Source organism: Elgaria multicarinata, chromosome 8 (assembly GCF_023053635.1).
Source record: "Elgaria multicarinata webbii isolate HBS135686 ecotype San Diego chromosome 8, rElgMul1.1.pri, whole genome shotgun sequence".
Taxonomy (NCBI): Eukaryota; Metazoa; Chordata; class Lepidosauria; order Squamata; family Anguidae; genus Elgaria; species Elgaria multicarinata.
The window spans coordinates 63,123,167-63,184,114 of NC_086178.1; the positions used below are offsets into that span (position 1 = coordinate 63,123,167).

A 60,948-nucleotide genomic window follows, 5' to 3' on the forward strand; every position below is an offset into this window, starting at 1 on the left:
ATATCAAGAGCCCACACACCATAAAATAAAGGGGAAAGGTATATTACATTATAATAGGAATGGTCATGAAAGAGTACCACCCAACGTTAGGGGCCGCTTGTTGTTAAATAGTATTAGCCTTCTCTAAAGATGTGTATAAAATAACTAATAGTCATTCGGTTTGAACATCTTGTTAAACTGTCTCAAGTTTGTGCTTATCTCCAATACTAAATGCTGTGTTGCCACAATTCCTCTATTTAAGGCAACTCTGCTGTAAGTCACACCAGACTTTTCAACATATTTAAGCCAAAGTGATTTCATCTTAGTTACCTTACACCTTAGTTATATCCAGCATATTTAGGGGCTCTTCATAATATGAGGCTCTAAGGCATGGCTTACTTGGCTTGTTCCTAAATGCAGCACTGGTAGCCTTAAGTAAGGTGCTGCCTCTCTGTCTCAGCCCTGCAAAGACAATATGAGGATAATAATACTGACCTAATTTTCAGGGTTTTAAGTGCAACTTAACATGCAGCTTAAGTATTATTATTTTAATGCCTGTTCATGCAGTAATATATTCTAACCCACTTGCAGCTTCTTTCCATTTTTAAAAACTTGGAATTCTGTTCATGTTTAAAGAAACCTTAGCGGTTTCTTTAATAATATAAATAACACATATTTATTAATGTTATTTAATCACATAAATAACAATTAAATTATGTGGCACTGATCAAATCAAAGCAAGGTGCAACTTGGGAATGTCACTTCTCAAGCCAGCCAAAGCAGGACAAGTTCTATTTTTAATCCACAAATTTTGCACAAGGAGCTTATTTTCAGCATTTTCTTTTTAATCTTATAACAATAATTGAATTGTGTGAGTAACCTTGGGGCCTCCCATTGCGTAAAATGGTAGTTCTGCCTAAACCATTTATAGCCGGACTTGAGTCCAAGTACCACTTATCAAGAGTTATAATTAGAGATTTTAGACTAGTTTATTGTGCACTTTGTGGTGGAAACCCCAGGAACCCAGGACTTGACATCCCTGCTCAAAATGCATGCTGAGTGCCTACCATAAAGGCCCGCAGGGTGGGGACAAAAGCAGTACCTTTCATGCTTTTAGCCAACAGGAAAATCAGTCCATCTTGATCAATTGGAGGGCATGGGCGGCAAACCTGCACCTTTGACTGCAACTCTGTGCCATTTTGTGAAAGGAGCCTAACTGTGTTTCAGTTCTTTTGTGGTATTGTAGTATTTGTTTTATTACACATCTGCTGCGATAACTTGATAGATGAGGGGGAGGAAAACCCCTTATCCTTTACCTGCTACAAAGCCATTTCGACGTGTTATTTGAATAAATGTGGTAAATGCGGGCAAAGCGAAATTCATTTTCTGGAGTTTTGAAATTAACTTGCTTTGTGAAATCGCTTCTGTCAGCTCCCTGCACCTTTATGGAAAGGAGTTGTGAAATAAGATTTGGGAAATCATTTGTGTAATGGCGTCATTAGCAGGACCAATGTTTAATGACAACTGACATCTTCATTGCAACATTACTACTACTAGTAGTAATTATTTGTAGTAGTAGTTATTATTGTTGTTCATTACTATTGATGATTATTTTCTCCCTAGACTGCACCAGACGGGCAGGGGGCAAAATCTTGGTGCACTGCGAAGCCGGGATTTCTCGGTCTCCCACGATCTGCATGGCGTACCTGATGAAAATGAGAAAGTTCCGCTTGGAGGAAGCCTTTGATTACATCAAACAACGTAGGAGTCTGATCTCGCCAAACTTTGGTTTCATGGGCCAGCTGCTGCAGTATGAGTCAGAAATACTGTCTTCTACTCCCAGCCCTCCTGTTACTTCATGCAAAAGGGATGCAGTGTCTTTCTTCACTGAAGAGCTGACTCTGAGCAAAAGCTTCGAAGGATCCTGTTTTGCTTTTCCTACCTCAGTTTTGAGTTCTGTGCCCATTCACTCACCTGTCCATCAGCTAAAATTGAACCCTATTGCTGCAACATCTTCCTGCTGGACACTCCTGGGAGCAAGAGACAATACTATCCCATGACCCCCAGCAGAGACTATAACAAGACATTTCATCTACATGCAACCCAGAGGACCTCATGAGTTTCATCCAAAACCGGACACTTGATGGGCTGTCTACACCAGGAAGGGGAAATGTGGTTTAACAGCAAGATGGGAATCATTGTTCAGGCCATTTAAACTTGTGCTAACTACGCAGTTACAGGTAATCTTCTGCTGAGTCTAGCTAACTTCTGCTTCTAGTTCAAATTGCCCTAAGTTTCTAGGTTCAACTAGAATATACCCTTTCCCTTCCTAGAAGTAGATACCCTTCATTATGGTGAGGACATAGGTTTATGGACATCAGCTAGGTCACATTTTTCAAAAGAGTGAATGTCTTTAAAAGAAGAAAATGTGTGCATCTTTAAGAATGTTTTAACATTTCTGGAATATTTGTGCATCCACTACTGTACTTCCAGACCATGCTGGAGTAAAGAACCACATTTAGAAGGAAACAAAAGGTCACTCAGACCTGTCTCAATGCTCCTTGGTTCCTGTCTCCCTCCCTCTCTTAATTATAGCCTTGTTTTAAAGTGTAAGCAATAAACAGCTGTGTCAGGAAAGCAAAGCTGTAATGAAAAGCACAATTTACAAAAGAAGCAAACCCTGGCATTTTCAGGGGTTGCAAAAACTTGAATGCTTGCTCTTTCCTGTTTGTGTGGGGTGTTTTTTTTAATGTTCTATGCTGCAGGGCTCAAACAGATCAGACAGGAGAACTTCATTCTTCCCCACATCCACGAGTCCTCTATTGCTTATTGCTGTACAACTGATCAGGGGTAAAGGTTCAACCTTCTCAAGAACCTTGAGGTGCAGGTCATTTTCTGGGTTAGGTAATAATGAGGTAGACTTGGAGAAATTTCCTAGATAGCCCAAGCCTGCTGGGGTGAGTAACTGGTGATGTTTTGGCCTACAGGTCCCATCAACCATAGCCAGCATAATTAATGGTGAGGGATGATGGGAATTGTAGGCCAAAACATCTTGCACACTTCTACCACAAGAGCTCCATTCTTTACCCTTCAGCTGAATCTTGCTAGGCTTCTTAGAAGCCCCTTTTTTAATGCTTCAGTCCAAAACATCTTGCTGCTACAATAATACAATATGGTCCCCATTTTTTTCATAGTTCCATAGAGGACATCCTCTGTGTTCTATTTCAAGTTTTCAACCTCCAACACCATACTAGAAACTCTGGCAAGTTTTAAGCCTAGCTCAGTAAGTAGATGTGGCAACACAATGCGCTTTTTATTTTACCCCTTCAGCCGTACCCCACAAGTAATACCAGTAGAATTGTGTGGATGATGAGGGTGGTAACTCTACACTGTTTGGCTACTTGGACGAAGTATCACCAAATTCCAACTGGTAGCATGCATAGCATGGTGGGGCAACTTAGGCTTTCCAAACGTTTTGGCCTACAACTCCCATCAGTCCTCACCGTTGATTATGACGGCTAGGGCTGCTGGAGTTGTAGGCAAAACGTCTGGAGAGTTGCATGTTTTTTCACTGTCTAGCAGACACATCTGCTATTGCGTGTTCCTGACATCTGGTGGTTGAAAGGTGGTGGAATGGCCCAATGGGGTTCACATACATATGAGCATACTGTCCAGCAACTGTTTTATTTGATAAAGAAGACTAAAACATGGATCATAACTCAGCTGCAGTTCCATTGCACTTCAGTAACTAGGGCTGTAACTAGACCTAAGGTTTATCCCAGGATTGTCCTGGGGTCAAACCTATTCATCTAAGTGCCACACAGGGCATCCAGCGCTCAGGCAGGGACTAACCCAGGATGATCCTGGGATAAACCTTAGATCTAGCTACAGCCTAGGCCATGTATAGGACACACAGTTAAGCTAACAGGCTGCAAAAATATACAGAGTGTTGTGTATGATGTCCACTGGGTATATTTGCAGCCTATGCCAGACTTGGTGCTCTGCTGGAGAGATAACTACTTCTTATATACAGCATATTTTCACTCAGAGCAGCAAAGCAGGAGCTGTAAATGAACAGACAACCCCACACAGGGCCGGTGCTACCATTAGGCCAACTAGGCAGCCGCCTAGGGCACAGTCCTCAGAGGGGCACAGTCCTGCTCTTTAAGGGCCACAGTTTTATACAAACTAGCTGTTTTAAGAAAAACATAATAAAAAGAAAATATAATACTTCAGAAACTCCTCTTGAACAGCAGAATTGAAGTTGGCAATTTTGGGGTATGTGTGTGTGCAAATAGCTTGCCTTGCCTAGGGTGCAAAATAGTCTGGCACCGGCCCTGACCCCACAGCAATTGGTTATGTGAAGGACGGCTTTGGCATTCTCAAATGTTTAACCAATGAAAATTCTTTTTCTCTGCAATTGCAATTAGAATTGCTGGATCATTACATTTTTTAAAAAATGGAGGGAGGGAAGCTTTGGAAACAATACAATGATGAAGAATTATTTGTATATTGTGTGGTCTTGTTGAATAACATGTGGCTTGCTGTTCATGTGTTGATCTCTTCCATATCACAATTCTGGCTGTGGACTAACTTATTTCTCAGTCAATGGGGACTTTCTTTCCTTCCCCCCCCCCTGGGGGTTTGTATATCTAGCTTGTGTGTCTGCAGGTGGCTCAATGTGCTGCTCTTACTTTGTTCTGTCACTTTTTTTTTCTAAATATGGAAGATGGCAATAATTGCCTAGAAAACTTGTGAATGTGAATGAACACTTTTGTAAAAAATAAAATAAAAAATAAAAGTGTAAAACAACATAATTCAATGGGAAACCTTTTGTTCTATGGATGATAATGAAATATTATTATTATTCAGATACCTCATGAAAATATACTCCCCAGAGTTCAGGATGCAGTTAAGAGGCTGAACCAGAGGAGTTCAGCATCTGGGGTCTCGTTGTATTGCATGGGGGGGGGTAAGAGAGAGGGAGGAAGAATGTCTCTACCCCAGCCTCCCTCAATATGGTGCCCTCCAGATTACAACTCCCTGAAAATGGCCATTAGCCATATTGGCTAGCGATCATGGGATTTGCAGTCCAACAGCTGGAGGGCAGGAGGCCAAGGAAGGTGGGATACTTGCCCAGCACGACGGGAGGAGTGAAGAAAATAAACTATGATGTGTAGCTTGTTTGTCAATTCATCTGATGCCAAACAACCTACTCTGCGTAGCTTGTCACTCACCATGGGTTAGCATGATGCATGAACAGCCCATATCGGCTTGCCTACTAAGGCCACTGGCTGCATTTATGGCTGGAGCAAGTTTTGAACTGCAGACTTTCTGGTCCATGCTCTGTGGTTGTTATGCTGTACCTGACAGTTAAATGAAGGATGAGTTGGGCCTATCAATGCTCTTTTTTTTCTGCCCCTACTTTTATGGAGTGATGCTAGCTGGGTAGGGAAGCACTGCCAACTCATTCTTTCTACTGCAGGGGAAATCATTTACATAAATGGGGGAAGAGTTTGGGTGGGGAAGGTATTACCACCCACCTCACACATTTCACTTCTCTGACAATTGAGCTCTATCACACTGCCAGTTTGCCCTTCTAAGCCATGAGTAAATCCTCTAAATAAGGAATATGAATATAATTTGGGAGGTGGGTTGAGTCATCCAAGTAAATCAAAAGGAGACAACACCAGCAACTGAAGATCTTGGCTGGTGCTTCCCATTTTGTATTGTATCTGTATTTAAAAATAATGGAGCCATTTAGCACTGAAACTTTCAACTCGCATACAGGATAACTATTTATTTATTTAAAATATTTATATCCCGCCCTATATCACTAAGATCTCAGGGCGGTGTACAGATAAAAACATACAGTATAAAACAATAAATATACACAGTTAAAAACAAACCATAATCCAAGTTAAAACTATATAATTTAAAAGCACTAGATGCAGTTAAAACACTGTGCCAGTGAGTTTAACCATCAAAGGCTTTGTTAAAAAGCCATGTTTTTACTTGGCGTTGAAATGCAATCAATGTTGGCGCCAATCGGGCCTCCAAGGGGAGGGCATTCCACAGCCGGGGTGCCACCACAGAGAAAGCCCTCTCCCTTGTCCCATCATAACGTATATGTTGCATTGGTGGGATGCAGAGAAGGGCTCCTCCAACAGACCTAAGGTCTCAGGCAGGCATATATAAGGAGAGGCGCGCTCTCAAGTATCGAGGTCCCAAGCCGTTTAGGGCTTTAAACGTCATTACCAGCACCTTGAATTCTGACCAGAAGTGTATAGGCAGCCAGTGCAATTCCTTTAAAACCGGTGTTATGTGGGCTCTGTAAGATGTACCTGCCAGCAGTCCTGCTGCTGCATTTTGCACTAGCTGCAATTTCTGCGTCATCTTCAAGGGCAGCCCCACGTAGAGTGCATTGCAGTAGTCTAATCGGGAAGTTACCAGTGCATACACTACTGTGGCTAGGTTGTCCCTGTCCAGGAAAGGCCGAAGCTGACCCCAAGTACTCCGTGCCACAGAGTCCACCTGGGCCTCCAGTGACAATGATGGATCAAGGAGTACTCCCAAGCTACGTACCTGCTACTTCAGAGGGAGCGCCACCTCATCCAGAACAGGCCGCTTACCCACTTCCCGGACTCGGGAACCACCAATCCACAGAGCTTCCATCTTATCAAGATTCAGCTTCAGTTTATTGGCCCTCATCCAGCCCATTACAGCCTCCAGGCACTGGTCCAGCACCTTCACAGCCCCAGCTGACTCCAACGACAAGGAGAAATAGAGCTGAGTATCATCAGCATACTGATGGCACCCAACCCCAAAACCCCTAATGACCTCACCCAACGGCTTCATATAGATGTTTCTTCCAAGAATGTTTGAAGTTGCCCAGCCACCACATGCTCAAGCACCTTGCCCAAAAAGGGGATATTAGCAATAGGGCGGTAGTTCTCACATACCTCTGGGTCCAGGGAGGGACTCTTCAGGAGAGGGTGCACTACAACCTCTTCCAAGGCAGCAGGCACCACTCCCTGACAGAGGGAGGCATTTACCACTCCCTGGACCCACCCAGCCAATCCATCTCTGCTAGATCAAATTAGCCAGGATGGGCAAGGGTCAAGCTTACATGTAGTGGGATGGACCGATTCAAGCGTCTTGTCCACATCATCAGGCTGCAACAACTGAAACTGATCCCCAAAAACATGATTAGATGGGGCACTGTACACCTCCCCAGACTCTGCGATAACTGTGGCATCAAGTTCCGAGCGAGTACGAGCAACTTTCTCCTCGAAGTGCCTAGCAAATTTATCACAGCAGGTTACCGAGGGTACTCAGCTATTCTTGGGGTGTATTAGGATTACGAGATACGTTCCATTTTCTATTACCAGCAATGATGTATTCTCCTTTCTCATCTGAAGCTGATATATGTGCAAAGTCTACCAACAACTTTGTAAAAGCTACTGTAAATTTTCTACCTGGGCACAAGCCCAACCATATTCCCTCCCCAGCTTTATCATTGGGAGAGTTTGCAAGATTTAAACAAACAAGTATCTTAAATCCATCTCTTTCTTGGTATTTGCCAAATAACCATTTAGGATACATATTTACTCTGTTTTCTAGTTTTCCAGTCAATGGGCTATTTCCCACCCACCCCAAAATTAGCAATTTGAACAGGAAACACTGGGTATAATTTACAGGCCTGTTATTTAATTCTGGCACATTGAGGCTGCAATCCTACGTTCAAATGGGAATAAGCCCCACAGAACTCCATGGGACTTACTTTTAAGCAGATATTGTATAATATTTGCCCTGTAGCTGATCTTTGCATCAGTGTTCGGTGTAGTAAGCTATTCAACAAGCCATCTTCTGTCATTCAAGCAGCTGCAGAGTTATCTGGCACAGGGGACCCTTCAACGGTTTTACAATGTATAAACACAGTATACACATGATAAGATGGTAGATGGGTGGTGGAAAGGTGGTTGAATTAATTCACCTTGTGCACAGCTTGCACCAGATGTCTTTTCCATACCGCACAAAATCCATTAAGGAAAAAAGACTGAATTGCTGCACGTTGCCTTCTGATCGTTAAGCTCGGACCCCTCTGTCTGAAGCAACGTGGCTGATGCCTCAAGGACCTCCTTCCTTAAGTTTAGTGCTACTTGGTGGCGGTGTCTACATATTGCAGCATATCCTGCTACTTGGCAGCAGCGTGAGTTACACAGGCTACAGAAAGATTTTTATGGGCTGTTGGCAACTATGTTGCCTACCCTGGTTCTTATGGGAAGTCTTCCTTTCACTCCATGGCGTCTTTTGCAGGCACCTTCAGGTTGAAGATGAACAAGCCTAAGCTTGTTAAAAGATTCAGTCTGGTACAGTTGATTGTTTGTTCTTTTCGCCATGTGCAAAGACAAAGCTTACTTATCAGTAGGGATGTGCACGGACCCCTCCCCCCCAATCCTCTTCGCTCCTGATCCACAAATTGCGGATTGAGCCCGCTCCGCCCCGCCTCGATCCGCCTAGGGTCCGCGCCGCTCTGCTGCAGAGCTCCGGCTCCGAATCGGTGCTCCGCAGCGGCGGGGAGTGGCGCCAGGTAAGGCCCCCCTCCCTCCTCCCCCTTACCAGTGTCCGTCCCGTCCCATCCCAGCTTCACTAGAGCCCACGGCTTAACCAGGAACTGTAGGGCCCGATTGCGGCCTACACTTCCTGGTTGAGCCGCGGGCTCTAGTGAAGGTGGCGAAGGCCAAGACAGACGCAGGTAAGACCCCCCTCCTCCTTACCTGGCTCTGCCACCATCACCGCACAGGCGGCGGCGGGGCCAGGTAAACCCCCCCTCCCTCCTCCCCTGTGTCCATCCGCGGACCCATGGCTGCTTCAACTGAGCCCGAGGACTCAAACAGGAAGACCAGGCTGCAGTTGCGGCCTAGTCTTCCTGTTTGAGTAGGGTGACCATATTTTGGAAACCAAAAAGGAGGACAACATAGTCGCCCCCAAGGGGGCATGTCCAGCACCAAGGGGGCATGCCCACCCGAACATAGCCTTGGTCACATGTCTGATTTTACAGCACACATTTAAGACAAATCTGTTCTACATAACATCTTAACGTTAAAAACACTGAAATAAAGAACAAGTGAGAGATTCAATGTATCTGAAATTAACTTCACTCACTCCTACTTTTGTAGGTGTTGCTGTACTTTGAAGCTTTTGCTGTACTCTGTGTGTTACATTCTCCCCTTCCCTCAAATATCTTTTCTGACTGTATCTTCACTCATTGCAAGCTGTTGTTGTTGTTGTTAACAGGGTTTGCTACTGGCCGGCTGGATGGCTGGCTTTTTTATATTTCATTTTTTTAAAAAAGCTTGTGTATAATTGTCACAAGTTTCTCTACTCTAACATTAGGGTGGGTGTTGTGGCAGTGAACACTACTTTGCCCATTCACACTTCTCACTTATATACATTAGCTTCTCAAGGCTTGTGTGTTGGCACCACTTCGCACATCCAGACTTTGAACTCCTGTCTACTTCCTGCACAAACATGCGACTGAGACCCTCTTCCTAATGCCCTGCGTTTCATGCCAGCACCATGGGGCTAAGTTACAATAAATGTCTCTGGGTTGTCTGTGCAGCCTCTGTTGTCTCTCACTCTAAGTCATTGCAGACAAACCAAAGCCTCCAGCCTCAAACAATCTCTCTCTCTCTCCCCCCCCCCCCCGCAAAGTCTCCCAATGGTCCAGCTAGGCTGCACACTTGTGGCTTGGGATATTGCTTATTGCAGGTTATTGCTTGGTCATGTCTGGTGACTCTTACATTATTATTATTATTATTATTATTATTATTATTATTATTATTATTTCCCACCTTTTGCCCAATACTTTAAAAACCTCTGCCACCAGCCGCCTCCACCTCCTCTCCTTTTGCACAACTTTGATGCACTCTTAAAACACTCTGCGTGGCAAGCCAGCCTCAGGGCCAAGCTCCAGGTGCATCTGGGTTGCCTTCAGCCTCTCTCTGCCTTATGCCAGCCTGCCAACATTTCCAGACTCAAATAATCCCCCACCCCCCTCTCTCTCTGCCAAAGTCTCCCAACGGTCCAGCCAGGCTGTGCACTTGTACCCTGTGGCTGGGGATAGGGCAACAGCTTATGGCTTGGTTGCATCAGGTGACTCTTTTTTTAAAAAAAAAACTCTACCGTCAGCCGCCTCTGCCTGCACCAAAACTGGACTCTGAGACACTCTTAAAAAGGCTCTGTGTGGTACAGCAGCTTCTCAGAGCTCAGCTACAGTCATCTCTGAGTTGTGGCTTCAGTCTAACTCTGTCTCTAAGAGATATGCCAGCCAGCCAAAGCCACAAATCTATCTATTTTTCTCTGGTATGCATTTCAAATGTTCTGCATTGCATCCCAGCAGTGCAGTCAGAACCCAGCTCACAAGTGTGCAAAGTGAAGTGAAAGGGAAGTGGTAGCGAAGCAAAGCAATGATATGCCAGGTTCCAACATTTGCAGCAACAGGGCATCCGCAAAGAAGAGAGCCTCTCTCTCAACTGGCACCCTACTGTTGGTCGTGAGAGTTTTTCTCTAAAGATGACCCTTCATCGCCCATAATGTGGAAATTTGAGAAAAAGGCCTCTGGCCCATTCTGTTTTGCCCTGTGGGCAGCTTTGACTGACCTCTCCCTTCCCACATTTTGATTTGTGGATGCCTTGCCTCTGCTGAGCTCCAGGTACCCGACTGCACACCAAATCTGCAACAGGAAAGATGCCCTGCTTGCCCAGGACTTCTTACCTAAAGACTGGAGATCCCCTTAATGCCAAGGGTTGAAACTGCTCAATATGCAACACCCCAAAGAGAAGGCTTGACAACCTGAGTTTGAAGGATATGGCTCCAGCAGTTTTAAAACACAATAATTTTAAAACTTTGAACTTTTAAAAAAATCCTTTAAAAAAAAATGGATGAACAGATCTGATTCAAACTTGGCATGGCTAAATCTCTCCTTAAGAGCTATCATGGTGCCAACTTTCTGCCATTTATCTTTAAAAATGTCATTTAAAAATAATAATTTTAAAACCTCAAACTTTTAAAAAAAATCCTAAAACTCAATGGATGAACAGATCTGTTTCAAACTTGGCACAGCTAAAGTCCTTGTTAAGAGCAATCATGGTGCCAAGCTTCATCTCTTTATCTTTAAAAATGACAGTTTTAAAAATAATAATTTTAAAACCTTAATTTTAAAAAAATTCCTAAAAAATCAATGGATGAACGGATCTGTTTCAAATTTGGTGTGGCTAAAGCTCTACCTAAATCCTATCATGGTGCGAAGTTTCATCTCTTTAGCTTTAAAAATTATGATTTCAAAAATAATAATTTTAAAACCTTAATTTTTAAAAAATTTCTAAAAAATCAATGGATGAACGGATCTGTTTCAAATTTGGTATGACTAAAGCCCTTCATAAGAGCTACCATTGTGCCAAGTTTTATGTCTTTATCTTTAAAAATGATGGAGTTATAAGCATTTTTGTTAATTCCCATTAGAGCTGCCCTTTGGGAAAATCCAGATTTCCCCTCCCCTCCCGGATTTGTCATCAAAAACCCGGACAAATCTGGGCAAATCCGGTCATATGGTCACCCTATGTTTGAGTCCTTGGGCTCAGTTGAAGCATCCGCAGGACCACGGACGGATGCAGATGACCCCCCTCCCCCTTACCTGGCTCTGCTGCCGTCACCGCATGGGTGGCAGCGACAGCGGCAGGGCCAAGTAAACCCCCTTACCTTTTTTGCGGAGCTCCGGATCAAGGCGAAGGATCTGCCTTCACCTCGATCCGCTCCGCTGCTCCCCTGATCCTCTTCGCCTCCGCCTTAAGGGGAGGCAAAGCTCCCCAATCCCCTTCTGCTTCTCCGGTCCGAGGAGAAGCGGAGCACATCCCTACTTATCAGGGTGCTAAGGTGGCTAGACTGCCAAATATGTGTTGAAGGACCAGGTTGCATATACAGATGGGATGGTGGTGGTAGAGAATTAAGAGAATAAGAAAAGAAAATGGCAGTCTGGACCCATTTTTGGTCATTGACACAGCTGTACTTATTGCATGCCATAGGGGGTCTCAACATTTTTGTGTCAGTGGGCACATTTAGAATTTTGAGACTTTTGTGGCTGCCCTCATAAAATCGCTGCAATGGGGAGGGGGGTGCCCATTTATAAAATAGCTGTCGTGGGATGGAAGGGGGGTCATGGCCACTCACAAAACACTCTTTTCCCAGAAGGAAAACTCATGAGATTAAAAGTCAAGTAACTTGCCCAAGAATCTGAGTACAAGATAGCATAAAATGAAAAAAACACTCTTTTAAACCACATAAAAATGGTGCAGAAGGGCAGCCCTTCGCTTTTAGCCTGCCAATCTCCCAGTTAAAAATAATAATGATAACATCTTAAGAAATAAAATAAAAATCGGGGGGTGGGGGTGGTAGGGAAGGACCTTTGATATAGAATTTCTATAAGTCTCACACCTCATTAAAAAAGCACAACCCTGATTCCTAAGCTTCATGTCTGTAGCAACAGAGGTTATAAAGCTACAAAAGAAACTGGGAAAGAAATCTTACTTTGCCTCCTGATACGGCTGGTCCTGGCAGTCAGTTTCCTGTAAAGGGTTAGAAACCAGTGGAGGGTGTCATAGTTTGCTCTTTCCTTAGGCCCCCTGTTTCCTGTCTCCTGGTTTCATGTTCCCAACTCCTTTTTTGCTCTTTGTTACCCAATATGTGTAACAACAAAAATCTTCAAATTCTTTCAAATCCCAAATGAGTTTAAATTACAAAACCTAATTTAAATATGCTTAATTGGGTATGTTAAAATGGGGGAGAAGAGGAGAGCTGGTAGATGTATCTCAGGAGGCGAGGTGGCTTTGGTCATTCTAGTTTCATGATGCTGTGATCAGATTATTCTATGTTTTACATATGCAAATATGCTCATTTCATATATAATCTTTGGGCAACAGAATCAGGTTTATTTTGGCACACAGCCTTAAATCTGCCTTGTATGCCAACTATTGGAGTGGAGCAAAAATGGCAAGCCCAGTCATATTTGAATGTTTCCATGCAAAGTTTCAGAATTTTCAAAAGTACCATTTAATCTTTGACATCATACTCTGGTTTTGTCCGCAGTATCCTGTTATTGCTAAAACAAATTTAGAACATACAAACCTAATCAGTTGGTCGAAATAGGCACATTCAAATGTACACAATATGTGTTTTATTTCCAAATGAGTGGAAATGATGGCTATTTTGAGCATGAGTGGCTATTCATCCAACCTCCTGCAAGGTATTTCACACATTGTCTGTTGAGTATCCACTGGAGACTATGCAAATTCAGTGGGCAATGTGTATAACACTGACATCACCCAGTACAACTTCTGTCTGGTTCAGACAACACCATTTTGTGGTGAAGCAGCATGGTTTAGCATGTTGTCTGAACCAGGTCATTGAGTTTATGCATATTGACTGGATACTGTAAACAACAAGAGGACAGACTTCAAGCTTGTGGGATCTACTTTTATTTTAATTAGAATCCCAAGATCCAACCAGAGCCTGATACAAAAGTCATACACTTAGAATTAAGAATTCGGAGCCCATGAACTTATTTTGAGTACCAGAACTGAATGGCAGACCCATGTTTTATTCATTTCACCAGTATAGTTCAGGGCAGGCAAGCGGGGGCAGGTTCATTTTGTTGCTGCTATTGTCAAACAATTGAGAATCAGAAATCCTTGCCGATCTTTTGCTAATCACCCAGAGATCTACCCATCACCCATCAGGTCCAGATCTACCTACTGCCCATCCCTGATTGTAACTATACACTTTTCATCCTGCCCCAAAATGTACATAGAGTCATAGAATCATAGAATAGCAGAGTTGGAAGGGGCCTACAAGGCCATCGAGTCCAACCCCCTGCTCAATGCAGGAATCTACCCTAAAGCATCCCCGACAGATGCTTGTCCAGCTGCCTCTTGAAGGCTTCTAGTGTGGGAGAGCCCACATCCTCCACAATGTTTGAATGTGCACAGCGGTTTGTGTACATTCTCCATTCAACTCACACTGCCTACAACATATATATGGTATAAACCTGCACTCTGTTTAAAGCAATATACTTGCAATTTGTTGGAGGACTTTTCCTATCCCGTATAAAATGTCATGTACTTCAAATCAAAAAGCACCAGGCAACGCTTCCTATAATGGCTTAATAGACTATGCCAAGCACGTTGTCAGCCACTCTGCAGTTAAGTAAACAATGCCAGACCCCAGGTGGGCGGTAAAAAGTGTCTGTGCTACTGAGCACTAAAGAGTTGACATGGTTCAGCTTACTAAATCCAGCTGTGAAGAGCAGCTGGTTTTCTGGCCTTCAGCAGGGTGCATGCAGAGGGCTATGCTTTGGCGAATTGATCAGGGGGCCACTCCTAGGGAAGCGGAAAGACAGAAGATGTGTTGTTCTGCCCACTATGGCACTCCTAAAGTGGGCCTCTGACCATTCTGATTACTCCAGACAGCTGGGAATAACACTTGTTATGTTTTTCCTTCCTTGGGCATTCGCCTGAGATGACTTGGAGAAGTGGCTCAAAAAAGTGGGGAGGAGGCACAGGAGAGGGGGGAGAAGGGAGAGAGAGAGAGAGAGAGTCAGGAAGTGTCAAACAAACACTAAACTGAAGTTTTTGAAGACAACATCTAGCTCATTGGATTCTATGAAAAGATCACCAGGACAATGGGTGTGTGTCTGTGGTCCTGAGTTGCAGGGTGCCAGCGCCAATTCTTCCACTTCAAACAACTTTATCCCATTCTTCTTTGTCTTCCTTCCTACTCCTTTCGCCTCTTCCTGTGACTTCCCCCACCCCCGCCTCCTATCTTCCTGGTTTCCCCAAGAGAAAAGAAGAATCCACACTTATAGAAATTCCTGCCTCAGGCTAGGAAAATCAAGGGAGGCAGAGAGGAAGTGGTGGTGGAGGAGGAGAGGGTCAAGAGAGAAAGCAACGACAAATCCATGAAACAAGCAGATGAAGCACTCAGCCTTTTCCCTAAGAGTCTCTTCTTATGTGAAGTCACCATCACTATGTATGTCGCTATTCATGTCTTCTGCTCTCTCCTTCCCTTTCCCATCATGTGTTTGCACTGGCCACATTCTATTTTAAAATGCTTTAGAAAAGGTTCCTAATGCGGATGCTATGGTCTCAAGCAACCGGGAAGTGAAGTATGGTAGCGTATGGATTGACTAGAAAAGAAGTGCATGGGTTATATACAAAGTTTGCATGGATTTTCTGCAGGGCTAGGGCAAATGGATGCTTGCAGTTTGCAAAAGAAACCAGATTTGTAGAGATGTCTCTGGATGTGAATTTGGAAACATACGATATAGCTCCAAGTCCCATGCAGTTATAGAATTCCATGAAGATACGGATGCTATGAAGGTCATTAAAACTTTTAAAAGGGTCACAGACATTCATGGACAACAAGCCAATCCATGGCTACTAGTCATGACAGCTGGGAATGTAATTTCCATTTTCATTGGCAAAATACTTCTAATTACCAGTGCTGGGGACAAAGAACAGGCATGGGTACCATGACACCCTCTTTGTGAATTTGTGAAAAGACATCTGGATTGATTTATATAAGTAAGGGTGTTGTGGAACAGTTTAGAGAAAGCTTTGAATATCAAAGGATTATATTATGTCAATTAGCGAGCTGCCTCCTTAGTTCCATGGTAGTTGAGAGGAGCTTAAATGGCTTCCTCCCAGGAAAGCCCCATGTTCAGGCAGGGATCTTCTCCACAATTAGCAAAACTGCTGCAGTGTTACTGGCCTTTGTCTTCTGGAGTCTTTGTGTACAGTCAGTACAATACGTCCTCCCCTCCCCCCTCCCCTCCCCTGCGTTTGCTGGTTCCTTCCCATATGGTTCATTTGTACTGCCAGCAGATGGCACTGTTTTATTGCACAATTTTCATTTGTTACAGGCCACACGCCCCAAGTCCCCCCAATTTTAGCCAAACTATGCTCTCCTTATTGCTGTCTGAGATAGTAGCTAAAGGAGCCAGTGGCACCACTAAAGTGGGCCTTGGCTCTAGGGTGGCCACTTACATGTTGCCAAAAAAGGAAATACATCGCCCCCAAAAGAGGACAAGAGATAACACCAATTTGCATAACAACTGCATATGTTAGCCAGATCTACACCTTGTGTCAAATCATTTAGATCACATCATGGTAGCGCTATATCCCTCTTGCGCATTTATACCTTGTAAGACACCCAATAACATTTGTTGCATATTTTGGATAATGTGGAATAAAACTTGCAAATAACGCTATGAAAGCAGTATATGGAATGTGTGATGTTCCCCAACAGTTATCAGTGCACTTCAGTACTGCTATAAAGTAGTAGTGTAGATCAAGCTGCTAATTAATATCTATATATGCAAATCTAGGGGGGATACAACCCTATAATTTCAATTGACCCTGCTCTTTCTCCTTAAGGTTATTTGACTTTAACCCCAACTTGGACTGGACAGCTCTTCCAGTAGAGGACACCTTCAAAGAAAGAAGGGTTCTCTGAGAGTTATTCAAATTCAGCACTGTAAAATAGAACACCCGGCCACCCTACTTGTCTCCTCTTTGACTCTCCTGTCATTCAAGTAAAAGTCAGGACAAGTAACAAGGCAAAAGGGCTTAAGTAAGAAGTGTAGTAATTGTCTAAGCCAGAAAGTAAAAGACATGTGAACATGAATGAGAATGACAATGTGAGACAGTAGACTAGAGATTTTGTACAGGAGCTGAGACAACAGAAAACAACACCATAGCAGTAATTGGAGCCAGAGAGCTGGTGTGGAAACCCATGGCAAGACAGGGGTGGGGCAAAAAGTAGGTAGCTGAGGATTAAACAGTAACATGCAGAAGCCAAGAGCTGAGTCAAGGATAAATCCATCAAGCAGGTGAACAATCAGGAGGCCAACGTAATCTGTTGGGAGTTTACTCAAACCTATTTAATAAGGTTATCCAATCAAGTCTCAAATAATCAGTTGTCTGCAGCCTACTAAATTTCATCAATACAGGCAGTTTCCTATTACTACAGACAACTACAGACAACTACATTACAGGCCCAGTCCTATGACGCTCTGGAATGGCACAGAATCAGTCAGAAGAAGTACTACTTCAGCACAATGACATCACATTGGTACTGCTAGCCATCCCAGATTTTTGCACTGGTTCAATAGAACATGCCAATGGTATTGTGCTTCAACATGTCCAAAGGCTTTATGTTAACAAATCACAGACATAGCGGAACATAAAACAGTAGAAGGACAATACATACATATGTTCCTAATAGCATTTTGGCTACATTGGAGACAGAAGCTTCCTATGTCTACAGCAGCTTCTGAAAGCCAGACACACTGTTGTATGAATCAATGATGATGAGTTGGCATGTGGGAGAAATATAAAATAAATAAAGCCCAGCCACTCGTTTGTAAAGTATTGGGTCTGGGGTTTGTGCTCTCACATATATAAACTGTCATTTTCCTCCTCCTCCTTCTCCTCCTCCTCTCCACAAAAGCTTGTCAAACACTCATCAGTGGCATCACACTGGTAATGATTCACTCCTGAGGAGTTATGGCAGTCCACTGCTGCTACTGTACATGTCTGAGCAGACAGGAACAGGGTGGGGAGTGAGATTTGGGAGCTATAAATAAAAAAAAAATCCCTTTGGGTTTCAACTGCCTACTGGCTGGTAGATTTGCAGATCTCATCAGCAAGGAGAAAAGACGCCTACAGTACCTGGAAATGTGCCTCCGCTTCCAAGGGAGTATTTGTTGGCTTCTCACCAATCCCACCCCCACCTACAGCCCAACATAATGTCTGATGATAATTTTTTCCCCAGACACAGTTTCAACATAAACAGCTGTCATGTTGCCTGTGATGTCTACTAGAGCTATGCATGAGGAGGTGGTGTGGTTTTAGAGTTCTACCAGAGTTCCTAAAGGATCCAATTTTTTAATCCCTGCCCACCCCCATACACACAAGCGTTAGTCTATCTAGTATGTCATTATCTATCCCCTCTACTCCTTAGTAGATTCTAACTTCATCTACTCCTGAGCCCTTTGATGAGGCAGAGAGGAAAAGACTATGTTCAACTAGCCAATTAAATCCATCACAACGTTTAGGTGACTGTTAGCTCTCAGTCTATAACTGGCACTTTAAAAAACAAAAACAAAAAACCTTAACATAACTAGTAGAGGAGAACCATACTCTTTGTAGCTCTATAATTTTCTCTTGAAGATAAGGGGAACTCCATTGCTTGAAGACAATTAGCAAGTGCTGTTTTCAGAGGAGAACCTCTTGCACTCCCTTCCCACATTTAACGTGTGTGTGTGCGCACGCACGCGCTGAAGGAACAGAAAAAAGGAGTGAACATGATGTTTTTAATTCTGTTGAGCTTAAGCCCTCCATCTCTGAAACCCCAGTTCCTGCATTCCTCTTTGACTTAAAGTGGTTTTTCAATTCTGACTATGATGATGCAAGCTTACCCGTGTAGTTTAAAATACGAAGCTGCCTTAAACTGGGTCAGACCCTTGATCTATCCAGCCCAGTACTGTCTACTCTGGCTGGTGCTGGTTAGGGTTTTAGGTGGAGATTTTTCTCCTCTTAGTCCTGCTGCCTACAATTCTTTTAAACAGAAGACACTAGAAATTGGACCTGGGATATTTGGCATGCAAGGCATGTACTGTATAAACATGCTCACCCACCCAGTGATGCTGAACTTGGACTAAGACATCCTAGGTTCAAAACTCCATCTGGCCAAGAAGTTCACTGGGTGTCCTTAGGGAAGTCTCTCCCCACCCACCCCCGTGGCATACTCTGCCCCCATACGCCTCACAGGCTTGCTGTGACAATGAAATGAAAATAAACCCATGTATGCCACACTGTGCTCCTTGATATCAAATGTAATAAATGAAATACACATAAGCCTGCATTCACCGGGGACCTGTCTATTTATTCTTCTTTAAATTTGTTTAAATTTATAGTCCACCTCTAAGTGTGCTCCCTATGCAGCTTAAAAAACAGAAGATAAGAGCAACAAGGCTGTCTAGTCTTCCAGTTCTCTTCCTGCAGGAATGTCGGGAAAATCCACAAATTAGATTGTAAGCCTACGCAGCAGGGTCCTGCTATTTATTGCGTTATCTGTACAGCACCATGTACATTGATGGTGCTATATAAATAAATAATAATAATAATAATAATAATAATAATAATCAAATGAGTTCGGATTTCTATGAATCTGACCTGCAGATTCCGCAGTGGAGCGGCTTTTCCTGAGTTACACCATTTATTTATTTATTTTCTGGGATTTTACACAAAGCTAGTCATATAATAATAATAATAATAATAATAATAATAATAATAATAATAATAATAATTTTTTAAAAAAACACCACACCAGCCACAACTGTGCATTTCCCCCTTAGGCTAAAGCATGGAAACAAACGTTTTGGGGGAATTGTGGATTTTCATAAGTGCAAATACGCACAAATTTCCAAAATGGGGAAAAAACCCGTTCTGTCAATGAGAGAACAGCTTGAACAAAAGGCACCCAACAATCTGCAAAACACAGACAGAACAGATTTTACAAAACCTGTTTCTCGCTATCTTCCTGGTGCACTTCCACTGTTGAGCTTGGGAATATAGGCAGCTGCCTTAAAAACTACTTGTCAATTTAGTGCCAGTATTGTCTACTCTAACTGGTAGCATTAAACAATTGAAAAAGCTGGTGGAAAATAATGTTTCTGGGAGAGGGTAAAGTGTTATGGCCTATCTATACTCTGTTTAAAATAATTGTGGATCAAGGTCTATGGCTAATGATATTATACACTGCCATCTGCAGGCAGAAAAAAGCATTGTGCACATTCAATATTTGCTCTCTTCTTTGCTTCATTTCTGATATGTGGTTTGGTATTATCAGATCAAGAAATCGTTCATGAATGTAGTTCATCAGCCAAAGCAACCATCAGCCATGTTTTATTTATAAAAGACATTCTAATAAGAGATAACACAGAGAAGCAGACCTTTACTGATATAAATCCTAAACAATTATTCTTACATCAAAACAAAAATATACTGTTCTCCACTTAACTGTTACATATATCCATCTTTCTAAGAGATTAGGATCTATTAATTTATGGTCGATCAAGAGCTGTTAGTCATGATAGCCATTTTAGCTATATTACACTTCTACTTCAGGGCAGTTAATCTACTTTACAACAGCTGGTTGGGTTTTGCACCTACATTGCACAACTCTGTTGTCTAGGAAGTATCCAGTGTTCCATTAAAAATAATTTTCCAATGAAAATAATTTGAATTATAAGTTCCATTGAAAATAATCTGAATAATAATTTCCCATTGAAAATAATAGGGCTAAAGCACTCGTAAATTATATTACTATCAAATAATTTAAGGTTGTCCAAATCTATGTTGCATCAGTTTTCATCTTTGTCTCAGTGTATAGAATAATAAACCATCATAGAATAATAAACTGTCAGCAGTCTTCCTCTCTTATAAATGAAGAAGCAAGCTGTGATAGCATCATGGCCTGCTAAAAAAAGAAAAATGTGAAACTAATTGAGGAGAATTCCCCCTTCCCAAATTGAGGGGAGAACTTAAGCAAATTATTCTCATTTAAATTTATTTGGAAAAAAATGCTAATTTACATCCTCTTAACTTAATTTCTTTCAAAATTCCAACATTTAAAAGTGCTTTGAGGGGGGGGGGTGTAGTGTAAAAGAACTTAGTTTAGCAAGCTGATATTTAATCTCATTGCCTTAAAATATTGCTAGAACCTAAGATGTTTTTAAGATTTCCCTAAATCTTTATTTATTTATATTTATTTATTAAATTTATATACCGCCCCATAGCCAAAGTGTACAAAATTTTATATTAGCTCTAAATTAGATTCTGTTCCTTCTCATCTTTCTCTTTTTCTCACACACAGTGGTGTATGGTCGAAGGCTATGGTGTGAGGGCATATGTTTCAACAATTTTGCTGAAGCCAAAGAGGTCTAGATATAGTCAGGCAGTGCCTGGAGAGGAAACCACCTGGTAACCTTGTATATGTCGTTTCGATGTCCCATCATAGAAGAATGATTGTGTATAAGCAGAGTAGATAAATAAATATGTCATAATGGTAATAATATTTGTACATGGATCAAAAGTGCTGAAGCTATAATATCCCACTACTGGCTAATAATCAACTTAGGCTGCAATCCTATGCATGTTTATACAGAAAAAAGACCTAGAACTGTCAGCCTGTTCTTGGTTATAGATAGCCCCTCAGCCTAAAATAACTACTTGCTAGAAACGACAGGCCACATCACAAAGATACAGACTCAGGGGCTAGACCCTGCAACAAATATCAGTGATGGGTATCAGTATGGTTGGTTTTAAAAGGGGAATTGGACACATTGATGGAGGATAAGGCTATCAATGGCTACTAGTCCTGATGGCTCTATGCCACCTCCAGTATCAGAGGCAGTATGCCTACATACACCAGTTGCTGGGGAACGTGGATGGGAGAGAGCTGTTGCATTCATGTCCTGCTTGTGGGTTTCCTGTGGGCGTCTGGTTGGCAACTGTGAACTGAATGCTGGGCCAGGTGGACTCAGTCTGATCCAGGATGGCTCTTCATAGATCTGAAATAGTCTCAACTCTGACATAAGAAATGTCAATTTTTTAAAACCAGTGGGGAGATGCTTCAGGCTCCCAGGACACTGTCATTGACCTTTCAATGGCCATTGTGTGGCAAAGAAACTTCAAAGGGAAATTTGAGTGAGAGACTGCTGATTTAGACTTCATAAACAATTCTATTGTCTGATGCTTGAACTAGGATAAAGGATTTTCTTTATCACACTGCATGTGTTAATTAACTTACCTAATGCCAGGATGTTTGTGTTATCAGCAGCAATTGTACTGTGAATAACCACTGTTAAGAAAGTGATTGTCACTGTCAGTACTTTTTGCATTTAATTTCCTTCTAACCTCACTTTTTACAATTCTTCCCCCCACCCCATTTGTACTATATACAAACCTAAAACTTTCTACAACACTGCATGTTTCTGATGAAGTCAGCTGTACTCCACGAAACTTATACCAAAATAAATTTGTTAGGCTTTAAGGTGCCACAAGATTCTTTATTGTGTACCTTCTGGAAATTGCTATTCTTTACTGTAGATCTTGACAAATAAAGAGAGAGGTAGTGATAATAATTTACAGGCTGCCAGAAAGCAGAAGGAAAGCAAGAATTCTATGCATAGACACACACTAAAAGGAAACAATAGAGGGCTTTTCTAATTGAGGCTTTTAACATGCCAGTTTACTGAGTTGTCTGCTTCCATATTCTTTGTGGGATTAAGATCCGCTCATTTACACATTTTTTATGCATGTGTGTGTGTGTCTTTCTCTGCCTTTGTACTTGCTATATGTTCCATTACACAACCACTACATGGCACTGGGGTATGGGAATACCACACTTTCCTCATTAGAAAACACAAATAGCAATAAAAGACTATAACAATTGCAGAGAATGGGAGAAGCCCTGAAGAATGCCAACATTCTGTGTAAAGCACCCTCAAACTACCATGATTGAGGAATCCCAAGCACCCAATGGATACCTTGTGTAGAGAGTCTCATAAAATGCAGGAAATCAGGTTTTCGTTAGTTTTTGGGAAAGCTTCCTAACCATGGGCAGGATGCCATGGGTTTCCCCCCAACTTCTATAATAGGGATCTTGTGCCCTCAGAAGCAAGAACTACACATGAGCTCCTTCAACTCTCTAGAAATGAGATTATGGGGACCTTTCTGTTGTCAAGCTGCTGTTAAAGCATTTATTATTGTTTTTATTGCTATTGTATTGTGTTTATGGTTTATCGCTTTTACTCTCTTAATTGTTTTTATGTATTTTATTCTGTAGCTCCTTTGGAGAGGGCTTCCGCCCTGACAGTCGGCCAAGAAATATTTTAAATAAAAAAATAAAAAAATAGGAGCCTACAGAATTATAGAATGCCTTGCCAACAGCAAATCTCCCAACAAAAGGTCATATATATGTGGCTTAACAGTGCTTAATTTAATTAAAGGATATTTATAAACTTACTGATTTTAATTGGCTATAGTATATGTGCTTTATGCATAATTACCCACCAGGAGGGTTTTGGGACTGGCAAGGATTAAAATCTAAATAAATAGCTTTACTGACAGTGTTTTCAGCATAAATTATTCCTTCAAGTGTTTTGGTTTTTATTATTGCTATTAAAAGAGCGTTAAAGGTGCTTTGTAAAGTAGAAATGCTAATGTTAAAGAAAAATAATTGGCCAATATCTGCTGTTCACAGTAGAGAGACAGGAACTAGGCAATTATGTTCTGAACCAATTTGTATTAATAGGAAAAGGGTTAGTTGCAAAAATTCTATTATACATACAAATTGATTTTGATAATAATTACATTTCTAAGATGAGATGCTGTCAAGATGAAAGTCCCATTTCCTCTTGTAATCCCCCCTGTTGTTACACATTGTGCCTAAAATTGCTACAATTTACAGACATTAGAATTAACCATTTTCCCTTTATCTCTTTAGATTATTTTGTGATTTTTATAGCACTCCATCAGCATGTTATTTTGGTATAGTATCTACAAGCAGCTGGCCTTCATTTTCCATCTGCCATATAAGAAAGAACAAATGGAACCCTGTGAAAATTCACAGATGTGGTCTTAATAATACTTCCTCTGAACCCACATTCCCCACTCACAGCCACACTCACTCGAAGACTCCATTTCATCACACCTTCACTTTAACAAATTCTTACAACAGTGCTTGTTGTGTCTCCTTGTTTCTCCTGAGCACTTCCAACTGACACCTGAATTCTGCTTCTTATTTCCTTAGCCTCTTTGGCTTGGAAATTTAGCTCACCAGTTACCATATTTATGAATATTTCATGCCAGCACAGCAGCTCAAACAGGCTCATTTAAAAATAAATAAAAATAAAGCTAAAGTGTTTGCAGTCCATAGCTAGGAATGTTTCAAATAAGGCAGTTTGAATTTGCTGCTAGATTCCCCCTCCCCCTCCCCCTCCCACTGTCCTTCCAAGAGTTTCAGTGGTTTGTGATAGTAGTACATCTCTGTAAGGAAGACTGTAGCCCTTTGAACACTTACTCGCCAATAGGTCCCATTGAAATTAGTGGGACTTCATTTCAAGTAAACTTGGATGGAATCGGATTCCACAAGGGACTGGATGCCTGTTTCTGTACCCGGAGCTTGTCAAACATTCCGTTGAATGTTTTGAGGATTGATACTGGATAATAGTCATTTCCAATGTGTTAATAACACCCAAGTTCTACAGTAAAAGAAGATGTAACTGACAGACAATAAGCTAATTTCTTAAAGCAGTTAAAGGTACAATCCTGTGTCTATCTAAACATAAATAAATCCTACAACTCCCACCATTCCCCAGTCAGCATGGCTAGCTGAGGGATCCTGAGGGACTTCTTTCTGTCTAAATATGCATAGGATTGTACAGTAATTGTGCTCTATTGATTGTGCTCTATTTAGCATCTTAACCTCTGACCCTAAGCATTTTTAAAGCATATGCACATGGGCTACATTTTAGTACCCTCTATTTGCCAAATGAAAACATGCCCTCTTAAACTTTGCAGAGTTTTTGCATGTTAATCCCAGCAATCTTAAATGTGTTTATTTGGCAATCAATTCCATTAAAATCCAGTTTAGTTCTAAGTAAATGTGCATCCAGGTTCTACCACAATCTCTCCAAGAAAAAACCAGCGCATAATCCAAGTCAAAAAGAACCCCAGATTAACATCCAAAAATCTGCAGGCCACTGACCTTGGCTAGTGTGAGCATTCATGACTCAGAAAAAGACTGAACAAGAATGGTGTTCATGGGAAGATAGCCAGGAGGAAACCACTGCTCTCTAAGAAGAAAATTGCTGTCAATCTGAAATTCACTAAAGATCACTTCTGGAACAATGTTCTCTGGACAGATGAATCAAAAGCAGAACTTTTTGGCCTCAACAAGAAGCATTACGTTTGATGAAAACCTTGCAATCCTATCCATGTTTAGACAGAAAAAAAGCATTCCCCAGCCAGTCATGCTAGAAATTGTAGGACATTTTTGTCTAAACATGCACAGGATTGTGTCCTAATATAATGTAACAGAAATATGTATATTTACAAATTGAAAGTTATGATTCCGGACTCATTCACACATGTATGTTCATCACTTGATTACTCCACACATCCATTAACAGCATCTCAAAGTGTGAACTGCTGCTGCTGAAAAGCACTGTGTCTGAGGTAATCGGAGTTATTTGATACATCCTAGCTGTTTCATACTTCAAGTCAGAGATTACAAGCACATATACAGACTACTCATCTTCACTTTGACATCAGTCATGTCACTTTTCCTTATTGTTACTTTAATATGGGAGATTTGATTCAGGTTAGCAAGTACTTTAAAGCATGTAAAGGGCTACCAGGATCAACATATGTTAGCTCATCCATGTAAAACTATAATGAAACTTTCAATTAGGCTATTCAAAGAGCTGCAAGTACTATCAATATTTATTTAATCAGTGCCAATAATAAACAATACAAAAGTGACTGGGATCCTGCCTAGAGATCTTAATCTACTAACAAAAATAAAAGTCAATATTCTTCCTGTAATATAATTGGACTATCTGGTTTAGATGGGAGTGTACCCACATATTCTAAAATTTTAAGTTGTATGTGAAGGGCTTTTCCTCATTTCCTAATGAAAAACACAGGATCATAAAAAAATAATAAAAATCACAACACAAGCACCATTATATGTAGACTGTGTGAGAAGGCAGTACCCCTTATGGGGAACTCCTTGTCTGAAAGGTCATCTTCCTCTTTTTCTATTTTCTACCCACAAGTGAAGTCATTTCTTTTTAAACAAGCTTTTTCTTGCTGTTTCTTAGTTTTATTGATTGATTCTTGGTTTGGATTCTTTGTATTTTTGTCCCTGCTGCCACTTTACTCATTGTGTTTTAATATGTATTGTTTCTTATTTTGTAAGCCACTTTGAACAACTTCTTTTGGTGGGTAGGAAAAGTGGACTATACTAGGGTGACCATATGAAAAGGAGGACAGGGCTCCTGTATCTTTAACAGTTGTATTGAAAAGGGAATTTCAGCAGGTGCTATTTGTATATATGGGGAACCTGGTGAAATTCCCTCTTCATCACAACATTTAAAGCTGCAGGTGCCCTGCCCTCTTTTAACTCTAGTCACTCTAGTATAGCTCCTGCACCTTTAACTGTTGTGAGGAAGAGGGAATTTCACCAGGTTCTCCATACATACAAATGACACCTGCTGAAATTCCCTTTTCTATGCAACTGTTAAAGATACAGGAACTCTGTCCTCCTTTTCATGTGGTCATCCTAACTATACATTTCTTCAATAAATAACCATATTAATGTCAAACCTTTTAAAACTGACCAAAAGATCACACACACAAAAAGTGAATCTTTTGGTTGGCCTAATAAAGATATTGCACTAATAGAGATTTTGGATTTTTGTTGTTGTTGGTTATGGGCACCACAGGCAATTTTCTTTTCAGAACAGAAATAATTTATGTTCTGGAACTTGCAACAAATTTTGTAGTGTGGAGTACTCCAGCCAGCTAAGTATGCACTTTTTCCAACTGACCGTCCGTTTTTTCTCCTCCAACAAGTGAACCATAGCCTCAGTACTCATTCTGCTGTTTAAGATTCCCCTCCCTAACTTTTTTCTAAGGATTTGTGGTATTTTAATTATTGGGGCTCCGTTTTGGCTACAGAAGGACCCGCACTCAGAGAATGAGTTCGCTGTTCGTTTGTATCAGCCTTGTCCAACCTGGTACTCTCCAGAACTTTTGGAGTTCCAGCTCCTAGCATTCCCGACTATTGCCATGCTGGCTGGGCTGATGGGAGTTGAAGTCCAAAACATTTGGATGGCGCCTCAGGAAGGGTGGCATATATTATTTAGAAGAACGATGGATGAATACTCGCTTCTCCCAGCTTTCAAGATAGTGACGGGCGCCCTCTCTGGGTCGCCCTGCTATTCAGCACCCTGTAACTCTCCACACTCTCCAATTACCCGCTCGTCTCCGGCGCTCTCCGCTCCCTCCCATTGGCTGCACTTGCCTTGGCGCCCAACACGGCTCATGTCGGGCTGAACCAAAAGCCCGACGGAAAAGAAACATGCACTTTAACGTGCAACCCTCCGCGAGCTTTGAATGTTGGGCGACACCTGTAAACAGGGTGGCATTTTCACAATGTGGAAAGGGTTGGGCGTCTTCCGCTGTTCTTTTTGCCGGGCCTTTTCCCTGTTTTCCCCGTCTCTCCCCCCCCTCTTTTCGGTTGTTAAGTGGTACGTTCCGCGGCGAACGGGAGGGGGGGAGGCTTTGCCGCCATTTTGTGTGTGTTGTGAGCGGGTTGCGCGCTGCGCTGAGGGGAGGCCGCCGCCGTCACTATGTACATCAAGCAGGTACATGCTTGCAGACATGTTTCCTCTCGCTCTATTTTCCCCCCATGGAAAAGGGAAGAGGGGGCTTCATTAATGGCTGCCTGAGGCAGGGGACGTCTGGGTTGGGGATGAAGGAAGGAGGACCCTGGTCGTGAGGCTTTGAGGTGGGGAGTGCGGATTCGGGCGGGGCAGAGGCGTCCAGGTTCTGTTTGATGGGGATGGCCCTTTTTTTTCGGGGTGCATCGGCTCTAGCTTTAGAGGGCCCCTCTTTTCACCGGGAGGTCGGAAGGGCTCCAAAGGGAGCGAGTACAGCGAAGCCCTGCAGACGCAGAAAGGTTGCCCGTGCCTTCGTTTGGGGAAGGGCTGAGGCCCACCCGAGCGTCTCCTCTCTCAATTTGTGTGCCGGGAGGAGGAGGAAGATAAGGTGATGAGCCGTAGCGGGCGGTCCTTCTTCGCCTACGTAGTAAAATGAATGGCGGGGGACATAGTAAACATTGAAAGTTTATGCACCCATCGGGAATGATAATTCAAAATAATGGCAGTGAATTGGGATGCCTGTAAGGATGGGTTTTGCTTTTCAAGATCCATTGAATGACACAGGGTGTTGGGCGTGTTATATCGGCTTTTCAGACCTCTCTGATATGGCTAGCTATTTTTCAGGCCTAGCTTTCGCAAACAGCAGGTGAGGTGGCAAACCTTTTGAAAGGTCTACATTGCTATAGATTACAGGTAGGGGCATGCAAGATTGAATACTCCCCCCTCCCCGGAAAAACAACAACACGTACCCTGTTTATCGAAAACTAAAATGTGAGGGGAAAACGTTTTAGCATACCATTCTTGACATACTGATTTTCTGTGTATAATAATTGAGGGGGGAGAGGAAGAGGGAGCATTCCCTAATGTGGTCAATGGATATATTCAAGAATCAGAATTCTCCACCTCATCTGTTTTTTTTAAGAATTAAGGCTGTAATCCTAAGACTTACTTTTGAGTAAACATGTGTAGAATTACACTATAAATCTCCATGCTGTACTAATTCTTAGTTACTCAAAAGTAACTTCTACCTCCAAGTTTTGTAAATTATAATTACTGCCTTGGATTAGAATTTCCTTATACCCTGTGTTGTGCGTGGGAAAACCCAGTGTTTTACCACTCCATCAGAATTGTGTATTAAAAAAATAGTTAAAAGTGTTAAAATAATTAATCTGGGTTGAAAAATTATGAGTAGTTAGATGCCCTTAATTCGTCTACTCCCACTGTGATGTTTGCTATCAGTTGCTAGTCCTTTTGGCAAATTCCTACTTGTCCTATTGGTAGTTTTTGCTTTAGTGAAGGATTTAGACTGCATTCATGATGTGCCAGATTTAATACATGTCTAGTACCTAGGAATTCATCTGTTTCTGTCCCCACCTCCAGTACGTTCCTTTCACACAATTTGAATGAGCTTAAGGCTTGCTTGATAAGCTTTTATTTGCCTTTTCTGGGATAAAAAAGTTGTGCTGTCAAATGCTATATTCTAGTCTCCTAATATGTGCAAGTTTTCACATTGGCTTTTTGTGCACTTTATCCAGTTTCTCACATTGACTTCAGCATATGCAATGCCTTTTCCAGTTTAGGGTACATATATACATTCCAGATCCTTCAGCCAATGTAGTGCCATTTCCCCTCTCTGATAAGCCTATTGTTGGCTTGGATGTCAGTGTGTATTTGCATAGGGTTCTAAGTGTCTAGAACCTAACATGCACCTGCACTGTAAAATCTGGTTTTATAGTGTGCAGGTTATATGATTACATATAGCATACTCTTTGTGTAAGGGGCTAGAGAAACATGACCCCCAACAAGTTAATGATGAGGGAGGTGGTGCACCAGAGAGAGTGTGTGAGCACTGATCCCACATTGCATATTTGACTGAATGTCTACACAGAGTTCTTAATCTGATATATTGTTTTGCACATAATTTCTGTTTTAATCTCTCATGGATGTTTCATTTGCGAAGATCCATCTTTGAAGGAATCATTGATTTCATTGATATGGTATTTTGATATACATCGCTCTTCACTCACTTACTGAGCTTAGCTGCAGCTTTGCATGATAGCTAAAGTGATTCTTGTAAATCGCTCAGAAAATCCGATTCTCTGCATTTATAGGAATATATAATTGAAAGAGGATTTATTTTTCTGTTTTAAATTTTCTATCTTCGGGCTTATAAGTGTGTTAGATGTTTGTATTGTACACCACCATGACAGTCTCTGGTAGTGATATGTTCTATTAAATACATCCAAATAGATGAGTACAAATTAGTGAAAAAGAGAGCTGCAGATACTATCATGTGTTTTTCAAAGGAGCGAAATAGTAAATGGCAGAAAGGAAAAACCTATTTTTCCTAGCTTTTGCTCCACTCCAGGTTGTACTTACACAAGTCATGGTATTGCATGATTGTAGATCACCTGGTAGATCTCCACAATATGCAGGTGTTGCAGGTACCAGCCCTTACTAGAGTCAAATTACTCCATTGTGTGCCATAGCTGTGTGACATACAGGATCACTAATGTACTAGTTCAGTGCTTGTAACTATATTGGCATTAGGGCTAGGTCAAAGAGCCAGTACAAGCTTTTGCTAGAGTGAAGGAGAACTTACCATGCTCTGATAACCTCTCGTTTGGATTACTGCAATGCGTTATACGTGGGGCTGCCTTTGAAAACGGTCCGGAAACTTCAACTGGTACAAAACAGGGCAGCACGGTTACTAACAGGGACTGGCCGACGAGACCACATCGCGCCAGTCCTTTTCCAGCTTCACTGGCTGCCAGTCCAGGTCCGGGCCGATTCAAAGTGCTGGTATTAACATTTAAAGCCCTAAACGGCTTGGGGCCAGGCTATGGGAATGGTTTTAATTTTTGTGAACCACCCAGAGAGCTCCGGCTGTTGGGCGGTATAGAAATGTAATAAATAAATGTGGATGGGGTTAAGTGGCTCCCGTTTTTTCTTCTATTCAAACAATTTGACTTAAGACAATATTTTATGTACAATTTATGTTCCTTGTCCGAGTCCACTGGAGAAGGCAGACTTGGGATTTAGGACACACACAGACATCCCATCCCTTGTAATTGCCTTGAGTGGTGCCTGCATGCATATGCTGTGAGAGGAAGACCAGGTCTCCGTGGGATACCTCTGCAGTTGAGAACTGTAGCCACATAGATTAAGCCCAACAGGTTTTTCTGGATCATGGCCTAGTGTATCTGATTTTTTTTAATTTCCCCTCCATTTATATTCCGTATTTAGAGAGCAATTCTGTGGTTGGTGGGTGTGCATCCCAATGACCATAGGATTGTTTGGAGTCCTTCTGAGGTTGCAGATAGTGTCAGAGATCTGAATCCCCTCCTCTTAGCAGCTTGCGTGGAAAAAACATGTCGGCAGCCCTTGGAGGAGGTGGAAAGGGAGCATTCTGGTGGGCCAGGCAGGGAGGAGATTGGGGAGGCCAAGAGACAATGGCCATGTCTACAATATGCAGTTATCCTGGGATCAGCTTAGGAGCGTCCCTGTGCACAGGGGATCCTGTGCAACTAGGGTCAGGCGGAGACTTTCCCCAGGATAACCAAGATGTCGGTTATCCTGATTTTTCCCGTGGTCTCAGGAAGATCCCAATCTCCGCAGCGCTGTGGACGCCCATCCTGGTTTCTTCCCACCTCCTCCAGCTTTCAAAATGGTCATGGAGCTCTTCAGGGGGGCTCTGTGTCCTGGGGGGCGGGCAGCAATTTCGCCATCCCTGGGATGGCGGAGGGTTTGGCTGCAGAGGTTTTTTTAAACTTATTTTTCCCCTGGATTGGGGCTGAGCAACCAAGCTTCTCTTCTAAAAAAACAAATGGTGCCCGCAACATCCCTCTTCCCTTCCGGGATGTCTCATGGCTGTCTAGAAGCTGGGGGAGGATCGCAGAAGCAGGTAAGTCCAGCTACACCCTTAGGTGTAGATGAGCCCTAAGTTTCTTCCAGCCTCCTTCCCTCCTGCTCTGAAGCACTCTTGCTAGCAAAAGTCCCAACTAGCAAAATCTTCATGGTGGGAGAATGTGAGGCAAAGATTGCCATGGCCAGCCTTGCATAGGATAATCAGACATCTCTGAGCTTGGGGGCTTCCAATGACCAAGAAATTTTGTTTTCTTGAAGTAGCCAGTGGAAGTTTGGCCGAAAAGTCTTTTAAATTAATAATAGGCTATGTAAAAATGTAAAATGATTAACTAATAGTAAAATGCGTTTCGCCTGTTCAATCCTTTGCATATCTACTTAGAAGGAAGTCCCATTGAGTTCAGTGAGGCTTACTTCCAGGCAAGTGTCTGATTTGGGGTAAGTCAGTATCTTGTAGCCTTTAAAATCCAATGAGTACTGTACCTTTAGAAAGTATTATTTATTCCTTTGCAGCATTGTAGTTCCAAAATGTGCAGATAATAATGTGATCTGTTTGATGGGGTTTTAAAACTTGAAATTGTTTATTTCAGGTGATCATTCAGGGGTTTCGAAGCTACCGAGATCAGACTATAGTAGATCCCTTCAGTTCAAAGCATAATGTCATTGGTAAGTTCTTTGAATGTAATGGTTCTGATATTAAGTGTATCATTTAAGTAATTATTTTTGTGGACCTGATGAAAATATTATTTATTTATTTATTTACTTTTTAAACACCCCTCCATTGAATGAATGTGTGAGTTGATTTACAATAAAATCATACAAACAGTAAAATCCAAAAAAATTTAAAAACCTAAAACAATTTATAAAATACATACATTATAATAAAATAGTTCGCAAACCCTTTTCAAAGGTAACCTTATGTACAGCACATTACAGTAATATATAATTGCGCTGATTAAGGCATAGACCATTAGTCATATCTACCTTCCTCCAGAAGGAATGCAGCTGGAGCACCAGCTGAAGCAATCTGACTATCCAAGAGCATCCCCAAACTGTGTACCTATTCCTTCAGAGGGGATGTCTCCCCATCTAGAACAGGTTATACCCTCAGTTTCATGTTGGCCTGTCTACTGACTCAACAGGACTCAGCTTGATTGAACTTTGGTTTATTCATCCACATCCAGTCCCTCACTTTGCTAGACCACAATTCAGAATTTCCACAGCCTCTTTGGCATCAGTTGAGAGAGAGCTAGGTATCATCATCGTACTGATGAGAATGAACTGAAAACTTCTGGATGACCTCTCCCAGTGGCTTTATATAGATGTTTGAACGCATAGGGGATGAAATCGAGATCTGAGGAATCCCAATGGCTGATTGTATCAACAGCTGCTAAAAGGGCCAGAAGAATTAACAGGGGCACACTCTCTTTTCTGTCCCCAAACCAGGTCTGAATCCAGATTGAAAAAGAACCAGATAATCCATTTCATCCAAGAAAAACTGTCTTGATACCACCACTCATTCCAAGACCTTGTCCAAAAAAAAGGGAGATAAGTGACTGGCTGATAATTATTAAAGCTGGTGGGAGCCAATGAAGGCTTTTTCAGAAAAGGTCTTATCAGTGCTTCCTTTAGAAAAGCAGGAATATGCCTCTTTCAAAGGCATATAGTTGGCCAGCATGTCCTCTGGCAGCTGTTATAAGCCAGGATGATCATGGATCTAAGTAGCAGGTGGTTGGTCACACCCCTCCAAGCAACTTGTCCACATCCTCGGGCAAAACACAAACTCAAACTCATCTATCAGCACTGGACAGATGGCTGCCACAAGTGTTTTGCTAGAATCTGTTTTTAACACAGAGTTCTTTATAATGAAGGGAATGCTATTCCTTGAAAATATAGTTTTTCCTTAAGGTCATGTAGACTTCTATATTGCCCAAGGAGCTTCATAATAAACACAGGTGCATCTACAAATACTGCTACAATGGGTGAAAACCTTCCACACCTTAGCCTAGAGAGGGGGGAAAGAAACCCTGTCCCTTTAGTCAGAGTTAGTCATAGATTCCTGACCCAAATTTCTTTGCTTCATGACCAGAATTTGTGCCAATAAACAGAAATAACAAGGAGTATCAAAAGCTTCTTTACCAGTGTAGTGGATAGTCTCAGACTGGGGAAATTCAGGTTCAAATATACCTATGGATCTCACTGGAATCACTTTTTCTCAACCTATCCTACCTCACGGGATTGATGCACAGATAAATTGGGATGATGGGGAAGTGTCATGTATGCTTCCTTCAACTTCTTGAAAGAAGAGTGTCATAAAAATGTATCAGAAAATAAAAAAAATTGTCTCAAACCTGAGAATTTTCATTTATATGGCCAGCTGAGTAGGAAGTTATTTTGTGGGGACTGGGAAGGGGAGGACTGTCCTCCCAGTCTTTGTTTTTCCAACCACCTACCGGCATCTCCACCCATCTCTTCAGTGAGCTGCTAGAGCGTTCCTCATGATACTATCTGTCATGTGTACAACCCAGATCTAGCCACATTATGGCAGTGGAAGCTCCCATCCTCAGCCTTTTTCCCAGCCCCATGATTGCACCCATGAAGAAGGATTGGTTCTTTCCTTGATCTGGGAGATTACAGGGTTTGAAGGCCTGCGTATGGGGCATTTGCGCATTCTTGCCCACGCAGAATGGCTGGCTTTTGCTGGAGTTTAGGTGGGACAGGACTGTGTGGCAATTGGGTCAGGTAGGCCAATGTAAAGTGCCTTGCCCTTTCTCCTTATCCCGCCGCTGTGTTGGAATTGATGGCCCTTGAAGGAGTCCTAGTGGAGATTGGTCAGGTGGTAGTTAGTGCAAAAGGAGGGAGAGACTGGCTCTGTGCCGGTGGAAAGATTTTTATTATTTGTTGATCTTTTTAAAAAAGTTTTTTTTAAAAAAAAAATCAGATGGCCCAATGTTTCAGATATTAGAAATCCTTCTTCAGGGTCTATAGTTAACAGAAAACATAGACATGTATTGTTATTTCTTTAATGAATATACATAGCTAAATACATCAGAGACAATACCATACATGCATCAGATGTGGTAGTTAGGCCAGTTTAAATTTTTATTTTTCATTATGTGTCACTTTTTGCATAAGTTTGTGCCTTGCATCTTACAGATAAAACCTTCACTGTAAAAACATTTAGTTCCTGAAAATACATAATTTAACTTGACTTTATGTGTAACTTTCACTGTTTATTTTTAGTGGGCAGAAATGGTTCTGGAAAAAGCAACTTTTTCTATGGTAAGTAAAAGCTTACAAATAATAATCAAGTTTGACAGTTTACTGAATGAGATCTTTGTTTCTCCTATTGATCCAAACTTTCATTTAATTAGTATAATATATTGAGGTATCAGGTTTCACAATGTCCATTCAAATAGTTCAATTTCAGCATGGGTGTTTTAGATCTGAAAGAAAAATCAGCAGACTTAGTTCTTGAAGCTTAAGCTTTCCGCCCCTCAAGCTAAATATCAAATACATATTTTATTAATATATATTAATATATTATATAGCGCCATCAATTTTCATGGTGCTGTACAGAACAATACTGTTAAATCAGTATTTTCCTGTTGTGGGAGTGCATTTCCTCCCTCAACTCATCTTCATTTTTGATTGCATAGTGTGGGTCTAGTAACGTTTGTAACAGTAATTCTTGAACTGTGTGCCATGAGAGAGCTGCTAATGTACCACAAGAGAAATATTTAATTAAAAACTAAAGGTGTCCACCAAGTACCCACCCACACAGGAGGCTGCATGCTGCATAATTTCTCTGCATGATTCACTATTCTGACCTTCTCTGTCTTCTCCACCTCTAACTGTTTGGATAATTCTGCAGCACCTCTGCATCAAATGTGATTGGATTATTTTGTCACCTTCAATGCAGAGTTGCAATAGAATTCCCTCCCCTCCGTGGAGGCAAGGTCAGAACTGTGAGTCATACAGAAATAGGGGTGGGGGATGGACTCTGAAGGAGGGTAGTTGTTATTCTTTCACTACTGGTAGCCTATCTTTCTGGAAAGAGTGCCACAATTCAAGCATTAGATAATTCTACTCTTGTAAGCACTTCAGTACATTTGCAGCCTCCATGTGTCTTCATTCAGTTTTCCCCTTCTCTACTGAGCTGAGCAACAAGTAACAGTGTGGTATGGAAGAGGCAGAGAGGAGTTCTGGTCTTAACTCCACACCATAGGAGGCCCACAGGTCCATCACTACTGTACAGGAGCGTCAAAAACTCCCACTGTTTGTGTCACAGATTAGCCACCCATGTCCTCCGCACACTAAAAGTAACGTTTTTTTAGTGTAATACTCAAAAGGGAAGTGTGCCTCCATTTTTAGTTTAGGAAAAAGGTATTCCTCTGCTATCAGAAGTTTGCAAACAATTATCTTACCAAACCTTGTGCTTAAAATACACTGTACAGCTATTTTCTCCAGTATAGATGTGTTGTTGAGTGTTTTGATTTCTAGCCTTCAATAGTAGTGCTTCAGGAATCATACTAATACTGATGCACAAACATGTTTCTACAATTTTACTTGCCATTGCCATGTCCTGTTGCCTTCTAGCTAGTGAGATGAACCCCCAACTTCGGAGCTGCAGGAGGGAGTAGGTTGTCCCCATAGTTGTGCAGCGATCCCCTCCCTGGCTCCAAGTTTGCGCAAAGCCTGTGTTTTTGGCCACTATGTTGCTAAAGTACTTGAAGCACTTCAGCAGCACAGGACAAGCCCCTGCCACACTATTCAGCTCTATTCAGTTGGAAAGGATAATGGGGGCTCCTTCTGGCTACTGTGCTGCTGAAGCACCCAAAGGTCTTAAGCACAGAGCCAAACAGGCAGCCCTGTAGGGGCAAGGTCCTGCCATTCACATTTTTGCTTTGACTGAAGGCCAGGCAAAATTGGGAACACTGAGTGCAAAGTTGCCAAAAGCTGCTGGTTTTGTTAAAAATGGTGTAGAGTATAAATATATGCCCAAGTATGTGGATTCAGAAGGTTTCCAAGAAGCACATTGCTACTTACAGTGTGCTTTTTGCCTCCTTAGACCCAGATTAGACTCCTCTACCAGCATTACCAGATGCTGGTAGAGGAGCATATATTTCCCTCTGGTGTCCTGCCCATTTTGTTCACTAGCCTGAGAAGTGTGCATTGTATGGAGAAAGTGTTGATTCTGGGATGGGGATGGAGGCATTTCATTTCTGCTTCAGGCATCAAAATAACTTGGTCCTAAGTGTAAGTGAAGGCTGAAATAATTTAAAAATTCATGAAGGAATCTCTGCTTTAATCAAAGCTTTGGAACATGAGTACATCTCTTTAAATAATATGTTGGATACAATCTATGCTGCTATTTAGAAAAGATCCATCAAAATCTGTCCTGAAGGATGACACCATTGAACTGAATCCTACAAACTAACAACAAATGTTATTGTATTTTCTACATTACAGCAATTCAGTTTGTCCTCAGTGATGAATTCAGTCATCTTCGTCCTGAGCAAAGGCTGGCTTTGTTGCACGTAAGTGAAGATAACAGCTGTGTGCAAGCATGCTGCCATTATAAAATAAGTAACTGAAATCATGCTGTGTTTAAGTTGCATTTGTTAAAATCATATATAGTTGATTTTATGGTTTATGCTTTTCCACTCCCAAGAGTGCCTTGAATATATACAAAAGTGTAAGGATTTCTCATACTGTAGGAAGAAAATAGAGGGCAGTATCCAGTGCTGGCAATATGCCAGCACCAACCACATCACTCTAGTGGGAATGACAGGTAGCAAATGAAAAGCTGGCACTTGATAGCACAACTCCAGAAATTAGCTCAACGAAGTGCTCCTGGAATGGGACAAGTCAGCAGAGTTCCCTACTGTGAGCTCAGCTGACTTGTCCCTTTCTGGAAGCACTAGTTTGAGCTAATTTCTGGTTGCACTATCAAGCACTAGTTTCCTGTTATGGTAGCAGTCATTCCCATTAGGCCAAGGGCAGTGTTGGATACTTCTGAAAGAGTTTGCACTTACATAAACTTTGAATTTTTGAAAAGTAAAATAGTTTACAGCATGGGGAGAGTGTTGTTCAAAATGTATACTTAAATATTTGGATTAATACAATAAAGTTAATAATCTTTCCTAGGAAGGAACAGGTCCTCGTGTTATTTCTGCTTTTGTGGAAATTATTTTCGACAACTCAGATAACAGGTTACCAGTAAGTTAAATATTTTAATTTTTTATTAGTGTACATCTTCTCACTTTTGTTTGGTTTAAATTTAAGAGGCAAATATTGCAACCTATCCAGGTTATGGACTGTGTCAGGGACATTAACTCCACTGCTTACCTGTTTTCTTAAGATTGATAAAGAAGAAGTATCTCTTCGCAGAGTTATTGGAGCTAAAAAGGACCAATATTTCCTAGACAAGAAAATGGTGACGTAAGTGCAGTTTCTTACTCTGTTAAACAAAATCAGGCTTAAATATATACCTTAACAAACTGTGGGCAAATCAGGAGGAGTAATGCATATGTTGCAACCTACAGGTTGTGTGTCCCAGAATGACTTGGCCAGTTTTCTTCTCGGCTTAGTGGCAGGGAACACCTATTAGTAGCAGGAAAACAACCATCTTCACCAGGATTACTGGCTTGAATGAGATTAAAGCCTCCCCCCAGCGATCCCAGACCTGATAGCAGCAGGGAAATTTGTTTCTGAATAAATACACATAAGGTTTGTGCTATTAGTCAGCATTCTCAGCCTGCGTGAAACAAGATAATTTTCAAATAACAAAGGCAGGTAACTCCAAAAGATTATTCACTTGTGTTTTTTCTTAAAAGGATGCAATTACAAAAGTATTGTCTTCACCTACAATGCCTATTGAAAAACAGTAAAGGAAATAGTACTAGAGGTCACAGGACATCAAATATTTTGCATTCTGGTGATGGTGGTGGACTTCTGTCTGAATTAGAAATCCAGGCTGGCCTAAACAACATCCTCAGTTGGTGTTACACTTACTGATAGCAGTTTGCAGGACAAATCAGGCTCAGGGTTCATGCAAAATTTTTTCAAATGTTTGGGCCCCAGTAATAATGGGGGAAATGAGGCAATTCTATCTCAGCAGCAAGTACTGCTGGTCATGTTGACTGCTTCTTCCACGTGTAGGAGGAGGACCAAGCAGCAAGAACCTTTAAGTATAAATTGCTCTATAAAGGCTAAACAAAAGACATTTTCATATCTAGATCTAATGGAAGCAGACTGATGGCCATTTTTATCCCATGTTTAAATGATCTCCTTTAATCTTAGCTGATGCCATTGGAAAATTTACTGTTTGAAATTTTACTTCTAGGAAAAACGATGTGATGAACCTCCTTGAAAGTGCTGGATTTTCTCGCAGCAACCCCTACTATATTGTTAAACAAGGAAAGGTATGAGTAATAATTACTATGTGTTTATCATGAATAAAATGTCAGTAACTTTAATTTGATATTTCCCAAATTAATACTAAGCAGGCATTTTATTTTACATTAATTTTAATTGATGTATATTTCCTTAATCATTGTGTTTGTTCATAATAATCTGAACATGACAGTTGAATCCTTGTTAGCATACCTTAATTCTTGTTAGCATGCCTTGTTAGCATGCCTTAATTCTTCTTCCCTTTCTCTTGTCAATTATAGCTTTATAGCATTAAATTGTAGCAGTAGAATAAAGATAGTGACATGTTCAGTTGACTTTTTGATCAGATGAAAACTTCATATGCCAAATTAATCATTTTTGAAATAACATTTTCAGATGAACAAAACAGCAAATGATTTTGTATGGTCAAGTATACCCATGGGTTGATTATAGCCATTTTCATGCCAATTAAGAAAAAGTCTGAATCTAATACTTGTACTAGCACATAAGTGCTTACTATTAAATGCTTGATAGGTACATCTGTTCAGATAGCTGGATCAAATTGCAGCCGTGTCCTACTACATAATGGTTAGTATTTGAGGTCAAGGTGTAACAGGTTTTTTTGTTAACAAAGTAGTTATCAAAGGGGGTGAACCTGTGGCTCTCCAGATATTATTGGATTCAGACTCCTACAAGCCCCAGCCAACATATACTCCCTTCCCCATCCCAGCTTATACATTGCTACTTATGTTACATATTGATATTTATTGTGTTGGCTATTTGTTTGCTATATATAAACAAAAGAATGGTAAAAATGTTGCATTTTTCTTTTCCCTTAGATCAATCAGATGGCCACAGCTCCTGATTCTCAGAGACTCAAACTGCTAAGGGAAGTGGCTGGCACTAGAGTATATGATGAACGTAAAGAAGAGAGTATTTCCTTAATGAAAGAAACAGGTAAAAGTAGTTTTGCTCCACTCGCATTTCAAAATCTTTCCATGTCATTCTAAACCAGTTCTATATATTTCATGTATTTTTATCTTGCTGGCTTTTTTAGAATGCACATATAGTACATATGAAACAACAAGTTAATATTCCAACGCAATCTGAAAATTCTTACTATGGGGTAGTAAGGGTGTACATGGCAATGGCAATTAGACCAAACAGGGTCACACAGATTTAACTCTAGCAGGGAGCAATTCTATGGCCTTTGACAGCACCTGGCGGGCCATAGGATTTTTTGTAGTCCTGTATCCAAAGTCGGAGACAGCTCTCTAGACCTCGGGCCCAAGCTCCCCTTGCAGTCAGTGCAGCAAGAACTGCTCCGGCTGCCTCTCCAAGCTTGCAAAAGTGACCTTGACAAGGAGGTAAAGGGGATGATTCTGTGTGCATGAAGGGGATTGGGAGACTGGCTTACAAAGAATTCTATGGCCTCCTCAGCCTCCTTCCCCTGTACTCTGCCCATCTCCAGCTAGCTGGGCGAGAAAGCACATCTAGCAAAAATGCAGAGCAGGAGGCGTACAGAGGTAAAAATCTGCCATGTTGTGGATTTTTTGGGTTGGGGTCCTGTTTGGTGAGAGGCTGCCATTGTAAAAGGAATTTAATGTTGATTCATTTTATTTCCTGCCAGCAGTAATTTAATTATATAACTCTTTCTTTAAAAAATTTAAAGAGGGAAAAAGGGAGAAAATAAATGAGCTGTTGAAGTATATTGAAGAGCGACTACATACTCTGGAAGAGGAGAAAGAAGAGCTAGCTCAATATCAGAAGTGGGATAAAATGAGGAGAGCACTGGAATACACCATTTATAACCAGGAACTTAATGAAACCCGAGCTAAACTTGATGAGGTAAGTCATCTTTTGAACTATGTATTAAATATCATTTTTTCATTACCAGCTTTTGTTTTTCATCACAACTAGTGTTTTGTGCAGTTTAAAAAACATATAGTTATTTGGTGCATGATGACTCACAGAACTGATAACGGCTTGTTTTAAATCTGCTTAAATTATATCTTTTCAGCTTTCTGCCAAGCGAGAAACAAGTGGAGAAAAATCAAGGCAATTAAGAGATGCACAACAGGATGCTCGAGATAAAATGGAGGTATAAGATCCACATAATTCCAATAGTTGTGATCATAAGAATAGCTGCTTCTATGGCCTCAGCCCATAGATAGTTGCATGCCACAAGCTTTTGTCTTGACTAGTAGCCTTAAGACTTGTGGATAGGATGTGCACGGGAGAGATGAGATTTCACATTTCCATCCATATGGTGCAGTGTAGGTGGAGATGCTGATGTGTGAAGTACCTCCAGATTCACCTGTGTGAATCTCTTTGGCTAAATATTCTATTACTAGATAATGAGATTTGTTTTAGTTTTGAAATGATTGTATAACATATTTCCTTAATATGCCAAATTACCAATTCAGACTCCCTACCCTCAATATATAATGAATATTACAAATTTCAATTGGAGGAAAGTTTTTACAGCCTTACAATTTCAGTCCATGAGCTCTGCTATAATCTTTGGATACCACTGTCAGATTCCCTACAAAGTGTCTGTCTATGCGGGGTCAACATGCCTGAAGACCTCCCTCATTTACTTCCTTGTTTGCCCGATTTCTGAAGATTTAAGGACAGCCTTGTTTAGTGATTTAGACCTGCCAGCAGGCAGATCTGATGGAGATCTGATCATTTTTTTATTGGGGGATAGATTGCTCCAGGTTTCTGAAAAGGTGGCCCGCTTTGCTATTAGTAGCCTTAAGACTTGTGGATAGGATGTGCACGGGAGAGATGAGATTTCACATTTCCATCCATATGGTTCTGAGCAGTTCCAAGGAGGAAATTCTGAGACAATGAACTGTCTTGATGAGTAATCCTTTATTTTTGTTTTAAACTGATGTTTATCTTGCTCTCTTTTTTTTTTAATGTGTTTTGTTTATTGTAACGGCTTTTGCTACACAAACTATTTACTTACTAACTTACTGTATAAGCCATTATATTTCTCCAATCTTTTCTTGATGTGTTGCTCTGTTTAGGAAATTGAGCGTCAAGTCCGTGAATTAAAAGCCAAGATTTCAGCAATGAAAGAAGAGAAGGAGCAGCTCAGTGCTGAAAGACAGGAACAGATAAAACAGAGGACCAAATTAGAGCTTAAAGCAAAAGACTTGCAAGATGAACTGGCTGGAAACAGTGAACAAAGGGTAAGTGCACAGGCCTAGCAGTAGGTGCTTTTTATTAAGTATTTCATTAGAATGCAAAAACCTCAGCATAGATTTGTAAAAGAACAGGTAAGATATACTGTAATGAAAATTAGCCTCTGTTACCAGTTTATCTAGGTTCTCGTTTTGAAGAAATGACCCTTTCTTGTTATATTATTTGCTATATGATAAGAGAATATGAAGTACAGCATATAGATGTCAAATTTACTCCAGATCAAGCTCTCATGTTCCACAATCACAGCTTGTCTACAGAATACTCTGATTCTTCAAGGCTGTATCAGGTCACAAGGCTGTATCAAGTCACATTGCCTTAATACAGCCTTGAAGATAAAGGCACAATCTCTTATTGCAGAGGAGCTCAATTGTTCAAGGCACATTATCTTATTGTAGAGGAGCTCTGTTAAAGGCAGAGATTCATGGATGTTGCTTTTAAGTTAGATAAATTGTAAATTATGTGCTAAAGCAATAGCAGCTATAGAAGTCTAATACTTCTATAGCTACTTTTTTCTCACAAAGAGCTTGATAGTATAGACTTACCATTCTTGACCTTCGTGTTAATTTCATTTTCAGAAAAGACTACTGAAAGAGAGGCAGAAACTTCTTGAGAAAATTGAAGAAAAACAGAAAGAACTGGCAGAAACAGAACCAAAGTTCAACAGTGTAAAAGAAAAAGAAGAACGAGGAATTGCCAGGTCTGTGTAGCAGTTAGTAATGCTGATGTGCAGTATAGAAAGGAAACAGTGAGAAATGGCTCTGCACACACAAGCATTTCTATCCTTGTGGCCTCCAGATGTGTTTGATTCCAACTCCCATCAGCTGCAGCCAGTATGGTCTGTGGTCTAACACATCTGGTTGGTACCATGTTGAGGAAGGCTATCTAGGTCACGGCTCTTACATCAGAAGTAAGAGAAGAGTCAGGAATTGGTTTAGGTAACCTACAAATTTCCTATAAGAGAAAAGTGATGCGAACTAATGAGATGAAAGGGGCTGGTTTATGTAAGAGGCAGTGGCACCGGAGTGAATAGGAGAGGTTCGTATTTTCCTTCTGCCGCTTGAAAGCAAAATATTTTCTGCCACCAGGGATAGGCTTGAGTTGTTAAGGTTTTTAAAGTGAGTGCTACCCACTCTGAGTGTAACAATGCAATCCTATACATATCTATTCAGAAGTAAGTTCCATTGAGTTCAGTAGGACTTACTCTTCGATAAGTTGGTTTGTAGCTTAAGTGAGACAGCAAGATAGAAATTCAAAATTATACTTGTTTTCTGTACTTTCTGAAATAATAAAAAGTATAGAAATTGCATTGCTTGTGTCTTATTAGCTAAGAAAATTCAAAGTTTACACTCCATATGCCCTGTCAGTTGAAGAATAGAAAATGATAGAGTAAATACTGGAAATTGGAAAATTTCTCAGGTTTTAAAGAGCACCAATTTTTATTTTTAAAACTAAATCCCGAAGTTTCTCTTGAAATGTCTTCCTTCAATTTCCTGCCACAGTTGTGCAGCTTACAAAAGATAATTCATATTTGATTGGTCACATTGTTAAATCTGAAGACTACGTTATGCTTACCCCATAATACTTTTGTTCAAAATAATTATAATCATACCTTTCTATTCAAACAGACTGGCACAGGCTACGCAGGAAAGAACAGATCTTTATGCAAAACAAGGTCGAGGAAGTCAGTTTACCTCTAAAGAAGAGAGAGATAAGTGGATTAAAAAAGAACTCAAATCCCTAGATCAGGCCATCAATGACAAGAAACGACAGATTGCTGCTATACATAAGGATTTAGAAGATACAGAAGCTAACAAAGAGAAGAATCTGGAGCAGTACAGTGTAAGGATTTGAGCTATGCGGTACAAAATTATTGGAACAAGGCTAAATTGTATGCATGCAATTAGGATTTTTGCTCTTGGAAACTACATTTCTATTTATAATATGTAGGGTGTAGTTTCTTAATTCATACTTACATAAGGTTGTATGCAGTATTTCACAGGGGGTGTTTCCCACCCTCTTGGTCACCTAAAGCTGCCTGGGATGTGGGGTGGATGGCTCTAGCAGGACGAGGGAATGGGGTTGGGGGAAATTGGCTGGAAGAAGCTTATATATATGGACTCTTTGTGGGGCAGAAGCATTATAGTGGAGAGGAGAGATGGGGGACCCTGTGGGAACCCAGTTGTACAACCATCCTATTCTCTGAATATTCTTGCAAGACAGATCTCAACTATAGTCAACAAAGTTTGAATATTTTTGAAGCCGTATGGAGTTATTCTCTATCTATGTGCATTGCTGAATTGGGATTGCACCAGTCCATTCTGCTTCGTGTGAGGTGCTCACCCTGGGCCTGGGCTTTCATATTGTTGATTCATTGGACTTAACGTTTTGCAGGACGTTTCTGTGAATTTAGCCTTTGCCCATAGGACCCTGTTCAATTTGTGGGTGTCAGGTAGACGTGTGGGGTGGGAGGAGGCAATATGGTGCAGCTTGGTCCGAGTCCTCTACAATACAAAGAGAATGTTTGCGTAGGCTTGTGCTGAAAGGAAAAACTTCAAAGCAAGTGTCAAATATGACTGTACTAGACTTTTTTTGATTGATTTACTGTTCTAATCTGCACTGAAAATAACCAAACATCTAAATTGCCAGTTTGTTATATCTTCTTTCTAAAAGCGGTAAAGATAATTCTTCATTTAATTCTAAACATTTGCATAAAACCATGCTTCTTGAAGGTAACGAAGTGCATTAAATTCAGTCAAAATTGTGAGATGTTTCAGTTTCAAATACTTCTTCTTATATGCATTAGAAACTGGATCAGGATCTTAATGAAGTGAAAGCTCGCGTTGAAGAACTGGACAGAAAATACTATGAAGTGAAAAACAAAAAAGATGAACTACAGAGTGAGAGAAAGTTAGTAATTTACTGAGGCTTTAACTCATTTTGTGTGTCATGTGAAGACTGTGAGCTTGCTTCTAATTTTCAAAGTATGTTCTACAAAGATAGCACCTTAGACAAAATCATTGATTACTCAGACATTTGCAAATATGGTTTCACTGTTGAAGGTTGTGTTCCAGTGGTGGGCAGGACCAAAGGCAAAGGGGGCATAGCCAAAAATACAAAAAAAATAATACAAAAATACCAGCACATTGTAGCCTAAAGCCCTTACTGCCAATAACTAAGTCTTAAGAGTGGCATTCCAAGCTTTTTTGAATGGTGAAAAAACTGCACAAAAGCTTGGATACCACCAAACAATCAGTGGTTGGGAGGAAGGGGACATCACCATCTGGGAAACTCCAGAGGGCCAGATTTGGCCCCTGAATGTGCAGTTCCCCACACTTGTACTACAGAATGCAGAGTCACTGAGCAAAAAGATCATAGCAATGCTTGAACTGAAGTAAGGCTGTTCTGCTGGCACAAGAACGCAATCCCCCCCCCCTCTCTCTCTCTCTCTCTCACACGCACACACACACACTGTGCTCCAGCATGTGATGTCAGGTCATTGTTAGCACAAGCACATCTGACAGTTATGAAGTAAAATTTGTCTTCCTCAGGAGGTGAGCTTTAATCTTTCCCAGAGATTGTAGTAATCAAAAGTCCTCTTGGAATGCTTTAGATTATGACACAGGATTGAGATCAGAGAACTTTAATACAGGTATCCCAGTCTGGTAATTTATATAGTAAGTTCATTAACTTCATCTTTATGCTGCCTCTGCTTTAAGGTACCTTTAGTAACATGGAAGTCAACTATTTTTCAGTTATTTGTGGAGAGAAGAGAATGCTGAACAGCAGGCTCTTGCAGCAAAACGGGAGGATTTGGAAAAGAAACAACAGCTTCTTAGAGCAGCAACAGGAAAGGTTGGCATCCTAGCATATAGTCATAATTTTTAGAGGTGTTAAAAAGTCTAACGTTGCCAGTGCTGTCGTTCTTATTTGTAAGCCGTCTTGGTTCTTCTTACTTGTGGGGAGGGGGAGTGGTGGTGGAGGGGCTTGTTCAGATTGAAAATAAGTAAAGCTATATAAAGATGAAGGCTTTGTTGAAACAAACTAGTTGTGGATTATCAAAGTTCTAAAATGGAAATCAAACCCGTTTTTTTGTGTGTGTTTTTGTTTTTTTAAGTTTCTGCAGTAAGCTAATTTAAAAAGCTTTGCTTAAGTGCATGCACCTACCCCATGTTCAGGCTTCAGTAGCCTTGTAAATTAACTTGTCCAAATAAGTAATGGATTTACTGCTACATATCTCATGATGTTAATTGACAGTGATAGTAACATTGTGAAGTCGTAGCCAATTTGAAAACTTTTTGGTTTTATCACTGTAAAACTGATAAAAACCAAAGGGGGTGAGAGATGCTTGAAGCATTTGAAAAGTAGTGATAGGGATTAGACTATTTTCACAAACTGGGAAGCACAAGTAATTCTACTTTATTTATGACAGGCTATTCTAAATGGCATTGACAGCATAAACAAAGTTTTGGAGCATTTTCGTCGCAAAGGCATTAACCAGCATGTTCAGAATGGCTATCATGGAATAGTGATGAATAACTTTGAGTGTGAACCTGCCTTCTACACTTGTGTTGAAGTTACTGCAGGAAACAGGTATAGTTCTCATGAGTGAGCTTTCTCCTTGTAGAAATGTTTGTCGATATATTTGTTTCCACTAAAATAAGTGGTCCGAGGACAATTAAATTGGTGGGTTGTGCTCATTTTCTAAGGCGTGTTTTTGTGTAAAACTTGAGTTGCCTAGTTTTTTCATCTTGATGAGGTATTGGAGTGGGTCATAAGGTGCTACTTTAATTATGATAAAACTTGATTCATTCTTTCTCTTTCATGTTAGGCTGTTTTATCATATTGTAGATTCTGATGAGGTTAGTACTAAGATATTAATGGAATTCAATAAAATGAATCTACCCGGAGAAGTAACTTTTCTGCCTCTGAACAAACTGGATGTTAGAGATACTGCATACCCTGAAACCAATGTGAGTCTTAGTTTCATTTTTAAAAAATCTTACTGGTCTGTTAGGCATACATAATTGTAATAATTTCAATGCAATCCTAGCCAAAAATAAAGGGGTTGGAGAACTGCATGCAACCACAGGCCAGGAGTGGGCAACTTCCAGGACTTGAAAGGCCACATTAGCACACCTCCCTCACCGCCAGTGGAAGTGGTTACTGCTACTGAAATCCCAGCAATTCTGCTGAGAAACAGGGCGTGTGTGCCTTGTTTCCCAGCAGAATAGAGCTCCCAGCAGTCTGCTAAACAGCTGTTTGGCAGGCTGTCAGGAGCCCCATTCTGCAGAGAGACAGGGCACATGAGAGGAGCCATCCCTGTATGCCATGTTTTTCAGCAGGAGCAGCAGTTCTCCTGGCAAATGGGCTTCGTGGGATGCACGCATCCTGTTTCCCAGCAAAATTGCACTGTCAGGAGCTCAGTTCTGTTTGGGAACAAGGCACATGATTCCTACATGCCTTGTTTCCAGGGAGAATCACTGGGATTACAGCGGGGACCAACTGGCCTCTGCACAAATGGCCGTGGCCATTCACATGTGGTCTACATTCTGTGTGTTGCTGGTGGCCATATGTTGTCTATATCTGTAAGATACCTGTTAGCCATGCTATTTCCTCCAATTTAAGGGAATCCTGTGGTTTTCTTGCATTCAAGTTTATTAGTATGGCTCAAATGCTCGTTTTAACCTATATATTTTGTGTCTGACGATAACTGCAATGCTGATACAATTCTTTTTAACTATTTGGTGTGGCTCTTTTTACTTTAGGATGCTATTCCTATGATCAGTAAACTGAGGTACAATCCAAGATTTGATAAAGCCTTCAAGCATGTTTTTGGAAAGACTCTTATTTGTCGTAGTATGGAAGTGTCTACCCAGCTGGCCAGAGCTTTTACTATGGATTGTATTACTTTGGAAGGTATGATTTGGGTACAATTTTAATTATGTTGGAAAGGACTTTGGTTTGGTGCTTTAATGGCTGCTCAACAAAACATGCACATCATGCCAAACTGGTTTTCTCCAATGTTATCCCCTCCATATATTTTGGACTACAATTACCATAATTCCTGCCAATTGGACAGGCAGTGGGAGTTATAGCATGACATATGTGGACTAGAACAAACCCAAGAGAGCCTTGGTTTCACATACTCTTCTCTCCCTTCTCCTCCTATGCAACCAGGAGGAAGACTTCGATAGTATTTACTTTTAGCTTTCCTTAAATTTGGCTGCTTGTTGTGTGTAAACTATGGACTAACTCTGGTAAGTTACAAAACAAGCTGACTTTAAAGCACGAGTTATGAAGCTGGCTTGTTCACACTGTAGTTGGTGTCGGTTCACATGCAATGAAAAGCCAAGTTTAAGGGATACTGAAAGTAAACACTTACAAAGTTGTCCTCCTTAATGTCTAGAAGGAGGAGAGGGAAACAAGCCTCGCTTGTGTGCATTGTGCTTAGTGTGAAAGTGAACGTGACCAATGTGTTCTGCTGAACTGGAGTTGTTCTGTACCAATTGTGTACACATTCAGTCTATATATTTAAAAAGCTATTCCATAAAAATATAATTGCATGATGTTCAGAATAGATTAGTTTGTCCTGAAAACCTGATGTTGAAGTGTTAATATTTTTTTAAAGGCACATAAACACATTTATTTGTTGCATTTATACCCTCTCTTTTCCTCCAAGGAGCAAGGCAGGGTACATAATCCTCCATTTTATCCTCACAACAGCCCTGTGAGGAAGGTTAGTTCAAGAATCAAAGACTGACCCAAAGTCGGTGAACTTCATAGCAGAGTGTTGACTTAAACCAGGTCTCCCCAGTTCCACACACTAACCTCTTCATCACACTGGCTCTCACTTTGGAGATTATAAATGACACAAATTAGATGCTTCATTCTGCATAGGAATAGTCTATAATTCTTGACTTAATTATTGTGCTAATGTTGTACTCTATTAGCTTTGGCAAATTATTCTGAGTTAAACATTCTGTGGCTAGCTTTTATTCTAAAAAAAAATAAAAATAATTTTTGTTCTAGGTGATCAAGTCAGCCACAGAGGAGCTTTGACTGGAGGTTATTATGACACAAGAAAGTCTCGACTTGAACTCCAGAAAGATGTTAGAAAAGCCGAAGAAGAATTAGTAGAACTTGAAGCAAAGCTCAATGAAAATTTACGGAGAAATATTGAAAATATCCTTCATAAAGTATGGATACATGCCTGTGGGGGATGGGTAGATTATTGTGCTTGTGTGTGTACCTTTGTATATTACAGTCACTGTTTGGGAGACTCAGAAGGGATGCAGGTTTATTCTGTTGTTGAGATCCTGTCAAAATCTACTCAGCATGGAAGAATAAGAAGAGGGGCCTAGACTGGAGGTATTTCTGAGAATAGTTCTCCACAGATGCACGTTGAAGCTGAAACAAATGTGTCGAAAACTTTATGACGTTTTGGTTGGCTTGTGGTTTCATTTTCAATAGTGAGCAGAGCTTTGTTTTATTGCTTCTTTTCTAATAGCAGAATCCTGGATTTTCCACATAGCACCATTGTTTTTATAGTTTTATTACCTGGAGAAACAGAGCAGTGTAGTACTTAAAAAGGCCCAGGGCCACATGATTAGGCACTGAGCAAACTTAATACCCCTAAGTACTTGATTCACTGCAGTTCAGGTGATGGTCATGTGGTAAGAATTCCCTCAGGGCTCAATATAGTCCTGTTTTTGCTCCTTTCCAGGAAACGCAATGAACGTTTCAGCATGCTTTTAGCTGGACAGGGCAATAACTGCCCATCTGTTCGATCCTGTTATAGTGATGTATTTTTTGTTTTACTGATTCTTTTTCAGAATTTTTCTAATTGTATTTGCTATATTTTTATCTAGTTGTATATTTTTATGATTGATTTTATTGTAAGCTGCGTTGGGGGTCTGCAGGTATAGAAAGTCAGAAGAAAAATAATAACTAAAATGACGTGTGCTAGGAGCACTACTGGCAGTTAGGACAAATGGGAGGTGGGTCTGTGTACATCTCACATATTCCTATTTAGCTGTCCTTCTCCACCCTGTGCAAACTGCATGTGCTTTGGAGCACGGCTAATTTGTAGTGAAGCAAGAGATACGGAGGTACACACATACACAGGTCTCCTATTTCCCTAGTTGTGCTGCCTGTGTACACCTAGGTAGGGAAGGTGGAGGAAACGGCTAAATAGAGCCCTATGGAATTCCTCCATACACAAACAATATGCCTGCCATATAAATGGATTGAGTCCTAGAGTTTATGTACTGGTTCTCAATAAGGTGTTGACAGCTACTAAAACTATATTTTTGCGCATTTTTATGGGAAAAAAGATCTTATACCATTTATTCACCATCAACACTAATTAAAGTTCTATATCAATTTATATTACATGGATATTTTTGGTTAGTGTCCATCAATGGCTAACCATTAGGTAGCCAAATCCAGTTGGTGATTAGATTTCTTGCAGATAATTTTCAACTATGTTGTGGGTTCTATTTTGTTACCTTACAGGAAGTAATGGCATGTAGTATTTCAATCTGTCTTAGGATGCTATAATGTATATACAGGTTTTATTAATATGAAGGGATTCAAATATATCTAAATACTACAATATATTAGTTTTATGAATCTATAATTTTAATGATGAGCAGAATATTTCCTTAGCACATTGCATGGATTAATAATGAAATTGATCAGCTCATGAATCAAATGCAGCAGATTGAAACCCAACAACGGAAATTCAAAGCTTCCAGAGATAGTATTTTGTCAGAGATGAAAATGCTGAAAGAGAAGAGGCAGCAGTCAGAAAAAACATTCATGCCTAAGGTATGGGATATCTGAGATACATATGCAACTTAGTAAGCATCTAACCTAGTTTCGTTGTACTGATTATTCAGGCTAAGTAAAATAGTCCAGTATATATTTGAGTTGTAGAACTTAGTGTCACAGGATATTTTTATATCTAGGTGTTTTTTAAAGCCGGCTAGGAAAAAAAATAGAAAAGGTTACGACTCTTTTTTAAAGCCAGCTTTTATATTTCCTGAGAGCGCTTAAGGCTGCAATTTTATACACACTTGCCTGGGAGTATGTTCTATTGAACATGGTGAGACTTGCTTTTTAAATTGGCACATATTGCACTGTAAACCTATGTTATCAGGCCTTCCAGGAGTTGGGATGGATTGCTTATTTCTGCATGCTGCTTTTATGCTTTTTCTTTAGCATTTAGCTACATCTACAGAATTAGATGAACTAGAAAGCTGCTTTCATGAATGAATGCTTATATTTAATTTAATCTCACTTCAGCAACGCAGCTTACAAAGTTTGGAGGCAAGTTTACATGCTATGGAATCAACACGTGAGTCCTTAAAAGCAGAATTGGGAACAGACCTGTTGTCTCAGCTCAGTTTAGAGGATCAGAAGCGAGTAGATGCACTTAATGATGAGATCCGACAACTGCAACAAGTAAGGACACTTTAAAATGAAAAATAAAATTGCAGTCTTTAATAATATTTGAGAATTAGTTACAAAAACATGTTAGTTCTGAATTACTGTATCCATTGAATATTGGTTTCTTCTTACCTTCCCCACTTAAGTGAAATCCTTCTAAAACAAAAATTAAAACGTAATTCTGGTTTTCATTTTTTCACTTTGGTTGCTTTGCTGGCTTTTTTAATTTGGAAGAAAACATAATGTTTCTTGTAGTGGTTAAAATGAAGTGTAACAAAATTATACCATTTAACAAATCAGTAGTATGGACAGGACAAACCATCTGTGTTACTATCATATTAGTTACTGTATTTTTAAAAAATGTTCCTGTATAAGAATTTCCTGGCCAAGTCTTTTTCTCTGGAATGAATTTGGCACCAGATAAGAATTGAGAAAGCAATTTTTTACTTAATTGCTGTAAATGGTAAATTAGCTACTTATTGCTATGTATACATTTCCTACACTGTGTTTTTTAATTTTATTAGAAACCTTATCTGAGTACCTCAGGAGGTAAACCTGTCTAATACAGAAACCTTTGTAAAGTAGTGAAGGTCACAAATAATTTTCAGTCAATAATTTTATATTGTTTTTAAACATGTACACCCAGAAAATGGAGACACTATCTGCAGTGTTCATATTCTGCAAATCTTTAAACAGCCCACAAAATATAAAAAACTTGAATATAGGGTACTACTTGATATGTCTTGCTTTATAGGAAAACAGACAGCTTTTGAATGAGAGGATCAAGCTTGAAGGCATCATAACACGGGTTGAAACATATCTCAACGAAAATTTGAGGAAGCGCTTAGACCAAGTTGAACAAGTAAGATGTTTTACTTTAGCTCCATTCTATTTTTTTAAAAACGTTGATTTCAGTGTATTGACAAATTCTTCTTTTACAGGAATAAGTAACATGTTAAGGAATGTGTGGTCCTTTATCAGTGTATAGCATATAATAAGGATGTATATCATTTGAGTTCCTCATGATTTGACTGACAACTGAACATGTGACTCAATTGAAAAGTATTGTATTTGATTTTCGGTGGATAGATCTGTGATGGTTTATTTACACATGGAAATAGTTACACATGGAAATAGCAATGCTACGATCATCAAGTGCTGAGCATAAATGCGTGAACCAGCCAGTTGTCTCACATTTGCTGGCTGTGGTTATTCTTATTGTCATCAAAATCTTCAGTAATTTTCCTCCACAATTCACATGTAATATTACTAGGGTTGTCAGGTCTTTTAATTCTAGTCTTTTTTGCAAAGACCAATAATAATAGCTTATATTAGAATTCATAGTAGTGACAAAAATAAAGCAATTAACCACTCCTAGAAAACCACACATTTGTTTGCTCCTGGGCCAACCTGAAAATATTTGTTTTGAAAACTATAAACTATATCAATAACCCATTTAAAATAGTATATTGAAAATAGTAAAATGTAACCTCTATTTTATGCAGCATAGTTTATGCTGTGATTATTTCTGTCAGCTGAACCTAAAAGTAATTTATTTATTTTTCCTGTTAGGAGCTGAATGAACTAAGGGAGACTGAAGGTGGCACTGTTCTTACAGCCACAACGTCAGAGCTTGAGGCAATCAACAAACGTGTGAAGGATACACTGGCACGATCTGATGGTTGGTCATGTTGTTGTTGTTGTTGTTGTGTTTAATCAACAGAAGGCCTATTTATAGATAGCATCTCCTTAAAATATCCTAAAGATATAATATAAATTTAAACTGCAAAGGAAAAAATAGAAAAATCAATTTACTGATGAAAGACTTTTCTAAGGGCAATTTGAAAGGGGTTACAAACGACCTTCAAAGAGCATGCAGTACAAATAGAACTCTTACCTGGACAATAATGGGCTGTATCCAGGTCTCTTCCACACATGGCTGGTGTAACTGATCTTGGTCTGTGCACAACCAGCCCTGCCGACCCCAGTTTGCAAGTGGCCCCTACTGCTTGCGGTGGCAATGTCGCGCTTTTGGGGGGCAAGCCTCAAAACAAGCAGAAACACTAGTTTCTCCCCTTCCAAAAACAAGCGTTTTTGCTCATTTCAGAGCTTGCCTCCAGAAATGCTACGTTGCCCCTACGAGCGATAGGGGTTGCTTGCGGCTGGGAGCGGTAGAGCTGGCCGCGTGCGGATACTGCCCATCATCTACCTTCTGGAAAGATATAGAATTAACCTCTTTTTGGACTGACTTGTTGATTCCCTTTCTTCCATGCAAACCTCAGCTGCTAGGATCATCCATCTTGCAGTACATGATATATTAACATTTCTCAGATCTTTGTACTGGCTTCCCTGCCTGCTTCATAATCTAATCAAGATGGCTTTTTTTGTCCTGTTCCTTGTAATCCCTGGAAGTTTATTAACATTCCTCAGTACGTTTTGCCCCAGTTACCAGTATAAATTAATATTTTGCATTTTCCTTGTTTATCGTTTTATAAGGTTCATTTACACTTCCTTTTATACTTACTTTGATATAATAGATCTGGACAATTCAATTGATAAAACAGAAGCAGGGATCAAAGAACTCCAGAAGAGCATGGAACGTTGGAAAAATATGGAGAAAGAGCACATGGATGCTATTAACCATGATACGAAAGAACTTGAGAAGATGACTAACCGGCAAGGCATGCTTCTGAAGAAAAAAGAAGAGTGTATGAAGAAAATCAGGGAATTGGGCTCACTGCCCCAGGAAGCTTTTGAAAAATACCAGACATTGAGCCTAAAGCAGGTAAGCTTTCACCTACAGAGATAATAGATGTTGTTTCATACTGTATATTGACAGATTGTTTTAACTCTTTTATGCAGCTGTTTCGCAAACTGGAACAATGCAACACAGAACTGAAAAAATACAGTCACGTCAATAAAAAAGCTCTAGATCAATTTGTGAACTTTTCAGAGCAGAAAGAGAAGTTAATAAAACGTCAAGAAGAATTGGACAGAGGCTACAAATCCATCATGGAGTTGATGAATGTCCTTGAACTCAGAAAATATGAAGCTATCCAGTTGACTTTCAAACAGGTATTATTTGTCATGCATTGTGACAAGGCTGATAAATGCTTTTTCTTTGGGATGACCATTGGCTTTTTACTTGCTTCCTAATGTTCATTGCCATTGTGTAAGACACATAAATGGAGGCTAATGATAATGTCTTGGGGTATTGAATTTAAATTGCATGTTGGGAGCAGTGTATTATTGTGAAGTTTGGATGGGTTTGTATTTATTTTTGTGAAAGCTGTAATTGTTCAATGAAAATGTGTGGGGGGTTTTAACAAGAAAGCTGAGCTCATCTTAATGAAAATTCATTGGATACATAAAAATGCCTTAACAGAGGGATATATCTCAGAATATGATCAGATTGGATCGTAGGGGATTATGCACACTAAAAAATGTTAGCTAATATTTTATACCATATTTTACCATGGTTGCTATGAGTTGATACAGAAGAACACGCAGTTACAAGTAGGCTCGGTGAATGTATCAATGTACATGCTTGCAGAGGGGGGCGGGGAGTAGCCCACACAGCCCCCGCCCTGCTTTTGACATTCTGTTTCAAGGTTTCTGTTCTCCTTCATATATAGATGTTGGTCTAATAAATGTTAATTCCTTACTAGCATTTGTGTTATTTAAATGTGTTACCTGCATGTTGGTAACATCAAACCAACAGTTGTACCTATTTAATCAGGTAATTTAGTATATTCTGGCATAAACTCTATGACCGTTTTTTACCAAAATATTTGTTTCAACCTTTTAAAGTTATTGTTTCAAAAATTAATCTGAATTGAATTCTACTTCTCAAGGTGTCGAAGAACTTCAGTGAGGTGTTTCAGAAGCTGGTGCCTGGGGGGAAAGCTACACTTGTGATGAAGAAGGGTGATGTGGAAGGCAGTCAGTCTCAAGATGAAGGAGAAGGCAGTGCTGAGAGTGAAAAAGGATCAGGATCTCAAAGCAGTGTTCCATCTGTAGACCAGTTCACTGGAGTTGGAATTAGGGTAAAAGAAAACTGTCTTACATTGCCCTCTGTGGACTATTGATTATCTTGCTGATAACACATAAAGGTAATGCTAAGAATAAGCAATAACTAGCTTTCCTGCTCTTTCTTCAGGTGTCATTTACTGGTAAACAAGGTGAAATGAGAGAGATGCAGCAGCTTTCTGGTGGACAGAAGTCACTAGTGGCCCTAGCCTTGATTTTTGCTATCCAGAAATGTGACCCAGCTCCTTTTTACCTCTTTGATGAAATTGATCAAGCCCTGGATGCCCAACATAGAAAGGCTGTTTCAGGTAGAGGCTTATATTATTTATTTACCTAATTTCAGATACGAAGGAAGCTTCTCATAATAAAATGTCTTGGGATTACTGCTTCATTGTAATTGCTTAATATGGCATTTGTGCGGCTTGTGGCTCTCTTTCTCCAGGAATGAAGAGATTATCAGGGTTGTCCCCTTTCTCTGTATTTCAGGGAAGGGGCTCAGGGCAATGTTTAGCACCTCCAAGTGACTTTCTCCCAGTTTTTTAGCTTCCTCAAATATGTGCAGATAGTATTTATTTATTTTAGCATTTTTATCACGCCCTTTAAGATATGATATAGGAAGGAGAGTGCCAGGTGGAAGAGATCTTTGTTGGGGGGCATAGGTACTTTCAAAAGTCACTCTGGCTTTGGTATAAAGCAATATCTAAAACTGTGAGGCAGCTTCTAAAAACTCTTCTCTGTATGCACTTCCTGCTCAGTGGTAGCCCAAGGATGTTAACTTTCATAACATAAATGAAGAAGAGATGCCTTAGATATGTTGGCCCTTGATCTGAATTCATTCTTTGTTTTGTTGCTATTAAACACTTGTAAAAAGAACTAAGTCTTGAAATGAGTTGATTCTAGGATCTTGAATAAATCAAGATACTCAAGTCAGTATCTTGATTTATGCATGGATAGAAGTTAGTTCAAATGCAGAAATACTGACATATTGTGCTCACAGAATCTTGCCATGTTCTGTAACAATAGATGTTTCTAAACAATCACCAGGACACCCCACCCCACATAGAGTGTATTAAAAAAGAGTGTATTACTGTTTAGATCTGCATTTAACAACAAGAATGCAGGCTTCTCTCTGCTTTTTTTGGTTGTGGACAGTTGATGAAAAGTATTCCTGGCCACCATTGTAGCATGGAGTTGGTGGGCCAAATTTTGCATCTAAAGCTGCAACCCTGAATGCCTGAAAGAGGCTAAAATTCATGCAAAATGGGCATTCCAGTTCCTTCCCAAGTCACATCACATCACAAGATGTGCCAGCATTACTTCAGTCATTCATTCACTACTATACAGAGCACCTAACCTTGGCCAGTCCCAGAATGTGTGTTTTTGTACAGCCAAGTTGGTTACCTTGCCAAATGAAAAATTTGTGAGATGTTCTCTAAAATAATTGGTATGATTTAAATCAATGTACTGACAGGATTTAAATTCAATACATTTCTTTTTAGTTATTTACCTCTTTCATTTTCATTTTTTTGTTTTGTTTTGGAAAATCAGTAAAATTATTTAAAAAATTAAAAAAGTGAGATGTTCCTGAAAATAATTGGTATGCTGTGGTTCATTAGAACCCACTGGGAATATTATGTCAACCCAGCTATTGGCTCAGAAAATAATAGATCTCCAGACTGGAAAGATTAGCATGCTAGAATTGTGGCAGCCTCAGTCGTGCTGTTGGCACACTTTTTGGCATCAGACAAGAACAGGTATTTCCTATTGACCTGGTTCACATATAACAACCCAGAATACAGGTTGTTGCTGAGTCATGGGTTGTCGTTAAGTGAGAACTCTGAACTATGATTTGACTATGGATTAACCAGGAACAACCCATGAAGAGAACCCATGATAGTTGATGTTGTGTTGTGTACTCTGGGTTGTTCAAGATTAACAACCTCATAGTTAAACCATTGTGCAGGGTTCACACTTGATGACCAATATTGTAAATAAATAAATAAATAAATAACCCCATACTTAACCCATATTCTGGATTGTCATTTTGTGCGAACCAGCCATTGAAGGCTGGGTAGTTTCCAAATTGCATCCATCTTCCAGGTCTCTGTGTGTGTGTACATTTTGCAGCGTTAAGGAGGCAAATGCTGACTAAATCCACCTCCTGTCACAACTTTCAAAATTATCATGTGGTGCCCACTTAACCCAATAGCTAAAATATGCTCACATTTTAATATAGTTGCTTTGTATTCCGTATTTATTATTTTATCTTTTACCCACTTAAGAAATGCCCTACAAATTACATCAGTAGTGATTGGCAAATTTATTTTATTTTCAGATATGATCATGGAATTAGCAGAACATGCTCAGTTCATTACCACAACTTTCAGGCCTGAACTGCTTGAATCTGCTGATAAGTTCTATGGTGTAAAATTCAGAAATAAGGTATGCATTCTTAAATATCTGAATACTATTCCAGCTTATGGCTGAAATCTTCCAGGGCATGATTAGAAATGATATTAAAACTAATTTAATAGTCAGCGAGACTTGGTTATAAGTGAACATATTTAGGACATAGGCATGCAGTTTCAACAGATTTCTGTTAATGGTTGTAATGGCCTCTTATCAAATTTCTAGTGGCTTAAAGGGCTAGTGCTTGCTTAGATTTCAACCTAGCTTGGCTGCCTTTGATGACAAGAGAACTTATGAGTGGGGGAGAGTAAAAAAATATTTCAGTACAAAACATACTCTTAGGCTGCTTTCTGCAGGTAGCAGTCGAGATCCAGGATGATAGGTAATTCCTCCTTGAAAAGAGTCTTGTACCAAGAGAGGTTGAATTTCGCTTTTTGTATAAATTAAGCAAATCTGGTTAGTTCGTGTAATTTATGTTTTTCTTTTACTAATTATGGGGTCATGCATGCAGAACACTGACCAATGGAGATCTTACTCAGAAACCACCCCGGCTTCTGAGACTTTTATAAGCATTGTCATGCCAATTTGAAGCACAACTTCGCAAGCATAAGGGCTATAAATCAAAGCGAGACTTCCAGGAAGTTGGGTTCGGCATCCAGTATCATGTTCTGACCTTTTCCCACACGAATGCAGAATATCAGAAGGACTCTGTGAACCCTCATTCATCCCCAGACACTATTATAAATTTGCTTGATAAACACTCTAGAGTTATTGCATCAGCTGGAATCTTCATTAAATACTATACTATATTTCTCTTTCCAATATAGGTCAGTCACATTGATGTGATCACAGCAGAAATGGCCAAAGACTTTGTGGAAGATGATACTACTCATGGCTAAGTGGAGGAAAACGTTGGGAAAATGTGTAAAATATTTATGCCTATATCAGGCAATTGTATAAAACTGAAATACATAGTCATTGTTCAAAAACAACTTTAACATAGTTTAATAGGCCATCTGAAGGCTATGAGTTTCTTTAGACCATAGAGTCCAGTTTGTGTGTGTGTGTGTGTGTTGTATTCTTTTCTATAATACCTGTTAATTTTGCCTTTATACGATCTGTAGTTTGAAAAATGTATTCCCTTGATTTTTTTTTTGTAAAGTGTCTTTTTGTTGTTTAAAAGTTTGTTCTTTGTCTTTAATGCCAGCTCTTCCTTCCCCGTTATGATTTTATTGTTTATACTGCCTCACATGATTTTTTAAAAATAGCTTCAATAAAATAATTGGTTTTAATGCAGAAATGTAGGTATACTTTCTTGTTCTTGGGGACTGGTATGATGTCAACCATGGCTTCATGCATAGTGCAGTTTGATTATGTGTATAGGAAATAGGGGGAAACAAAGCCTGCCTGCAGATCGGTACTTGGGAATAGAGTTTGTAGTTTCTAGCTGTATTTCACTTGCTTTTCAGTTGTCACGATAGGTGACATATGTTTGTTGTAAATCTGAATTTAAACTTCTGGATTTGGTTCTTGTGCTACAGTAGCTCATAATCATATTGATTTTCTGTTTAGTCACCTTTATTCTTTTATCATAACTTAAGGGCACATTCACCTTCAAACACAGTCACGTACTATTGTATCCCTCTCCTTCCCCCTTCCTTCTTCAAGTTAATGATGTGTTCAGTATCTGTTCTGGCTAAATAAAACTTTCTCATCCACCCACCATTTTGACTCCTAGAAAGCATGGGGTGGGGGTGGCTGAGATATAGTAGTACACCATTCTTGTTCTTCGGATATTTTACACTATCCGGAAGTAATTTGTATTAGGCAAGTGTAAGATGGGTTCATTCACAAAATATCTAGCAAGCAGGCAGTAGGATGCGAACATTCAGGTTTGGCTGGAGTGGACTTTATGCTGCGTCCAACACGTCATATTCTTATTTTTTGCTAATCTGGGATTATTTATCCATCAAATGGGAATGTAAGAAAATCTTAAGCGTCTTCCTTAAGAAAACTGCCCTCCACAAGTACAAGGCAATAGAAACATGCAGGGAGTGGCAGGGGTGGGGGTAAAGCACCCACCTTCCTCATTTATTTTGACCTTCAGAAAACCTGAATAGGGTTTAGGAGTTGGCATGGCTGGGCAAGTGCAGAAGGCCCACAACCCAGCAGAGGGGGCCGGGCATACGGACAGTCTCCTTGAACCAGCTCCTTCACCATTGCAAACTGCCAGTTCACCTGCCCCTTTGTCTGACTCAGAGGAGTTCTTTCTTCATTGACCTTGCCTGGGAAACAAGTAGGTGGGCATGAGGAAGAGAGGAGCAGGCCACAATGGCAGCGAGGTAGATTCACTGAGGGAGGGAAGCCCAATGAGAGTGCCTTGCCTCAGCATACCCTAAAACCTAGAGTCTAGTATATAACTATCCTCCAAACTGAGGATGCTCCTCTTACACTACCTAAACACTTAGAAAATATAAGTAGCTGTAGGATTTGCCATTTACAGCAAATTATGACTATTTTTGTCTAGTTATTATAAGCAGTTCTTAAACATGTAAATAGAAGCAGCATCCACTGTGCTCCTCTCAGATCTTTTAGAGGAACAAAGTTTTCCAGTCATCACTTTGGCTAAACATGGCAGCAATTTCTAGGTGGATCATTCTTTGATCACATGCTGATAAACACTGAATGATTTGGTTCAAAAATTCTGCCTTCTATATTGCTTGGTATTGGGTGTGTTTTTTAATCAATAGAACTCTTGAGCCCATTTAGATGAAAACAATATAAGCAACTTGATTTTTTTAAATGTGTGGATTATCTGATCATTATAAAGGTACAATTCTTCATAAGGTTAAATTCATGATGTAAGTAGAATTTCTAGTCTGAAATAATACTACATGGAACAATGAACATTCCACACTGCAACATTTTAACATTAATTTCAACACATAGTATAGTGATAGAAATTATAAATAATACTAATATACATTAAATTAACAAAATGGGAAATGAAGTAAGTAGCTTTCGTGGCTGTGTCT

At 40.2% G+C, this 60,948-nt stretch overlaps 2 protein-coding genes across 2 annotated transcripts in view; both read left to right on the top strand.

Annotated features, from left to right (window-relative positions):
* The window catches only part of DUSP5 (dual specificity phosphatase 5), a 10,241-nt gene extending 7,904 nt beyond the window's left edge, over positions 1–2,337 (top strand). Inside the window, exon 4 of the mRNA XM_063131569.1 lies at positions 1,603–2,337. Within this exon, the coding sequence (XP_062987639.1) occupies positions 1,603–2,039 (437 nt within the window). The 3' untranslated portion in view covers positions 2,040–2,337. The remainder of the gene's footprint in view (positions 1–1,602) is intronic.
* A 25,139-nt stretch (positions 2,338–27,476) lies between these two features.
* SMC3 (structural maintenance of chromosomes 3) lies at positions 27,477–59,213 on the top strand. Its single transcript, XM_063132639.1, has 29 exons — positions 27,477–27,535; positions 32,005–32,080; positions 34,658–34,696; positions 36,887–36,954; positions 37,565–37,636; positions 37,779–37,858; positions 38,763–38,841; positions 39,652–39,769; positions 40,485–40,660; positions 40,833–40,913; positions 41,848–42,012; positions 42,601–42,722; positions 43,651–43,864; positions 44,829–44,932; positions 45,778–45,877; positions 46,455–46,615; positions 46,854–46,995; positions 47,791–47,941; positions 49,055–49,207; positions 50,703–50,854; positions 51,332–51,490; positions 52,230–52,337; positions 53,048–53,156; positions 54,013–54,260; positions 54,338–54,550; positions 55,330–55,521; positions 55,635–55,812; positions 57,840–57,946; positions 58,741–59,213. The coding sequence occupies exons 1-29, from the start codon at positions 27,521–27,523 to the stop codon at positions 58,810–58,812; spliced, it is 3,654 nt and encodes a 1,217-aa protein (XP_062988709.1). The 5' UTR covers positions 27,477–27,520; the 3' UTR covers positions 58,813–59,213.
* The last annotated feature ends 1,735 nt before the right edge of the window (positions 59,214–60,948 follow it).

Coding starts and splice junctions, on each gene's coding strand:
- SMC3 (XM_063132639.1), top strand. Junction 42,013..42,600: donor CTGGAAACAGTGAACAAAGG/GTAAGTGCACAG, acceptor TTTCATTTTCAG/AAAAGACTACTGAAAGAGAG. Junction 43,865..44,828: donor AGAATCTGGAGCAGTACAGT/GTAAGGATTTGA, acceptor TATATGCATTAG/AAACTGGATCAGGATCTTAA.